General features: G+C 38.7%; 1 protein-coding gene across 2 annotated transcripts; it reads right to left on the bottom strand.

The window, feature by feature from the left end:
• Positions 1-20,036: 20,036 nt before the first annotated feature.
• LOC145991494 (phenylalanine--tRNA ligase alpha subunit-like) lies at positions 20,037-57,681 on the bottom strand. 2 transcript variants are annotated; one of them, XM_083127511.1, is made up of 9 exons: positions 57,524-57,681; positions 53,794-53,931; positions 51,551-51,768; positions 48,962-49,183; positions 47,430-47,545; positions 45,919-46,103; positions 38,566-38,701; positions 28,352-28,574; positions 20,037-20,480 (listed from the first exon to the last, which is right to left on the bottom strand). In XM_083127511.1, exons 1-9 carry the CDS (start codon positions 57,677-57,679, stop codon positions 20,375-20,377), a joined length of 1,500 nt encoding a protein of 499 aa, XP_082983637.1. In that variant the 5' UTR covers positions 57,680-57,681; the 3' UTR covers positions 20,037-20,374. The 2 variants fall into 2 exon arrangements, with proteins under 2 accessions (XP_082983637.1, XP_082983638.1); XM_083127512.1 differs by having other exon boundaries at positions 57,529-57,615.
• Between the last annotated feature and the right edge of the window lie 14,408 nt (positions 57,682-72,089).

Below are 72,089 nucleotides of genomic sequence, written 5' to 3'. Positions count from 1 at the left end.
ATAACCTCTACGGACACTCCATGATGCAGCCACTCCCCTTTAGAGGCTTCGAGTGGGCTGACCCTTCCAACTTCGACATCGAAAGCTTCGACGATTCGGAACATGGGTTCTTCGCCGAGGTGGACCTTGAGTTCTCCCAGAAGCTGCAGGATTTGTTCAGCGATCTTCCCCCTGCACCCGAGTTGAAGTGTCCACGCCATTCCAACCAGAAGAAGCTCGTCATGGATTTCGAGCCCAAGAAGAATTACGTCCTACACTACCAGAATCTTCGGTGGTTGATGCAGCGAGGGGTCGCGGTCCACGCAGTTCACCGCATCCTCAAGTTCGGGCATTCTCCGTGGTTGCGTTCATATATTGAAGTCAACACGAAACATCGCACCGCAGCCACGTCCGAGCTCGATAAGGATTTCTTCAAGCTTATGAACAATGCGGTGTTCGGGAAAACCATGGAGAATGTACGGAATCGTGTAGATGTGAGGCTAATATCAAACAAAGCGCAATGTCGCAGGCTCGTAGCAAACCCGTTATTCAAATCGAGGACCATTTATAACGAACAGCTTGCTCTGGTGCATATGAGGAAGAGCGAGGTGAAGCTCAACAAGCCAATTTATGTTGGCGCCTCAGTATTAGACCTGAGCAAGCTGCACATGTTTCAAATATATTATGGGAAACTACGCCAGCACTATAACGACAATATTAGCCTACTCTACACGGACACGGACAGCTTGGTGTACCACGTTCGCACGGACGACGCATACGGGGATATAGGCACAGTTCCATTTTTGGTTAACCTTTTCGACACCTCGGGCTATGCCCAGCAAAACAAGTATGGTATCCTGCCCCGCAACAAGAAGGTGCCTGGCAAACTCAAAGACGAGAAGGACGGTGATGTAATTCTCGAGTTTGCAGGTCTTCGCGCCAAGGCCTATGCCATCAAAGCCGAGGGCAGCGTTACCAAGAAGGCCAAGGGTGTCGGCAGACAGGTGGTTCGGGAGCATCTCACATTCGAGGACTTCGTCGATTGCCTCAAGACCAGGTCGTCGGTTCTAAAAGAAGAACAGCGCATCCAGAGCGTCGACCATGTGTTGACCACAAACAAAGTTAGAAAAATTGCACTGGATCCCAACGACGATAAGAGGCGCGTCCTCGAGTGTGGTATTCACACATTGCCGTGGGGGCACTATCGCTTAGCAGAAAGCAAAACCTGCAACATATGTCCATCTTCAACAGAAGATTCATAAAAAACAAAACAAAAAAAAAAAAAAACACTTTGACTGTCATTACAAAAAAAAAAAACTTTGACCGTATTCTTAAATAACCAGCATGCCTATGAATTTGTTCGGTTTCAAAAAACAGATCATTATGGAAACCATACCAGATCATGAAGTCTTACCTTCCGTGTTACCTAAACTCAACGGTCTGTTGATCATTCACCTCAACAGCATTTGGACGAAACTGAATGACGATGTGGGCAAGATGTTTTATGTTTTTAATAACAATTTACATTTCTACGAAATTCCGATCGACAGGAAACTTCAAATCACCGTGAATCCGGAAAACGCTGGCGAAATCAAAATTTCTACCGGCAAGAACATTTTTCGAATCAAGCACGACAAGATGCTTTCTAACATTACGTACGATGTGTCTGCAGGAGATTATCTTTACATGGAACTTCTCGGAGATTACGACAAACTCATTCCTCTCTTCGTAGAATTACGAATCGTCTATCCTATTATAAATAACCGTTAACCAAAAATGCCTAACGACATTTTCGGCAACACCAAGCGTGTAGACCACGCAGAAGAGATTCTCATGTTGGACATTCGAGTTAAGAAGTTGAGGACCGATTTGATCGCTTTGCAGGAGACCTTAAACAAAAGTTTAGAGTCGGAAATCGCTACGCTCCAAACGCAATGTCTCGACCCCATTCTGAAAATCGATTCCGAACTGAAGACGCTGATAAAAAATTATGTCGACGTACCTTCTTACGACAACGTTCAAAATATACAGTTGAGCGTGGATTCGCTTCAAAATGATTTGGCCAAATTACAGCAATTTCAATCGAAAAATGAAGATTTGGAAAAATTGAAACTCGAAATCGAAGAACGAACTTCCGTAATAGAAAAGAATTTCTCCGAACTTCAAACCGTGGTGAACGATATAGACGCAGAACTTTTGCATGTCGTTGTTTCCAAATTACAAGAAGAATTCACCGGCACGTTGGAAGAAATTAAATCCAAGTTGCAGACTTTGGAAGATACCATGACGAACCTACCATCGTCGGACGAACTGCAGGTCATCGGTAAAAGCGTCGCGAACATAAAAATTCAATTGGAGGCCTATCAAGATTTCGAACACATTCAAACCACCATCGCTACGCTTCAGGCGTCCTTGGAATTGATCAACGAAGAAATTAAAAATATTCACGCCGAAGCGAGAGCGTTGACGAGCATACAAGACACGTTGAGCACGGTTCAGCATAAGATCGAATATTTAGAAAATTTGAACGTCGAAACGAATCTCGCTCATTTTCATCACGTACTGGACAACATACAGGGTGACTTGGAATCGTTACGGACGAGCGTGCCTTCGAGCGAAGATTTGGAAAAATTGAAAACGGCGGTGACGGCACTATCCGATTCGAGCGACATCAAAAGCTCATTGAGCGATCTCGAGAGTAGGGTGGCCAATCTCCCCACCTCCAAAGAATTGCACACTTTGAAAAGAAACATATCTCGAATGCTGAAACGACTGGAAACGGAAACGGCGAACGTGGAACAGATTCGAGACGAAATCAGTTCGCTGGTGTCGACGCTGCCCACTTCGCAGAGCGTAGCCGACCTTCACACGCAGTTTACAGAGATGCGAAGCATCGTGAACGATCTTACCGAGAAGAGCTCGAAATTGAATCAAGTCGAGAACCTTCAGAACATCGTCGTCAACATCAGAGATCAAGTTGGAGTGCTGGAATCCACGCAGGAATCGACGCTGACCTCTTTCGGTGCCAAGTTGCAAGAACTCAACGAAAACTACAAGCAGTTGAACGTGGAAGTGAAAATCAAACCGTCGTTTTCTGCCGTAACGGATACCATAGTCGAGCATTTGCTGCCCATCGAAAATAAACTCGGACAAGTTCACAGTAATCTGCTCGGCGTCGACACTAAATTCGCTAAACTGCATTCTCTGCAAGCCATCGAAATCAACAGCATACCCAATCAACAGAGAATCTCCACGTTCGTCGAAGGTAACAAACTGTACATGTTACATCCTTATCATCCGTACTACAAGTTTCTCCTCGATGGCACGATTCAGATAAACGAATTTTCGTACTGGTCTCACGGTAGAAAAGCTAGCGTTCCCACCATGACCTTGATATCGAATCGTGGTGTCCAGAAAGCAGGAAACATTCCTCTTGCGCGTTTCGTTCCAACGTGCAACATATATGAAATACACGAAGACGAAGATCTCACCGTTTTCGACGTGAGTGCCGGCGATAAGCTGATCATTCAAAACACGAGCGAAGTGCCACCCTCTTTGAATCCCATCACGCTTGTGCTTCTCTTGAAACGTAATCTCTAAACAAAAAATGTCTAGGCAAGCCATCGTCGAAGAATTGCATAAACCTGCACGCCGCAACTACGAACGTTTGGCCGTGGTAACCAAGGGCATCGACGACCTCTGGCAAAGTGACCTCGTAGAGATGAGTAGCGGCAATTTGAAAAACGTACATAAATTGAACAAGGGCAACAAGTATCTTCTCACCGTTATAGACACGTTTTCGAAATTCGCATGGGCTCTACCTTTGAAGGCGAAAACGGGAACATGCGTCACGGAAGCATTCAAGACAATTTTTCGCGAAAGCGGTGGCAGACGACCACGGTTTCTGCAAACAGACAAGGGGAAGGAATTTTACAACGCCGTATTCCAAAAGTTTATTCAAAAACACAAGATTCGACATTATTCGACCTTCAGTCACATCAAAGCCAGCATCGTGGAAAGATTCAATCGAACCTTGAAAACACACATGTGGAAACGATTCACGCTTCGGGGAAATTACAAATGGGTCGACATCCTGCCGGAACTCGTCGACACCTATAATGATACGGTACACAGAACGATAGGCATGAAGCCAGCTGACGTTACGAAATCTGACGAGCAGCGTTTAATTTCTACCGTTTACTGTCCAAAGTACACACCCACGACAAAAAAAGCTAAATACAAAATTGCAGACCAGGTGAGGATCAGCAAATTCAAACGCACCTTCGAGAAGGGATTCACAAAAAATTGGAGTACGGAACTCTTTACGGTGGTTCGAGTTCTACCCGGAAACCGACACACGTATATAATAAAAGATAGTAGCGGCGAGATTTTGAAAGGAAGATTTTACGAAGAGGAACTCTCTAAAACGAAACACCCCGACACGTACCTCATCGAGAAAGTATTGCGTAGGAAAGGTGACAAACTGTTTGTCAAATGGCTGGGACTTCCGGAAAAGAGTTGGATCGACGCGAACGAAGTAATCTTGTGAGTACGTGGAACGTGGTGAAGCGTCTACCGGATCCGGAAAGTCAAACGAGAAAAAAAAAGAACGGCAAGTTGCTTCCCGACAGCATCCGCTGTCTGATCGTAGGTCCTTCGGGGTGTGGGAAAACGACACTGCTCGTGGACAATTTTCTCCTCGCACCGAATTGGTTAGATTGGAAGAACAGGCACCTGTACGTGTTCTCGAAAAGTTTGGAGCAATCCAAATACCAGCAACTGATGAAACTCTACGATGGTCTGGACATTGCAACGTTTGCCTCGGAAATAAAACCACTCGACGATTGTCGTGAAAATTCAGTCGTTGTGTTCGACGACGCCATCCTGGAGAATCAAAATGAAATTCGCAACTTTTTCACGCAAGGTCGTCACAAAGGAATGGATTGTTTTTACCTAGCTCAAACGTTTTCCAAAATTCCAAAACAGTTAGTGCGCGACAACGCTAATTTCATATGTTTGTTTCGCCAAGATCACACCAACCTCAAGCATGCGTACGATGACTACGTAGGCGGAGACATGAACTACAATCAATTTTCGGAAGGCTGCTGTTCTACTTGCTGGAACGGTGACGATTTCGGATTCGCGACGATCGACATGACGAGGAAACCCAACGATGGAAAATACAGAAACAAAATCAACGACTTTCTAAACGTTGCAACGTTGTGAGAAACGACGTGTATAAATAACGTCATGGCGAAACGAAAAATCGAAGACGAAAATCTCAAGCTTCGCGATTACCTCGCGAAACGCTTCAAAGGTTGGAAATCCGAGAATCGCGGATTCTACGAAGAGAAGAAACGTCAGGATCAACCCGTGATCGATGCCATCAGCGGTCTAGGTAAAGAAATTAAAAGTGTCACGGAACAAAATAAAAATTTGATCAACGAACTCGTACCGCTCGCAGCTAAAAGTTACGCCGTACCCACGCCTATTTCGAGCATTCCTTCGACGCCGTTCGAACTGAAGGATGCACCGGCACGACGTCGAGCCATAGGCAGCACGTCTTCGGATAAAATCGAGTTGGGACCTTTGGCACGAGACTACCTGAGCACGGGGAAATTCGACAAGGATGAAGTGTTCGGATTGTATCCCAGCATGGAAACCAGCGAAGGCGGCGGTGTGGTGTGGAAGATTGGGAAATCGAAGGTGACCTTCGAAGGCAACGACATTAAAGTCAATTTAGGCGACAAGGATAGTTGGAACAGGTATCCGGGTACGGTGGGACTGTGGGAACTCGTTGCCAAAAAGCAGCCGAAAGATTACACCGACGAAGATTACCAGAGTTACAAGGAAATTCTGATCATGACGGATGCCTTGTACCAGAACAACGACGCCTCGCAGAATAGGGTGAAATCGAGCAGCGGCGAGAAGTACAGGAATCTCATCAAACCGATTTGGAACCAGGTCAAAACAGGCAGCGGCGTCAAACGCTACAACACGTTACCCAAAGAATTCGTTTGGGTGGACGACGTTAGGAAACTCGTGGACCGATTGTTGGTGATAGCCGGCGAAGAGAATGCAGGCAACCGTAATTTCTACAACGAGAAGGTTGGCATCGTGGACATGATCAGCACGAAACTTTCCAACTTCATCGTGAACGACGACAAGGGCATAGGTTACCTGATCAAAATCATCAACACGCTGCCTCCGAAATTCTGGAACGTGGCCGAAGGAAAGGGGCTCGTGAACGACATCATCAACAAGTTACCTTTCGAGATGCATCTACCTGGCTACCAGTACTGCGGACCGGGTACCAAACTCGAGAAAAGATTGGAGAGAGGAGACAAGGGTGTGAATCCGTTGGATGTGGCATGCAAAGATCACGACATCGCCTACAACACCACGCAGACGGATCTGGACGCACGTCACGAAGCAGACAGAAAATTAGAGCACGCAGCTTTCGAAAGGTTCGTGAGCAGAGACGCATCGCTGGGTGAACGGGTCGCCGCACTAGGTACCACCATCGCCATGAACACGAAACAAAAATTGGGGTGGGGTATATAAATAACATACCGTAAAAAAAAACTTGATATATAAATAACACACATCGTAAAAAAAAATAATCTTCGGTATATATAAATAACACACATTGTGAAAAAAAAAGCAATTAAATTTCTCTCTAACACTCTGACAACTGAAAAAATGAGCGATCTACAAGCATTAAAACAAATGCTAAATTTGTCAGTCGAGTATGTAAAAATTCAGGAATTGGAAGTCGACAAACCTTACACGATAACTTCCGGTTCAATTGTTTCTACCCAGTATGGTCCCAAGGTACGCCTGTTGCTCAACGCACAATACAGTCTATTTTTACCAGATCGATACGCTAACATGTTATCCGACGAGAAGCTATCTATTTTAATCGAGAACAAAACTCGAATCGTGTACAAGGGGACAAAGGAACTTCTTGGCAAGAAAACGAAGCACGTAATAGAATTTGTGTAACGACTGCGAGGCCGTGAAAAAAAATCTCAGAACATTTATATATAAATAACATACCGTAAAAAACTACACAAGAAAAAATCTCAGAATATATATATAAATAACATACCGTGAAAATAACACATAGAGCATCAACATGAAGCCCAAGGGTGTCGTGTACCAGATACCATATTCGAATCTAAAAAATCTAGGTACCCTCGATGGGTTACTCACCAAGAAACAACGCGAGAAGAAACGTTCTTGCTTGTCGAAAGGACACGGAATGAAATTGCTGCTCAGCACACCTCAATTGAAAAGATTGCAGCGTTCGCGGAAACAGCAAAAGATCGGAGGTTTCATATTCAGCATCCCGGCCATCCTAGCAGCATTGGGGGCCGTTGGAAGTTTGGCCGGTGGAAGTGCCGCCATCGCGAAAACCGTCATCGACTCGAAGAAGAACAAGGCGGAATTGGAAGAACAGAAACGTCACAACCTGGCCATGGAGAAGAAAGGGGGGAAGGGCGTGATGAAGAAGTTTAAAAAAAAGAAACAGAAGCACTCACCAACCGAGACATTGAATCTCTGATCGAACCGTTACAAATCAAACACTTCAGAGGAGTTTTCATGTCCGACTCGTTACCTTCAAGCGTCAAAAGAAAAGAATGCGGAGTAGTCAACTTGGACGGTCAAGAAAATCCAGGCACGCATTGGATATGTTACCACAAAATCGATGATAAAGCATTCGTTTTCGATTCTTTCGGAGGTGTTCCACCTACAAATTTAATTCATTATCTGAAAACGAACAAAACCTCTATATACTACAACGACGAACGCATTCAAAATTTCGGAGACGTGAACTGCGGTCATCTCTGCCTCTCCGTGCTCGCGTTTCTCTCTAAAATAAATAACCCTACGATCGAGGATTTCCAGAAAGCATTGTGGAACCTTAAACAGCATCACTAGGATGGGCGTGTTCCATCTCACGAGCGAATCTTCAATCTTGAAACTCACGCTGCACGACGACATCGTCTATCCTAAATCCGTGGCTCTGCGTGCATTCTACAGCATGTACCTCATACCCAATGTTACGCATCACAACAACAAAATTAGCGTCGGAAGCGAACACATCGTCGTCACGCCAGGACAATACAATCTTTCCACTTTGCAAGCTCAATTACCCAAAGGTACATACCTTTCTCAAAATTCGGTCACGCACAGAGTGGAAATCCTATCCGCGACGGAGACCGTGGACCTGGGCACCATGGGAGAACTTTTAGGTTTCGAGAACAACCACCCAAAACTCGAAGCTGGCATCAAGCACGTGGCAACCAACATTCCTAAATTCTTGGCCATAGAGACTCTGAACGTACACTGCAACGTGGCCGAAGGCATGATCACGAAATCTTCGGACGGATTGTTAGGAAGTCACAAGCAGACGGGAATCATAGCCACTTTCAAACCAAGTTCCGAGTTCATGGAACCGATCATCTACACGCCCTCTTCGCCGATCTATTTTCCAGTATGTCGCAACCGCATAGACGACATAGAGTTGGTGGTGACGAACGAGAAAGGAGACGTGGTGGATTTCGCAGGTGCCACTACGACGGCCATCGTGGAGATCAACGTATAATAAATAACCATACATAGTGAGAATGGAGCAAATCGAAAGTTACGAATTGCAATCTTTCCCTCCCAACCGTCGCACGTTCGCCAATCTCAACGAAGCGAACAGGGAGATCGAATACGACGTGGACGTAGGCGACGGGTTTATTCATCCTCACAGAGCGGACCTCTACCTTCAATTCGACGTGGTGAAGAAGGAAAGCGGAGACGCGTTTCCCGCAGCAGCAAACTTGATACTCGTGGACAACTTCGTGCCTCACCTGTTCTCGCAGGTGGAGGTGAGGAAACACAACACCGTCATCGACAGAATAGATTATCCAGGCATCACGTCGACGGCAGTGGGAACGTTGAAATTATCCAAAACGGACGCAGCGTACTACCAGGCCGGGGGATTCGAAGCCGGGACCAAAATATCGACGAGAAGTCACACGGTGCTCTTTCCCATGCGTCTGCTGCCTGGTTTCTTCTCGGACTACAAGGAGATCATGTGGAAGGGAGGACTGAGGATCACATTTCGAAGAGCGGCCAACGACAACGACGTACTGATGCGATATGCTACTTTGGGTCCGGACGGCACCACGCCGATAGCCAACACTTTACCCGAAGCAGCCAAGTGCGTCATCCGGAGCATGGAATTGAGAATGCCGGTGGTTGAATACGAAACGAACTACGCCCTCAAGTACAAAGCGGAGATCTTGAAAAATCCGCAGGTGCCGATTCACTTTCACGGTTACCAGTGCGTGCAGAAGATGGCGTCGGGAAGTCACATGGAATTCGACGTGACAACGCAGTTCAACAACATACAGTTCGACATGCCAGATTTCGTCGTAGTGCTTTTTCAGACCGGACGCGACAAGAATCAGGAAAAAGATTCCAGCAAGTTCGACGACTGCAAGATCAAGAACGTTTATCTGAAGAACGGTAGGAACGAAGTGTTCCCGCGCGAGAATTACAACCTCGACGTGACCAAAAACGATTACCTCAAACTTTACGAAGCGTTCTCAGCTTACAAACGCGTGACCGAGGGAAGCGTGGACATGTACTACACGCCCAGCGAGTTCAAAGCACGGAGACCCATGACCGTCATCAACACATCTAAGAGAAAGAAGGTTGTGGTCAACGATCGAACCAACATCAAGGTCGTCTGCGAGTTCCACGATGCCTTGCCCGAGGATACCCTATGCAGTGTCATCCTGATTGCAGAGAAGTCCTTCGCCTACGACGTGAAGAACGAGAGGGTCACAGAGCAGTTTTAACAAGTTTTTTAACATCTTTTCTTGCACAAATAAGAAATTTTTTGTACTAGCACAATCAGTTACAATAGCACAATACGAATTTCACTAGTTCAGATCAGTTACAAATATCAATTTCATTAGTTATCAGTTACAATATCTTTTTTGCACTATAGCACGAGACAATCAGAAAATTTGCACAAAAAAATTTGTTGTTGTTTTTTACACGTGAAAATTAACAATAAAATTTCTTTTTTTATCGTTTCATATGCTGTCGAAACATCAAAAACACATACACACACACTAGAAAAAAAAAGCATGCAACTTTATTTGTAACACACACATATTCTCCATCTTCATCAAGAAAATATTATAATAAACATAATTATTTTTATCTATATCTCACAATAAAACTCTATATCCAAAAATATTACAACATCAAAATAACACTAGAGTCGTTAGTACACGTTGCATGCATTACGGAGGTCCTCTGTAGGGTTTCATGGAAGTTTGGGGGAAAAAAAAAAACACGTGAAACCCTACAGAGGTGCGGTTATCTAGAGCCGTAGCCGTTAGAACCTTTTTGGGTTGGGCACCACGCACCCTGGCGGGGTTAGGGGCCAGGTATTCTAAAAACAACAATTATTATTTTGTTTGTTTGTTTGTGTTACAATACATAAGCGTGCACGCGTGTATGGCACATCGTTTCCCCGGGAGTTGGAAAATTGCGATATGGCGCATTCGCTCATTACCGTTGCCAGCCATAAATCTCTTTTTCTCTTTTCATCTTACAGCAACGTTGGCATCTCTATTTTTTTTTAGTTGCAAGTAAATTGCCAACACACTCTAGTTAATAATGCAACATATTATACGCACACACGCACGCACATACTATATTGCCATCCACACATCTTTCTCTCTTTTACGGCAGTGCCGGCTCTCCCTGTTTAGTATATGTAGGTTGGTAAAAATTGCTTTATGCGCTGTAAGGCAAGCCTAAAGCAAGATTGCCAGCTCCTTGCTTTAGGCTAGGTTAGACCCAAAAAAAACCTTGGTGATTTTTTCGAGTAAGCAGCTGGCAACACTGCGAGAAAATGAGGCTCATGCCTTACGAGACAAATCCATTAAGGCGAGCCTCACCGAGCCTCACTTTCGGGCTTAGAACCCGGGCACTACCTCTACTTACTTTCTATTGGTTTTAGGTTTGAACTAGGAATCAAAATATACGGCTTTAACAACTTATAATTGTTTCTCAGTTTGCATGTTACTTTGTTTAACGTGTAGCACGAATTGTGTAAAAGAGTGGCACAAAACATTCATTCTGCAGATCTGAAATATTGAAGGGATATCCAATTGTTACACGTTGGGTCTTAAATCGACACGTGTATTCTGGTGGGGGATTGAGGATTAAACGTTGGGGGAGGGGTGCAATATCCGACTATTGAATATCAGTGTTAAATCTTAGATTTTCCTGGGAATTTTAGTTAGGGGGGCTGAGCATTAAATTTGGGGGAGGGGATATCCAACTCTGTGTATTAATATTACGTCTGATATTGTAGCGGAAAATGTGGTTTGTGGACGGAGATTTTTCTTTTGGAGGGGGTAATATCTAGGTATTCTTCAACATAAACAGTAAGTCCAAAATTTTAGTTGGAGGATTGAATATTAAATTTGAGACTAGGAGATATGTAGATATGAACATTATATTTGGGAACTACATTTAGCGATATGGTATGCGCACGTTTCAGCGCCGAACATGGGAAGAGAGTAGATGGAAAAGAGTAATATCGAGGGATTCTATGAAAGTATTGACGTCCCATTAAATTAATATTCTTGCAAGCCTACAAAGAAATTGATATAAAAATTTTCTTGCTCGCTTCGGTCGCAAAATTGCGTTACAAAAATGCGTGTCTTGCATTTTGATGAGACGATTGTGAAGAATTATACTGTACCTGCATTACAAGACAAACAATATTCTCGATATTTATTAATAATATAATTTCTTAAAATATAATGTTTAGTGTCGGTATACTGCTTAATCTAGAGCAGGCGAGTCATTTTGATGATATGGTTCTATTAGCAATATTATCATGGACGTCCGCAGGATTTTTTTCAGGGAGGGGCAAGGAAGGTATTTTTTTCCAGGGGGGGGGGCACATTTTCCCCCAAAATAGTGTTTTTCCCTAAAAACAACATTGTTTAAATTTGAATTTATGGTGTTCATGCAATAATTAACACATATTATTGTGGCTAAAATGAAATTATATGTGTGAAATACATAATTTTTGGTTGACTTTCATTTTCCAGGGGATGGCAAGGCCCCCCCTTGCCCCCTTCCGGACGCCCATGAATATTATTGATTCCCTGTAGGCTATGCTGCAATAGTTGTACTAATTGTGTACTTCATAGTACAAATAGCCTTGCATATTACTCGATAAAACAGGAATATAAGTAGTATCAAATTCGCATTTCTAACTTATTGTTGCAGGGTAATTTTGCTTTAGTAAGTGAAATTTGCACTGAAGATGAAATGCATGTAATTATTGCTATGGATTACTAAAAAAATTGTAGTTACCCCAAGAACAGGGGGGTGAGTTCTTTGAAGGAGGCACCTAATTATATTCTCGTCCCGGTCTCAGGAATCTCTAGCAATGGTTCTGTAATTCTCGACCTTAAGTTGTGTAAGACTTTGTGTTAAATACCCAAATTGTGGGTTATTAAAAATCTTGTTCTCCAACCACAAACACTGTTTAAATACATATTTATGTAATTATGATATTTGAGATTGCTAGCTTTCCGTTATTTCGAATCATTAAAAATATGGACAGTTTAACAGGCTATTGTATTCAAATAAAAAAAATATTACGTATTCACACAAAATATTTTCAGGGGTAATGCATCCACAGTCTAGCTGGAGGGTGGAAACCTCTGTATAAGGAGAACGGGGAGATCAAGTATGGTATTCAATGAAGCTTTTAAAAACGTTACTTTCAGTAGACACGTTATCGTAATTAAATACTTCATGTGGATTACCACATGATTTGGGGGGATTGCACCATTGGCCTTGGGGGAGATGGGCACTCCTGGTCAAAAGCCCCTTAACACCCCCTATAAAAAGCAAAGGAGTTAGGCTGGGCCATAGAAACAGGTTAGGCTTAGGGGGAACAATATTGGTGTGTTCCAAGCGGACGTCCGCCATATTGGTGGCCACCACAATGAATTCAACCCAATTTTTTTAAATGGAAAGGGGGTGATATGATATATATGACACTGTTTTCTCAGACATGGAAAATGATACATTTGTTGCAATCATGCAGTCGTAACATTTTCCTTAATAAAGATAGGTTGAAGAAACCTTCACCACTGCATTTCCCGTGAAATTCTAGCCTGATTTGATTCTAGTCTGACTGCCACGCTGGAAACCCGGGGTTTCCGACCTTTGTCCCCGCATAAAGCGGCTGTAGGGCCCACCCAGCCTCAAATGAAATTGTACCCGGGATTGGGGGGGGGTGGCGGCCGCAGCGTGGTACTGATCACATCACCTCCAAGATGGCCAGAATCGAAAACATGTGGGGCCCTACCCCACATACCCTAAATGTGCCTTCATGGCACGGTGCTATATGCACATGGAACTTTAACTTTTCCTTTACCTACATATATTGTATTTGCTTCTGTACCCCTGAGTAACTACTCACTGCGGGGTTTTGCGGCTTGTAGACCCGGCACTAAGTATAGCCAACGTTCTTTAATGTTATATTTTATTCCCACCCTCCAATTGCCAGCAACAGGACTTATTGCAAAGCTCTCTGTTCACTGGTTGAATTACTTGTCTTTCTTTCGTTATTTTTCTTTTGGTAAATGAGACGAATGTATCTGCAAGAAGTTGTTCTAAAACTAATTGCATAATATACTCGTTTGCATACTAGTAACTTGTATTGCTGCCTTTTCCTCAAGAAAGAAAAAAAAACGGAATTCTATAAATGAATCGGGAGAGTGATGCACTGACAGAATGTTCGAAAGACTTGCATCTCAATGACGTAATCATCGCTCTGCCCAAGCAACGAGCTCTTCCACTTTAGTGATGCAGGTGCTGATTTTCAGCAATGTTGGGGATTTATCAGGAATGTCGCAAATATATTTGGCACATCGCATTTTTGCAATACGCAAGGCGAATGTGATAAAACATATTTATCATCATGTCCATTTCACAAGATAAATACAGTGTGTCCAAAAAAAATATAACCAATTTTAAATTGCTTTGAGATGCAGTGCGTCATACGTACGAGGGACGTTCATTAAAGATTTCCCCTGACCCAGTTCCTATGGACGGAGATAAATGAAAATTGGTACAGACATTAGTCCTTCTCTACATAGGAACCACCAATGGCCACACACTTTTCCCATCGCTTTATGCACCCGTGGAGACCTTGTTTGTAGAAGTCTGTAGGCTGCTCCAGAAGCCATGACTTGACCTCAGAAATCAATGTTTCATCGTCATGGAAGTGCGTTCTCTTCAGAAATGACTTCATGGTTGGGAAGAGGTAGAAGTCTGATGGTGCAAGGTCAGGAGAGTACAGGGGATGAGTAAGGATTTCATACCCGCAGGACCGTGCTTCTGTCTGGGCAACATGAGAGTTGTGAACTGGAGCATTGTCTTTCAGGGTGCGGACGTCTTTGGTCAGCATGCCACGCCTCTTGGTTTTGATGGCCTTCCGCCATTTCTGCAGCAGTGAAGCGTAGTACGCCCCGGTAATTGTGGTACCCTTCGCCAAGAAATCCATCATAACTACTCCATGCTGGTCCCAAAAAAACGTGAGCATCACTTTGCCCTCTGAGGATTCGACACGGGCCTTCTTTGGTGCTGGTGAGTTAGGATGCTTCCATTGCTTTGACTGGGCCTTGGTCTCTGGGTCATGGTGATGAACCCACGTTTCATCCTGGATGATTAGTCTGTCAAAAAATTCCTCCTGGTTTTCCTGGCACATGGTCAAATTAGCCTGGGAGCACGTGACTCGTTCCTGCATTTGGAAAGGTGTGAGTAGCCGAGGAACCCATTGGGCAGACACCTTCCGCATTTGCAAATGGTCATGAATTTTTTTTCCACAGACTCCACACTGATCTTGGCATCTTCAGCTAGTTGGCGAACGGTTATGCGGCGATCCTCCAAGATGGCGGTTTTCACTTGCCCAATGGTGTCTTCGTCAATGGCTGACTGGGGTCGCCCGGGAATGGGGGCTGTTTCTACTGAACTTGACCACACTTGAACTAATGATGCCAGTGCTTCACTACGTCATACGATGGGGCATCTCTTTCATCTCATCAAAAGTTTTCTTTGGTGTGCGGCCTCTCAAGTAAAGAAACTTTATGACTGCTCGGTATACCACTGGATCCATCATTACACCTTGCCTAAATTTAGTACCTGTAAGACAAAAACTAAGAGGATATCAGAATTGCAAATTACCTCATGACCTATGCACATGTGTATCATTACACATATACAATTTCAGCATTCTACATTAACTAGAACTGACTCAGGGGAAATCTTTAATGAACGTCCCTTGTATATTAAATTGACTTCATTGCATAAAAGAGCTTTGTCTTTATTTGTAATTAAAAACCACCAGGTTTAGTTGCCGTACCCTGTAATATCGCTCCACCCTGATAAGAGAAAATACTGGAAGGAAAACCAGTGAAACTTACCTTTGGCCAGGCAAACCTTCAGATATATTGTTATGAACGCACCAGCCCATAGTTTGCAAGACAGAAAGGCTAGTGAAGTTTTCCGAAGCAATCATTTCCAGTCCACAGATCTGTCTCTGCTTCTTCTTCCTTATGATGTCAAATAGTTCTGGGTCGGCTTTTCAGAGATTTCTTTTTCAGACATATTTCTCAGTTGTTTCTTCGCAGATGAAAAGAGTAACCATTCATCAACATTAAAATACTGAACTATGGGTAATAGATGTATAAAGATTCACCTTTCTTCACATCCGCTATGAATACCACTCTGGGTCATTATTTAGTCTATATTCAGTTATGATTTATTTTTAACTGTGGGTATCTCTCTGAACATCAAACTGCGACAAATTACCATTATTATTGTGCTATGTGCTGTTTTATTGTCTGTTTTAGACATCTTGAGGGAAGGGTAATGATTTACTTTTAAATGTTAAGGAGTTATTGTGTTTTTAAATGGTTCAGGGGAGCAGTTACCCCTCAACCTGCCCAGCTCAATCCACCCATGGCACTCGGTAGCACTTCTACTTCACACTCACACTCATGGCCATACGAGGGGAGAGTGAAAAGTTTTGACCCTCACATGGAAGGAGTGATGCTGAGTAGTTAAAATTTTGGAGGATGTAAGGTTTGAGTTTTGGACATTCTGTGCGAACTTTTATGAAATTTACATGTTTTCTTCTATTTTTTTTGTCAGGTTGAGAATGAATGAAATGTCAGAGAAGATAGTGGCCGACAGGGCAGTGATTCGGTACCTCTATCGGCAAGGCCTCACTGCACAGACTGCTTTGGTCGATTGTTGCTTCACCCCACTTCCCCACCCACCTTAATTCCCCGACCTGTCCCGTCAGATTTTCATCTTTTACTTGCTATGAAGAATTCACTTCGAGAACGTCACTTCAACATGGACGAAGGCGGTCATTCAGTGGTGCGAGACTCAGGACAAATCATTCTACCAGATGACTGTAAACAAATTGCAGCACAGAATGCGTAAGTGCATTGACCTGGGGGTGATTATAGAGATTATGTAGAGCAATCATAATGTGAAACTGTAGCTCAAACACCCCTTCCCTGTGAGGCTCAAAACTGTTCACTCTCCCCTCGTATTTATAGGGAAATAATGAGGACTGTTCAACTTTTAGTTGACCGAGAATTGTTAAATTTAAATACATGTAATAATAATAACTATTGATTGGGGATGTTAATCACTTGTGGTAAACTGGTTGATAATTATATTATTATTGTCCATAAACCAGTGCTCGAAGATGGTACATCAAATTTTCACAAAGCATCAAAGTCATGACTGTCAGCATGTTAACCATAGGAGCATCTCCCCTGGTAAACAAGGCTAGACCAAACATTTCCCCCAGCTAGCATTTTCCACTTCAGACACTGCTTTAAATAGTCCCGAATTAATTAAATGGCATTTTCTAAATATCTCAATGTACATATTGATGTGTGTTAATTATATTAATATGTACAAGATTTTTTTCATTATGTATATTCAGATTTTTTATTTCAAAGTATATATCAAAATATATTTGTGCATTTTTATCATTTTTAAAAATGATTTCAAATATTAAAGTGATATGATCAAATGTTGATGCGATCATTTAATTAATGCAAAATGTGTATTAAACTGATGGGAAGCATTTGAACCAATTAAAAATAACCCATGGCGCAACAGTCCATGCAGGGCAAGACCTATCTACCGACTGCCGGCCTCACTCTCACATGCTTCAGCAGGTGATGAGTTACTGTTTTTGGCTTGCATCTTATAAAACAACCACATTCCTTACAGATAGTTTATATATTTCAAGTTAGTGCCAATAAGTACATCTATTTTTTATCTTTCTGACTACCATGCTTCCTGATAAGCAACTAGATGCAGTGAGCTAGATATAACACTAAAGGAGAATTCACACCGAAGTGACAGGTAACAGGTGTTGCTTGAGAATTTCACCAATTGGATGCATTCTTGTGTGGCCTGTCATGCTGCTGTGAAGTGAAGCATTGCTGTTGATTGGCTTGTTCCCAGTTCTGATTAGCCTTTCTGTGCATAAAGCAGATTTAACAAACAAACAACTCAAAACGTAAGGAAACAATTGTTAAAATTCAATACTCACTTCTATTTCTGTACAGTAATATCACTTTTAAATGCACTGAATCAAAATTTGTTACAAATGATTTGCTCCGTTTGCTGAATGGCACCTTATGACATGCAAAATAACATCAATTTTGCAATAAAATTTTATCAGGAAATTTAAGCTAAGTGCAAATGGCTAAAAGAAAAGGATAACCTTTCTGTAATTATTAACAGATTTGCATGAAATAGTAATAAAAAGATAAACTGAGCATTAAGAAATATGATGTCCTGTTAAAGTGAATGACTCACCATCTCAGTGCAATAAAAGTATTTTAATAAGTGTAGAAGTGGAGACTTTTTACAATATGATGTAATGTGACAAGAACCAGATAATTCTGGTTTTCTTACAATAAATAAAAATAAATAGTCTGGACCATATATTTAAAAACTTTTATGAGTTCTTGCACAACTTAATGTTCATACCATAAATACTCTTCCAAATAACCTTAAATGCACAGATGAATTCAAAAATCGATACTTGAAAAGTGGTAACCAAAACAATGCTTCAGTTTGATGTTATGAAGTTCCAACAATCTATACCAACCTCACACTTATACCTATCAGTCGAGTCCTCTCAGTCGAGTCCTCTATAATAATTAATGCAAATTACTGTCACTGAAACAAAATAAAATGTGTGAAATGTGCAATTTTAGGCTGGTCAGCATCAACATCTATTTTCCAAGATGACAATATCAGGAATTTTCAGCATGGTAAAGCAACAATCAGATCAATGTTTATGTGTACATAAGTGTGTGCATTTTATATACAGGGTATCCAGGATAGAGGTATACAAAAATATATGTTTATAAAGAAAGAACTATACATTTTATGTTCTTGGTAAATGCTCAATCGATAGAAAATCTCCCCGAGATTTGATCGTCACCATTTCAAAGTTAGCATCGAGTCGTATAGATCACCCATATGCACAAATATTCAATGTGATGTGCTCTGGCAAGTCTAGCAGCGTACACCTGACAGTCAACATGTGGACTGGATCTGGAACTTTCGTCCTGTACACAACGTCCTTGATAAACCCCCATGCAAAGAAGTCCAGCAGCCTCCCTGATGGCACAGTGATAGCGTCATCGCCTGGTAAACAAGGGGTCCTGGGTTTGATACCCGGTGGAGGCACATAGTGCCTTTCTGTGCACAAAGTGGACTTAAAACACCAACTCAATCAATCAAAATAAGTCCAGCGGCGTCAGATCTGGAGATCGAGGGGGCAGGCAGTGGGACCTCCTCTTTCGATCCAACGTCCAGGAAAAGTGGGAGGATCCACGTTCCATTCTCTTCTTGCACGCCGCTGAATAAGTGTTATTGATTTGAACTCTGCTAACCATAGCACACACTGCACCTTTCATTGTGGCATCAACATGTTGACTGACAGGCATACGTTGCTAGCCTTGCCAGAGCTCGTCACATTGAACATTTGTGTGCATGCGCAATCTATACGACTCGGTGCTGACCTTGAAATGGTAACGATCAAATCTCGGGGAGATTTTCTATCGAATGAGCATTTACCCAACAACGTAAAATGTATAGTTCTTTCTTTATAAGCATATATATTTTTGTATACCTCTAGCCTGGACACCCTGTATAAAGATGTGATTTTATAATTGGTGAATAGTGATTATCTGCACCTGCCACTAATGATAGATTGATTGTTAAATTTCACAATAATTTTAACATTTCATAATTCAAATCATTGTTTGTGATGGAAAGACTTGACTGACACCCACTATTTTTTTTAAGACAAAATAGAAAGACAATAACAGTGTTGCACAACAAGCGATCAAAGTTCACAAAGAGGGAAATTGATTGATTTGGTTTGTTTTACTTAACTTGTCTGCCACTTTTGGCTAATTGCAAAGATAAGGATGAGAAACTGATGAAGGGACACTCACAAAGAACACCCATGTCCAGTACGGGATTTGAACCAGCGGCCTCGGGCATCATAGCATGCTGTGCTAACCACACTGCCATGTAGGTCAGCAAAAAGAGGGAAACAATACATGGAGAAATTATGGATGGATATATGAGGTAATTATAAAATGAGAAAAGGAAAATTATAAAGAAGACGTGCAGGGAAGAGTACTGATAGGGATAGATTATAGAAAAATAGAAAAGAAAATCATAGTTGAGTTGCACATGTGCCTACATAAAAGCACTTGATGAAATATTTGGGTTACCGATTCAAATATGTGAAGGTGGTAGCTTTATTAAGTATTTCTGAAATCTTGCCATAAAATAAAGCACAAATGTTACTATTATTATAATTAGATATTAAATCTAACATAAAAGGATTATAACTGAAAGAAATAAGACAAACTAAATTAGAACAATTGAATATATTTATTAAATAAACTTTCTTGGTACAAAAATAGAACAGTTTTCAAACACACATGTACTCTTTCAGTATAAAGTTTCACGTGACTGTGAAAAACATTAAATATTATAATTGCAATGTAACACAAAAGGCAATAATAATAAATAAATATCTTAAGAGCTCCATTGCAAAATCAAGTACTCTTCCTGAACTAATGAATACTGGTAAGGGAAGGCATATTAAAACTTTGCAAACTTTTTAACATTATAATGTTTATATCACCAACTTTCCTCACATTACTAGAAAATGAAATACCCCCCCATCTTTAATACCTGAGAAATACAAAAACAATAATTATTTGTCTAAGCGGCAGATAGGGTTGTCTTGCACCATCTGCAAATCCACTTTTGGTCCAACAAGATCACGGATGTTATCCAATCCATATTTGATCATGGTAGGCCTAAAAACAAAAGAACGCCTCAAAATAAAATTAAAGTATAGCTTGTACCAACATTGTTCAGAATAAATAATATAAATAATTAGTTTTCACTTCCTTTTATCACATACTTGTTTCTAAAAATAAAGTTTCCACTGTTTTAACAGTCTTCTTCAGGTGAAGTTGAGGAAAATGGATGTGATCCACAATTACAATCCATTTACAACAACAAAATTTGTGCGTAGAAATTTAAGCATAAAATGCAGGCTAAAGAAGGACTAACACGTACCAAGCTACAGAGCCAGCCCTGTCTTTGCCTGATTTTACGGTTCCATTATTTTATCTGTGTGGAATTGTCTGTCAGTGATATCATATCTGGATCTGTTGCTGTTGAAATGCTGATGATGGGAGTCACGTCAACAGATCCTAGTATCTCCCAGTGTGCTGTGTATTTATTACCTTATGACCTAGCACACAGAGGGAATGTACTTGGTAGAAAATTAAGTGAAAAATGCAGGCTCGACTAGGAGTGAAACCTGAGCCTCGTACCATTGCTCTACCAACTGAGTTTGCGAGACTCAGAGGTTTGTCCTTGTCGAACCTCCATTTTTTCACTTAAAATTCCACGAAGGGCATCTGCATGTGCCAATCATATGACAAAGTTTGTTGTTTTACATTGAAACACTTCAGGATAATATTAATATATATAAAGTTATCCAATTTTGATTTAAAGTGTTGCTAACAATTTTTGAAGAATCTTATTTGTGTGTATGTGTGTACTTGTGTGTGTGATACTGTGAAGCTATAATTCTATACTTACAAGAACTATATTTTATTTTCATAAAATAATAATAGTTCAGTCACGGCAGATAATTTTCCAGTGTCGCACATAGTAATTTTTGCAGTTTGAATATCTTTATAGAATAGGTATATTTCTTTGACAATGAACATTAAAGCTACATTAAAACTACACACAGATAACCCTAGAACTATCACAGAAAAATAAAAAATGAAAAAATAATAATTCAAGAAAGCAGAGTTAAATTGGTTTGTTATAGTTTCAATTGAATTAAAATCATGATATTTTTAATAACTAAATTTATTTTTTTCGTTCATGAATGTCTACAGATTTTTATATTTTAAAACTTCATTATACAGAGTCCAGCAGGGAAACATGGTGGTTTTTAAATGGTTGTAGTTTGGGCAACAGAGGTAGGAGGATCACGTTCTTGGTGGCATTAGACAGTATGTAATGACCATGTCATTTCAGCAGCTACAGAGTAGTGGAATGTACAGCATTGTAGTTTTGTAATAGAGACATTTTTTAAGAGTGGTGATTGTTACTCGAACTTGGTGACAGCTTCTTTTGCATTTTAATGTTATCATTGTGCTTATGATTGACGAAGTGTATTTCCATGTATCTGGTCAGATGGAAATGCACAACTTTACTACTATCCTCTTCATTCTGAATACATTACAGCATGGTGTGGTGTGGCAAAACAGATAATTCTGATTGTTATTTTTCTTAATTCTGATCATCTTTTTTTTTGTTTTTTTGCGCCACAACTGGAAAGATGGAATTAATACACAAAATGTATGATTTGCTGCTCATACAGCAACAACTTCCATGAAGGATATCAAAGAAATGTTTCCTGGCCATGTAATTTCGCTGCACAGTGACTTGACATGACCTGCTTGTGCACCAAACCTATCTGTTTGTGATTATTTCCTTTGGTGAAAGGTGTTACTCTTAAGCAGTGGTCTGCAGTGCTAGATCAGGCAGGTCACCTCACTTGCACCCTCACCCTCCCATATATGTATAGATATGTGTATCCGTTAATATAAAGCCACATAACCCGTAAAATTCGACAATTATTGCAAATAAATCAAGTAACGAATAATATATGATGCATATATTATATACAGTATTGTCAGACGTGATACACATTACACACATTTATTTTACATATGGCCATAATAAAAATAAGTAAATATGAGAATGTAAAGAAAACATTCAAAACAAAATACTTTGTGGATGAACAACAAGCAAAAAAATAATGTAAAATTTATTGATCAGAGACATTAATGTTTTGTCGACCATACCTGTGTCATTTTTTTATTTGTAGATCAAGTCCATTCTTCTTTCTTTTGTTAAGAACTTGTCGATAACTGCATCATAGAAGCCATGTGAATTCTTGAGATCATTCATTATGTCTTTCTCTATCGAAATTTGATAGTCAATCTTCTATTTGGGTATTCCTAGCGTAGGTTTTCACTCTTTTTAAAGTGGAATAGGACCGTTCAACACAAGCACTACATGCGGGAATAGTCAAAATGAGGCAAACACAATTTGAAAAGTTCTGGAAAACCATCTTCACTCAGCTCAGTTTTTTTCAAGAAAGTAGTTGCTTCCGACACACTTTTCCCACTGAAGTCTTCTATATTGTAGGATGCAATAAGATCACTATGCAAGCGGGAAAAATCAAAATGCTGGCCATATGTCTCCTTTCAAGAATGGAATGCACTTTCAGAAAAACATTTTTTATGTTCGCTCCATTTGCTTTGGTCAACAAGTTCTAGAAACTGAAGTTTTCCCAGCTCTCAAAATCTTTCAGAGATTTTATGTGCAATGTTATCTACTATTTCGTTATAAAGCCTTACATAACTTGTTTTCACATCAAGATCGCTTGTTCTCCTTCTTTTTGGTTATGAAAAATTAATATGCTGACCAAGGCAGTAATTTATTTTATTAAAAACGTAACGTTTCAATTTTCTAGCAAGGTCTTCTTCAGACTCTGTATCAAGTACAAAAGTAACAAGATACAAAAACAGGGCATTATATATAGGTGAAAGTACAGTTGACAAGGGAAAGCTACCTGCTAGAAAGTTCCAGAACAACTTTCTAATAGTCTGGAGGGAGTAATATTTGTGTATATAAACACAGTCAAAAAAGTTTTGCATCAGGATGCAAAATGACAAAAGATATATGAAGCACAAGGTTTATTGACAGTGATAGTGGGAATACAAAAGAAAATATGAAGAACAAGACATGTTGAATGAAAAGGGAACAAAAAACATACAATTTTCTCAGAAATGTGTTTAAAAAGAAAATGGCAGAATTCATGATGGAGGCGATGAAACAAGGAACTGTCACAAGAAGGCTGTTCGTCATAGCGGATCCACCAGAAACATTTTCTACCACCAGGCGTGTTCTCCTCTGGTTGCAGGAAGGTCTTAAACACGCTGTGGCATACTGAGGATGCGACGATCAAGGTGATCTTGCGGTAAGAGATCCCATTCGTCCTGTGCTGCAAGATGAACTTCACAAAGATTGGTGGGAGCCACAGGACGGTTTGCAATGGCATTTTTTAGCAATGCCCATGCATGTTCGATGCAATTCATGTCGGGACTTTGCGCTGGCCAGAGCATGCGACGGATATTCGCCGCCTGCAGATAATCATGCACCATCTGTGCACGGTGTGGACGGGCATTTTCATCCACCAAGTCAAGTTCGTCACCGATTTCCTGATGAAATTGTTCTATAGTCGTCTGGAGAATGTTCTGACATAACGAACAACTGTTTGTGTCCCTTTAATTGAAATTAGGGGCATTCTACATCCGAGCATGATCCCTCCTCCTTGGTATGGATGGACCCCTGGACACCACAAAGGTGCTCCAGCAGTCCAGGGCCTCGCCACACCAGTCCTCTTCGTGAATCTGGCCTTAGACAGAGCCTACATTCATCGGCGAAGAGCACATGAGCCCAATTACCGGGTCCTCAATTTTGATGTGCACAGGCCCAATGCACACGGTCACGCCGATGTCGTGGCAATAGGTACTGGCACCGGAGAGGTCTTCTGGAACGTAAACCACATTCTCGGGGTTTGTTACGGACCGTTTGGTTTGACACATCACACCAGATGCTGCCTGGAGGGCATGAGTGATGATCCTTGCCGTCATGGTATTCTGTCGCCGAGCTGAGAGTCGTACATAGCAGTCTTGTGCTGGTGTTGTGACCCGTGGACGACCTGTCCGTTGACGATCTGCTACTTTTCCTGTGTATGTATACCGCCTCCAGGTCCTACAGACAACGCTTTGCGCCACTCCAACAGCCCTAGCTACAGCCCGTTGTGACATGCCAGTCTGCAGTGGCGTGATGATCCTGGCTGATCAAACTGCACTATCGTACACCTAGGCATGCCTTGCACACAACTGCACTTGCTTGCCTTCGCTAACTGGACATAAGGACCACCTAACTAACCACTGCCGACTACCGTGGTGCTACGCTCGAACACACACATACGCTTGCCGACTCTGGTAGTCGTCTGTGGTAATAGGTATTGCACGTCGATCGCGTTACTTTGCACAATGAGCTCTGCTTCATCGTTTCTTGTCGGCTTCGGCATGTTGTGGATGCTATTTTCATCACTTCTCGGGTGATGCAAAACTTTTTTGACTGTGTTTATAATGCCCTGTTTTTGTATCTTGTTACTTTTGTACTTGATACAGAGTCTGAAGAAGACCTTGCTAGAAGGTTGAAACATTATGTTTAGTTTATGTTTTTAATAAAATAAATTACTGCCTTGGTCAGCATATTAATTTTTCATAATCATGGAAACAAGGCTTAATGGTGTTATTCTTTTTGGTGGTAGTTCATGACTATCTTGTATCTTCTCCCAAAATGTGTCGAAATCTACCCTCTTTCCATTAATAATAACTTTAAATTCAGATATTTTGTGCAAGCAGTAATTGATATTTATAGCTTTCTTTTGCAGAATCTCAAAGGGAGTGTCAATGATAGAGAAGAGTTCATTGAAAATTTCTACGAGAAAAGAAATCGAAATTGATTGATTGATTTGTTGTTTCAAGTCCACTTTATGCACAGAAAGGCTAATCGGGACTGGACCTACAGTTTAAAGTGGGATCCAAACCACTATGTGCCTCCACCGGGTATTGAACATAAGAAGTGAAGTGAAGCCAGAAACCCCCGAGAAGTAAGATATGTTTCAGTGTCCTCATCAGGATTGTCAATAATGTTTTGAAAGAAATTTTCCAATGATAATTGATGCTTGAAAACTGTTTGAACGATTCTAGAATTGAAATTCCATCTTGTGGGTGCAACTTTGGGAAGTCGGTTTTTTTTACCTCTCTATCTAAAGCATGCAATCTTTTCGAAGATTTTGAAAAAAATGCTGAGAACCCAGTTATTGTTTTGAAAACTATCTTACAGTCCTTGGAATTGTTTATGGCTTGTGAAATAACCAGATTGTCTGTGCGCAAAACAATGTATAAAGAGAACATATGGATAATTTGGTCTCACACGCGATAGCAAGCCACTTAATTCTCAAGACATTACTGCAGCTCCGTTGTAAGTCTGGGCTACCAGTTTGTTTGGACCGATGGTGTATTAGAGCAGACATTCAAAGACATGTTCAGCTAAAGCCGCTGCAGACCTCTCTCCACTCACATCGTAAAGACCAAGAAACGTTCTTCAACCTTGCCATTGTTCTGTCACATAGCGCATCATCGTTGAAAGTTGAGACTTGCTTGCAATGTCCGTAGTTTAATCAATTAATATCGCAACAAATAGAGTTTGGGTAATTTCCCTTTTTATTTCATCAAACATAACTTCCGCTACAGAATTAATCATATCGTTTTGAATTCTGTTGGACATTCCTGTGAATATCTTTGCAGTAGACAAGTGGTTTGAAAGCATTTCATCATATTCCACAACCAAACTTATTATTTTGATGTAATTCCCTTTATTAAGTGAAGTATTCATCGTCACCTCTAAATGCCAATTCCTGTTTTGATAAGAAAAACAAGTGACATTTATCAAACGTTAGAACACCTGCCTATTCTTATATACATTTTCATTATGGATGGCTACATCATGACGATGTTGCTCATTGAGTTGCGTATCAATTCTTGTGAATCCAAATGTTTTTAATGCAGTAATGGCATGCAGATGGCGGAGTTGACGGAACAGGTGGATGTGAGCTGTTCCATGGCCAGCTTATTTCGAAGGATTTAACAGGTACTTACATGGTAGACGATTTTTCTAGTTATGAATGTTAGTTTATGAATGTTAAGACACAAGTTTGCAATGAGATTAGGATGTTATTGACTTACCACAATCAAACCTATCACTAGGAAGCGGTTACATTCCACAACACAGGAAAAATATGAAGAAGAGCGAATTCACTATATCTATCGAGAAAACAGCTTGGAGGTTCAGCTTCCGTGATGGGGCATTTACCTTCATGCGTGTTCGGAAATACTAGTTAGGCAGCAGACTAGCGGGTGAAACGAGGTGGGTGGACGAGGGTACATGTGAACAAAGGTAAAGCCAGGGTGAAAACTTCTCCTCAAATGTTACTTTTGGAAGCATTGATTTCGCGAGAAAGAAGCGTTCTCATTATGTTAATATATAGCTAACTGTAAATGGTTGAAAAGGGCGATAAATAGGAGGGAACAGCCTGTTCCCTCTGTTCCATTGAGGGACAGCCACTGCTCTTAAGGAAAATACAACAATACCTCAAGACATGGTGGGATATGCAATGCATGAGAGCTTCAAAGCTAGGTTATAAAAATGTGTATGAAAAATGGACAGCATTTTGGATGAAGTTATTTTCAAGACAGTTACTTAAATGTTATCAAATGGCATACAGTTTTCTGTAGATCTATTGAAAATGTGGATAGCTTTACTTACCTGGGTAGTGTGGTGGCAAAAGACGGAGGGCTGCACAGGATGTTTCTCAACGAATCCAAAAAGCAAATGGTACCTTTGTGAGGCTCTATGATATCTATGAAGACCAAACTTCGTATTTTTGGAAGTAATGTTAAGTCTGTACTGTTATATGGGTCTGAGACGTGGAAAGTAACCAAAACGATTACCTCTAAATTACAGACCTTCATCAATCGCTGCCTGAGAAAAATTTTGAATATCTTTTGGCCAGAAGTGATTCAAAACCAAGAACTTTGGAGAAAATCTGGAGAAACTGAGGTGTCCATACAAATAAAGCGGCGAAAATGGAATTGGATAGGGCATACGTTGAGGAAGGAAAATGAGGCTGTCGAGAGAGAGGCACTAGACTGGAACCCGCAGGGAAGAAGGAAAAGAGGGAGGCCTAGACAGACGTGGCAAAGATCTGTTCACGCTGAGGCCTTGGAGGAAGGAAAGAGCTGGAATGCAGTGAAGAGAATTGCCGTGAGTAGGACCAGGTGCAGATGCTTTGTTGATGCCCTATGTTCCACAGGGAACAACAGGAATTAAGTCAAGTCAAGTCAAGTCAAATGGTTGAAAAGGGCGACAAATAGGAGGGAACAGCCTGTTTCCTCTGTTCCATGGAGGGACAGCCACTGCTCTTAAGGAAAATACAATACCTCAAGACATGGCGGGATATGCAATGCATGAGAGCTTCAAAGCTAGGTTATAAAAATGTGTATGAAAAATGGACAGCATTTTGGATGAAGTTATTTTCAAGACAGTTACTTAAATGTTATCAAATGGCATACGGTTTTCTGTAGATCTATGAAACAAAATATATTAATGTGCAACAATCATCTTCACGGAAGTCATTTACAACTGCCAGGTTTTCTTGCCAGTCCAAGTACCAACCGAAGCATTTGACTTGAAACACTGGGTTCAGCTCCATGAACTTTTTCATTGATGTCGTTGCAAAAACAGCTCACAGACTCTTTCATCAATGGGCATCAGGATGTGACAACACAGAGGGTGGGTGAAAGCTGATTGCTCCACTTCCACTGTGGTTTGGGATCGAGAATTTGTAGAATCCTACCTCTGAATTGATGGCCCTTCCTGACATGGAAAGTGCAACTTTAATGTTTCTTCTGAGAGTGAAATAAATACATAAATCAAATTGCAAACTTACCTCTCAAGAGAAAGGCCCCATGCTATAACATTTACATTTTCTGGAAGACCCATGGGGAGAAGCATCTCTGGTCGAAATATGCCCGAGTTTCCAACCTCAACCCATTTCTTCAATCCAACGTGGTAACTGAAGATTTCCATGCTTGGTTCTGTATATGGGTTGTATGCTGGCTTGAAATGCAACTCCGCAATACCTAACTTCCTGAAGAACTCATACAGAATACCTGAAAGAAGAAAAAGAAGAATCAACTTTTGCACTGAACGTGAACTTTGATTTTCAATAGTAATGCAGGATTTCTGTTTTTTGTCAAAGCCGATGAATTAATCTTTGTGATGATATTTTATCACAACTGCTCTGAAAAATGGACATGCCGTGAACAGACACAGATGTCTCAAGGTCTTAAGAATTATCCAACTAATTTGTAGTGTTAAATCAAACCATGTAAGTGGGGGTTAAACACAGGTCACCTCATCACTGCTTATCTCTCTCTTTCCTCTTTCTTCCTTTGAAGTTACTGAACCTTCCCAGGGTGATAGAAATATGGCACATGGGAGAGAGAGAGAGGGGGGGGGGGTAGGTAGGTGTAGGTGTCCAGGAGCAGAGGGCATCACAGGAGGCCCTCCCTGATGGTTGAGATACCCAGTGGAGGCACTTTTCTTTATCTCCCCCTCTATCCACTCCCTCCCATCTTCTTTAGTTTTCTCTGTGTCCTCCCTCCTGACTATAAATTTCCCTCTCACTCACGTAGTGAAATGCAGGACGATTGGACCAGGCACTATGAACAGGGTGGTAGGAGGAAGAAAAAAGTGTTTCCTCTCTGTGGAAAATAATTCTGGAAATGATGTTTGTATAGATCGACCACAAGGAAAAAAACCTTGGGATGAAAAGTCCCCGCGCAGCTTTCCCTTCTTCCTTTCAGCTCGGGCCATAAGGAAGTATGGTCGACTCTCCCCCTCCCCTCCTTGCGGGAGTACGGTCCACAGGAGTCCTGGGCTTGCGCAGGTTGTTTTGCTTGTGGTTCCACTATAGCAACTTCCATGTGACTTTGTATGGTTATATTTTTTGTGTTAGTTGATTTCGAATGCATACTATTTCAACTGTTCCTTTACTGAACAGCACTGTCGATTTTGGCATTTCCAGTTCGAGACTGGCATGCAAGATAGATTTTGTGGAAATCCGGAAACATGACTCCTTAATAGCTTCCACTGTTGTGCACTTGCTCCTTTTCGGTGTAACACATTGCCAGCTTCCTGAAATGTTTTAACCAACACTTCAGTTATTGTTGTGCAAGCAGATCCTGTTTGTATTCTCTCCCATAATGATGCTGAACAGTTACAGGACAATTTTTTTCCATAACCCAAACATGCGCATAGCTTTTTCTGGCACCATAGCTAGTATTACTATTTTGCACCAATGCATGAGTGTTGCGAACTACATGAAGGCATTTTTTGAGATGTTGATGATGTTATTTAGTATCAAACTCCACTGTATTTGCATGGAAATCTTCTTATGGATGGCATATATACAATGAATAATCTATGGGCACTTTGTAGTCTATAAATGGGCTTGCTGATAACAGATGTAACATGCAGTTAATATACCATACATTTGTAAAGTATATTCTGAATACACAGTTTCTTTTTCAAAGCAAAAACCCATTTCACGTGCTGTAAAGGTAAGAAGATAAAGTTATCCCCCCTCACTGCACATTGCAACATGCTGTGCAGACATATAGGGGGGATGTGGAGTCAGAGCCCTAAACATTTACAATCTGTCATTTTTGAAGGTCATGTGACCAGGTACCTAAATGTTAGTGTCTCAATTCCTAATAAATATGTAAAATAAATTGAAACATTTGAATTTGCAACAATGTCAGTGTAATATAAAATTTGAATCACTTGCAGGGGAATGTATATTCTGAACAATTTGACCTAAGTTACACTGTATGATCCAAAACCATATTTTATTTCTACCAAATTGTTACATCAGATACTACTACAGTATGGTTGTTGGAAAAAAAGCATGAATACTATCCGTGACAAAAATATTGAGCCCCCGCTTTGCGTGCTTGTAAAATTGTACTCCGTGGGAGGGAAAAAGTCAAATATACCTGATTGGAAAACTACAAGTGTCTGCTTTTAGACAAAAGCAAGACAAAGTGAATTTAACTCTGTCTGTTTTCTATTCAGGCAAAAATGTTCTTAAGTGTAGTTTTTTCGGGTGTTTTTTACATAAATTGAATTCAATTGTGTGTAGCTTCGTGTAAAATCGTCATAAAAATATGACTTTTTTTTGTGATTGAACCTTGTTTATGTGGAAATATCTCAGCCAAATATAATGGTACTATCATCTGTGGAACAGTCACAATTAGTGATTAATTATGATGTTACAATCTCTGTAATTGTCAGCCCAATGGTCATGAAATGCATATCAAAATGATGGCCGTGGAATAAAAATGAAACTTTCATATCTCATTCTTGCACACTGTGCGAATTGACAACAACAGAGAGAATTGTTTTTCTTGGCAACCGGTTCCCATGCTATTCACATCTTTGCTAAGAACACATGTAGAGCATTGCCAAGCGTCGCCGCTTGCCCTTTAAACTCCGCGTCCAAGCAGCTTTGACATGGGAAATGAGCCGAAACAATTTATTGCGCAAAGGAAAGTATTGTAGAAATGCCGATATTTTCTTTTGTTACTTCTGTGTTTACATTCCTGCCATGAATTATTGCCTGAACTCCCACCCCATACAGCACACCAAGTTTCAGACATATTTCAGAAATATTACAATCTTTCATTTATGTTTCTAACATTCTGGTTTCGCGTTGACGTTACAGAAAGCATCACATGAAGTCCCTGTTTCTGAAACATTGCCATGTTATAGTTTCATTGTCTAGTTTCTGCAACGTCTCATTTTTCTTACATCTCTGAGAAATGTTTCAGAGACATTTCCGCAACTTTGGATTCAGTCATGCGTGGCGGCTATCCGGGACATTTTTTGCGGCGGCCATGTTGTTACCTTCAACGCTGACCGGGAGACGTGCACATCTTATGAAGAATAATGTTGTTTATTGAGCGGTAAGTTGAATATTATTAATGCAAAAGTGTGTTTAATTGTGTTATACTTATGCACGCTATATATTTAAGCTGTATTGTGTAACGTGTGTGAAAAAGTGAGTGGAAACAAGGCAGTTCAAGCCAGTGTTTAAAGAAGTATTTTGTTTTGTTTGCTTAATTAAAATATGCGGACGTAAAGAAGCACTGATCTTCTCCACCTCATGAAATGATAATCGTGAGAAATAAGTTGCCTGCGTTGTGTGTAGTGAAAAAGTGAATGGTCGAGACGCAAAGTATTTCCCTGCATGTTTTTACTGTTAAAAATAGCTATATAGTAAAAGCTAGCTTTTCCAATATTTCCAGCCATCAATCACCACATGGGTAATTTTTTGTGTTACAAAACTTAATTCCTAATTATATTTCTCTCTTAATCACTTGTTAGGTTACTCACTTATGTTAATCATCTCCCTCTTTCTCTCTCATGTAGTCTTGTATAGATTTGTTTCTCATGAGGCTTGTGATGCCCTCCATATACTATATTCATATTTTTTTCGTAATTAGGTAGGTAGAATTATAGATTATTGACAAAAATAAAATAAAAGGTTAAAATGTAATTATTATGCTGCACAATTGCACAAGTTGCAGATGTTGTATTTAACGTGACATGCTAAAAGAAAGATGAAACATGATTTTTTTTCTGCGGAATGCCGAGGAATTTTCTAAAAAAAAGGAGAGAAACACTGATTTTTACTAATATTAACGATTTGGATGTTACATGACATATTGAGCATTCAATAAAAATCTTTATGCTAGTTCTGAGCTACTAATATGAAGTAAAAGCAATGTTTCTTGCCAAAATTGCATCTGTTTTACGGAATTCTCTGAGCTTACATTTATAAAAAAACTGGATGGTGCTGACATGAAGAATGTAAATTCTTGATGTTGCTTTGCAATTCTCTTCAAGGCTAAGATGTTTATGACTCCAACAGTTAGTTTTTATGCAGATTTAGCAGTAATTAAGTATTTTATGGCTGATTTAAGATTAGTTTCTTACGCAAGATTGATCATTTTTGGACAAAATTTGGATTTCAAGTTACAATAATTCAAAACTATGAAACAATACAAGTTTAATATAGTAGATTTAGGTCATTTGTGATTCAATTGTTATTATTAAGTTTCAAGAGGTAAAAAATTTGTAATATTTAGTTGTTTTTATGCTAAAAATCCATACTATCATCATTTCTTCGTAATTAGGTAGATAGTATTATGGATTATTGACAAAAATTAAATAAAAGGTTAAAATCTAATTATGATACTGCACGATTGCACAAGTTGCAGATGTTATATCTAACTTGGCATGTTAAAAGAAAGATGAAACATGTAATTTTTTCTGCGGAATACCGAGGAATTTTCTAAAAAAGTAGATGGAAACACTGATTTTCACTAATATTAACGACTTAGATGTGACATAACATATTGAGCATTCAATAAAAATCTTTATGCTAGTTCTGAGCAAATAATATGAAGTAAAAGCAATTTTTCTTGCCAAAATTGCATCTGTTTTACGGAATTCTCTGAGCTTACATTTATAAAAAAACTGGATGGTGCTGACATGAAGAATGTAAATTCTTGATGTTGCTTTGCAATTCTCTTCAAGGCTAAGATGTTTATGACTCCAACAGTTAGTTTTTATGCAGATTTAGCAGTAATTAAGTATTTTATGGCTGATATAAGGTTAGTTTCTTTCGCAAGATTGATCATTTTTGAAGAAAAATTGGATTTCAAGTTACAATAATTCAAAACTATGAAACAATACAAGTTTAATATAGTAGATTTAGGTCATTTGTGATTCAATTGTTATTATTAAGTTTCAAGAGGTAAAAAATTTGTAATATTTAGTTGTTTTTATGCTAAAAATCCATACAATCATCATTTCTTCGTAATTAGGTAGATAGTATTATGGATTATTGACAAAAATTAAATAAAAGGTTAAAATCTAATTATGATACTGCACGATTGCACAAGTTGCAGATGTTATATCTAACTTGGCATGTTAAAAGAAAGATGAAACATATAATTTTTTCTGCGGAATACCAAGGAATTTTTTAAGAAAGTAGATGGAAACACTGATTTTCACTAATATTAACGACTTAGATGTTACATAACATATTGAGCATTCACAAAAATCTTTATGCTAGTTCTGAGCAAATAATATGAAGTAAAAGCAATTTTTCTTGCCAAAATGGCATCTGTTTTTACGGAATTCTCCAAGCTTACATTTATAAAAAAACTGAATGGTGCTTACATGAAGAATGTAAATTCTTGATGTTGCTTTGCAATTCTCTTCAAGGCTAAGATGTTTATGACTCCAACAGTTAGTTTTTATGCAGATTTAGCAGTAATTAAGTATTTTATGGCTGATTTAAGATTAGTTTCTTTCGCAAGACTGATCATTTTTGGACAAAATTTGGATTTCAAGTTACAATAATTCAAAACTATGATACAATACAAGTTTAATATAGTAGATTTAGGTCATTTGTGGTTCAATTGTTATTATTAAGTTTCAAGAGGTAAAAAAAATGGTAATATTTAGTTGTTTTCATGCTAAAAATCCATACAATCATCATTTCTTTGTAATTAGGTAGGTAGAATTACGGATTATTGACAAAAATAAAATAAAAGGTTAAAATCTAATTATGATACTGCAGATTTTATATTTAATTTGGCATGTTAAAAGAAAGATGAAATATGACATTTTTTCTGCGGAATGCTGAGGAATTTTGTAAGAAAGTAGATGGAAACACTGATTTTCACTAATATTAAAGATTTGGATGTTACATAACATATTGAGCATTCACTAAAAATATTTTTGCTAGTTCTGAGCAAATAATATGAAGTAAAAGCAATTTTTTTTGCCAAAATTGCATCTGTTTTACGGCATTCTCCAAGGTTACTTTTATAAAAAAAACTGAATGATCCTGACATGAAGAATGTAAATTCTTCATGTTGCTTTGCAATTTTCTTCAAGGCTAAGATGTTTATTTTACTTGTGCAAGATATTGTTTTTTTAAATGAAAACTCTGACCAGAATTTATATTATGACATTATTTCCTTTCAGGAAAAGATGAATGTTACTGCACTCCAACAAGAGGTTATAGCGGAGAACCTGCAATGAAATACTTCTTCACAGAACAGAAGCAATTGTATTTTGACAAATTTAGACAAATAAAGAATATATTTTATGAAAAAATATTATTTTTATATTAATTTTTCTTTGAAGTGATGCATGTCCAATTTTTAGAGTTCAATGGTGACATGGATAGTGTCTGATCACTCGCTGGTGTAAAAAAAGAATTATCAAAGTATGCTTATTTATATTTATTTGGTTCGTTGAATTGATGATGTAAGTCCACTTAATGCACAAATAGGCTAATCGGGACTGGACCTACAATTCAAAATGGGACCCGTATCACTGCAATGTCCCTCTACCAGAGTTTCGAACCAGAAATCCCTTCATTACAAGGAGCTTAATTCAATTTCTCAGTGTATTTTGAAACTGACCGACCCATCCTAATCACCATAACGTTGAAAGTCAAACATGGGTGAAATATAAATGATTAAAAAATTATAGAAATGAGAATATAGAATTATAATATATCTTTGAAGTAATAATTCAATGTAAATTGGTCACAAGTAACATTAAGAGAATTAATTTTTCTAACTAGTAACCACAACCTCTGATACATTGATTGATTGATTTGTTGTTTTAAGTCCACTTTATGCACAGTAAGGCTAATCGGGGCTGAACCTACAGTTTAAAGTGGGATCCGAACCACTTGTGCCACCACCGGGTATCGAACCCGGGACCCCTTGATTGCAAGGCAACAACGCTACCACTGCGCCATCGGGGAGGCCCACAACCTCTGATACACACTGCACATTTAATATTATAGAGAATGTCAAAACTTTTCATTGATTTATAAATTTTTAGTTATTATTCAATTATATTATTCGTATTGTTACTGCCTAAAAATTGCTAAAGTTTAGCTTGTCTCCACTTTGCACTTGTGACTTGATATTTATTACCCAGTTATGGTTACTGGTTCATTTACTGAATTTATTTTGTGGTCAAAGTGTATCTACCGTAACGCAACTCCCGTACGATACGCTACATTTCTCCAATTATGTAAGTATATAGGATATTATTACATTCATTTTGAATTTTTATTTGAGATACGTAAAAGGTGAGAATGTCACATAGTAGATTTTTAGTATCCGAAAGTTATATTGAAGACATGTGCTCAATTTGTGATGTTTGAAATTAATTTGGAATATTACTGTGTAATTCTGAAAGTTCGAACACTATATAGGTTGAAAACCATACATGTGGAACATGTATTCTGTCCAGGAAAAATGTTTTCATTCATATAGAGACATTAGAGTAGAATTTTCAGATGACCGTGACTCATAGAATCATGAATGAATTTCATACAACACTAAAATGCTTCCAGCCTCTCATCTATTAGTAGAGGGGACGGGAGCATCACTCAAATCCCACCTTCTTTGTGACAGGGTGCAAAAAACCACGGAGAGCTTATTATTGCATGTAAAACTTTACACAGATTTGAAGGTAGTTTAGGATTTGGTGGCGAATACGAGTATTTTTGTTTTTTTAGTTGTAACTGTTGTATGGTGTGAATGAATGTGTATGTCGTAGTTTTAAGCACTTTTTCCTCCCTCGAGAATAATTGTAGCAATTGAGATACGTGGTCATTTGAGGAGAGGTAAAATAAATATAATTAAATATCATTCCTAATTATGTATCAAACATTGCAAATTTTATTTTCAGGAAATGATTTACAAATAAATATTGAAATAAAGGGGCTTAACCCCAATGGGCCCCCTTAAATATTTCATTCGTGAACACAGTACTGATTCCTTTCAATATAACCGTAATGTAAAATTATATCACTGCAATGTAACTGAAATATCACAAAACCTTACGGAAATGTATCTGTAATGTTACACTGACATGTTTCTGCAATGTTGCATTGACACGTTTCTGTAATGTTGCACTGACATGTTTCTGTAACATTACGAATGTTATGTTAGATTCGCGGACATTTTTACATTGCTGAAACATACCTGAAACATCACAGTAATGTTTCGCAATGTTGCTGCAATGTTACAATGTTTCACGAGTTACGTATCCGTAACATATCTGAAACCATGTTGTGCTGTATGGGACATAGCCATGATAATTCTTACGTGCATTCTATCCAGGCAGTCGATCTCTCACAAGTTCGCATGTTTGTTCGTACGCACTGTATTGAGTGATGGCTGTTCTGTGAAGTGATTTTTTTGTTGCATGAAAATGGCAAGACTGTAATATAGTGGTTCAAAAGAAATTATAGTCAGCGCCAAGAAGTATCTCGACCAGTGGAAACTAATAGGCGCATCTCACGATATAAACCAAGGTGTCAAGTGCACGGCGGAGTGTTTGGGGGTTACCTCAGCACAGTGAAAAAGGTATGTAAAAAAAAAGGGAACAACAAAAATTTGCATCGACCCAATATTTTATTGGGTGAGATTTTCCAAGGTGTGGTGAGAAGAATTTTAATTATCCAGTTCAACAGAATCTATTATGAACAGCATTTTATACTTTTACCTTTCACTCATATTTATTGAAAATTTATTAATGTTTTTAGTCTTTTTGTCTCTCTTAATGAACCCACAACTCCTTGGTTATTACAAGAGTTGCAGCTTTGAAACAGACCAAAATATAAAAGCAATATTTCAGGTGCGTTAAATGCTGAAACCACCACCACTACTCAACACGATGATTAAGTGAATTTTGTGAGATAAATACAATTTACATGCGTTTTTGCTCGAAATATATTTTATTAAAATGTTAGTTGGTATGCTATCGCTAGTATGCACCTCCCTCAGTTTCCCTTTCTTATGAAATCAGCGTACACAGCAGGTGCGTTATTATTGTATGCAGAGAAGATGATTGATCTCTCATCGACTTCATTCAAATCGTCCTCATCGAACATAGTTTTACTCAATATATCTGTGTAAATGAGCGACATAAAATAATACTGGGAAAATGATGTTCTCTTTAAGTCCACTTTATGCACAGGTAGGCTAATCAGGACTGGACTTACAGTTTAAAGTGGAATCCGAACCACTATGTACCTTTGCCGGGTACCGAAGGAGACAATGTTCATATGAAGATAAAAGCTAGGAAAAAAAAACCCTGCAGTCCAGCAGTACTCCATTTGCAATATGAGAAATATTTCATTCATTATTTTATGCTGCGACAATACTTTGGATCGGATCGACGGAACGCACTTACGCGATTCTCGCAGCGAAGTGGCAACGCTGTGGAAGTTGCCTGCTGCCCGCAGAGTCTGAAATTGGCCGCACTTCGCCATACGTCATGCACCCGTTTGCCATATTACGAGTGCGAAAGAATAATTAATATCTGGAATCATATTTGATGATGTACACACGCCAAACTTCTGGAATTTGATCAAATGCGTTATATCAACAGTTTTTTGCAATTTCATTGAATTTTTTAGTTATGCATTTCAAGTTTGCACATTTCCCTAAAATGCCAAATTTTTAAGAATTTAGTAAAAATATTCATTTCATTTCTTCTACGGAGGTGCAAACATAATCAAGCTTCAAGTACACAAAATCTCAAGATTATATGTACAGTCGATTTTGAACTGTAGGGTGTTAAGTTCCCCGTTCGTGAAAATTGGAAGGAAAAACTACACTTTTATGTGAATTTTTCATTATATAGACTATATTGCAAGAAAACAAAGGTAAGAAAAATTTTCAGATAACGCTTATTAGAAAGTAGATACTTGAAGCTTTCCAATGAGGTATATTTGACTTTTTTTCCTCCCACGGAGTACAATTTTACAAGCACGTAAACCGGGGGCTCAATATTTTTGTCACGGATAGTAGTGATAAATATTCTCCATTGTTAAGCTAAATTTTTCTGACGGGAACGTTCGTAATTCCGATATATTTTTTACAGAATATTGCCCACATATCTATGTTGAAATGCCATGTAATTTTGGTTACAATCGTTGCTGATCAGATATATTTTTCTTAATAAATTTACCCTTTCTGTACAAATTACCTATAAGATCTCCAAGCGTTAGTCCATAATCAGCAACAACGCCTTCAATCTGATGAAATTCAGCAAGGTGAGTAGCATCTAATGTTTCATTCCTGAATACTCTGTCTATGCTGAAATACTTGGCAGGATGGAATTCCTACAGCAAAAGAAAAGGAAACTCCACAGAATTATAAAGTATTTTAAAATAGAGTTCATTTTTAAAAAGTCTAAACATTTACTAAACATTACCACATGATTCATTATCATCTATGGAATAAAACTATCCATGCATTTCATTAAGATAAAATTAGTAGCTGAAGGAGGATAATTGTATTACTTTCCAGTAACACTTAAATCTTTGTAAATTGTGGCAACTGTCTTATCAGTTAGATTGTTGATAATAATAACCTGTGGTGAAACAGCCCGTGAGGGCCAGGGCCTACCTACAAACTGCCAGCCCACCTGCCGAGGTGGGAGATCATGCAACCAGTTACGGGGTGATGTGTGGTCAGCACGACAAACTCCCAGTCGTTGTTGTAGGTTTCCATGAGCAGGTTACACTACTCATTCATAGTTCCCCAATTTCCTCACGATGGTGGATGGCCACCGGTACCATTGTTCCGTACCTTGTGCTTTTGGAGCCAAGATGGCCGCCATATTATTCTCTGGACACTAGTGCCTACTGAAAGTGAGAGAGTGAAGAGTCTGTGAGGAGAGAAGCGATGCTGTACCAGAGATGTATTGCAGGTTGGCTGCAAATAATGTAGATTTGCAACGAATACATCAGTTCGATATAATGGAGTGTTTCATTTATGTGTATTAGTCTACCTACAGCACCATTACCTTCCTGGAAATGCTACAAACAGCGGCCGAAACAAGAAAAGAGTGTTTCTTGTTGGATGACGGGCGCGAACATGGTCCTCCTTGTGCCGGATGTTGCCTGCGATCAGCATTCGTTGTGTTGTGTTGAACTTTTGTGCTAGCGTGCATTCGTGAACTGTGAATAAATACATTGACATACTGTTTGCTATGTGTAACCAATTTCAGTGCACCTTTTGTAGTGCCAGGAAGTGTTTCGTGCGTGCATTGTAATTTGATCAACAACAATCCGTGCACGACTCAATAAACATGGAAGCCATATCGGCAGCAAAGACTGTGCTCAAGCGAGAAGTTACTCGCCTTGAGAATAAAGTGAACGCGGGTTTATTGGACAATGTGACAATCGCGTTATCGGTAAACAAAGCCAAACAACTAACGGACGATTGTAAACAGTTATTATTAGACCTGGCTAGTGCGTGTGATGATGCAACTTTTGAGAGTTATGACTGTGAAATCGGTTGTATTCAAGACCGTTTGGATGCAACCATGTGCAGGCTTTGTTCGTTGCAGCAGCAACAGACTCAAGCTACGGTGACGTCATTGACAGAAGCACGAACAAGTGAAGTGCGTCTCCCGAAGCTCACGCTGCCTGTGTTCACGGGACAATTACAAGAGTGGCTTTCTTTCCGTGATTTGTTTATCGCGTTGGTGGACAAAAACAAACAGTTATCCAGTGCGCAAAAGCTACAGTATTTGAAAGCTTCGTTAAAGGGGCAACCTGCATTGCTTATCCAGTCCATGTCGGTGACTGATGATAACTATGCAGAGGCGTGGAACATTCTAAATTCTCGTTATCAAAACAAACGGGAAATTGTTATGGACACAATCAAGCGTTTAGTTGCGCAACCCAAAGTGCAACGTGAATCCGCAGCAGCCTTACGTAGCCTGCTAGACACAACTACCGAGTGTGTTCGCGTGTTGAAAGTGCTGGACATTCCCATAGAACATTGGGATCCTATCCTAGTATTTCATGTGACAGAAAAAATGGACAGTGATTCTAGACAACAATGGGAACTTTCATTAAAGACAACCGAGTTGCCTACATTTCAGGAGTTGAGTGACTTTCTTGATCAGCGTTCTCGTGCATTATCAGCTTCAAATCTCAGTGCTCAGAGATTGAAGCAGTCGACTCACAATAGCTCCCAGTTCAAGGGTGTGTATTATGCAGTGTCAGATGATACCTGTGAAAAATGTAAACTGCATCATGCGCTATACAAGTGCAAAGACTTCAAAAGCCTTTCGGTAATGGACAGAATGAGATTTGTTAGAGAAAAGGGTTTGTGTTATAATTGCATTCAAAGTCATCATAGGGCATCGGTATGTGACTCAGGGGCATGCCGCGTTTGCAATAAAAAGCATCATACGTTGTTACACTATTATAAGCAGAGTGACTCTAGTGAAACAACAACTTCCCCCCAAGAAGTTTCTTCTCATGTGGCAGGAGAAGGAGACAAGGGACTAAAGCCAGTGTTGCTATCCACTGCAGTTGTGTATGTGCAGGGAAGAGGTGGTGTTTATCAACCAGTTCGTGCGCTCCTGGACTGTGCCTCAGAGACTTCCTTTGTGACCTCACGATGTGTGCAAAGGTTAGGCTTACATCAGCATAAGGCAGACATCACTGTGAATGGGATTACAGCAACGGGTGTAGGTGTAGGCAGTGCAGTAGTGGATCTACAATTCCAACCCAGTAGCAGAAGGAAAACATTCACCTCAAGGGCAATCGTACTTCCTAAAATAACAGGAAACATTCCGAGGGAACCGTTACCAGACTTCAGGAAGTGGACACATATTCAAGGACTGAAGTTGGCAGATCCAAGGTTTTATGTGATGGAACCGGTGGACATTTTACTTGGAGCAGATTTGTTTCCATTTCTTATGCAAAGTGGCAAACGTGTTGGGCCAAAGGGAACACCTATTGCACTACATACTGTTCTTGGTTGGATTCTGTGTGGCAGTGTGGACTTTCCCAAGGTAAGGACAGTAGCATCATTTCATGTATCTTGTAGTCTTGATAGTGCACTTCGCCAGTTCTGGGAGGTAGAGGAGGTCCCAAGGCAAATGCATCTGACATTAGAGGAGATACAATGTGAAGAGCACTTTTCGGTGACTCATGTTCGAGAAAACAATAAGTTCAGTGTGAGCCTTCCATTCAAGGAAGACAGTCCTCCCTTAGGATACTCTCGTGAAACAGCTGTGGCGAGATTACAGCAAATGGAACGGAAGTTTGCAAGGTCTGTTTTTCATCAGAAGTACTCAGAATTCATGCATGAATATTTAGACTTGGGACATATGGAGCCTGTTCCTGCAAGTGAAGTGAAAAAGAAGCCATGTGATAGTTTCTATTTACTGCATCATGCTGTAATCAATCCAGATTCCACCAGTAAACCTCTTCGTGTAGTTTTTGATGCCAGTTCAGTGACTTCAACAGGGATTAGTCTCAACGATAAGCTTCAAGTTGGGCCAAAATTGCAAGGTGATATCTTTCCATTGTTACTCAGGTTCAGGAAGCATCAAATTCCTTTGTGTGCAGACATTTCCAAAATGTATAGACAAATATTGATTCATCCATCAGATACAGACTTTCAGCGAATAGTGTGGCGCGACAATCCTAAAGAATTGATAAGGGACTATAGGCTACTCACGGTGACGTATGGGACTTCCAATGCACCTTATCTTGCAACAAAGTGTCTTCAGCAGTTAGCTATTGATGAAATGAATGCATTTCCATTAGCAGCCCCAGTGTTATTAAATGATTTTTATGTTGACGATTTGGTATCTGGTGCCAGCAATGTGGAAGAAACTATCGAATTGCAGTCACAATTGATACAGTTACTAGCAAAGGGTGGTTTTGAGTTACGTAAATGGTCCTCTAGTGAACCACAAGTGTTGACAGCAGTACCTGTAGAGTTGAGAGAAACTAATGTGCCTTTAGATATCCATTGCAGTGAACTTGTGAAAACATTAGGTCTAAGGTGGCATCCTGGTGCTGACCACTTCACTTTTCTTGTGACTTTACCACCAAAACGTCACACATTGACGAAAAGACTATTGTTATCTGACATTGCAAAATTGTTTGACCCTCTTGGTTTCTTATCCCCAACAGTCATACAAGCAAAAATACTCATTCAAGAATTGTGGAAAGAAAAGTTGGGCTGGGATGAGGCATTATCCGTGGAAACATGCGAACTGTGGCTACATTTTTGTAGTGAACTTCCTGTACTGCAACAATTACAAATCAAACGTGCTATTGCATCTGCAAATGCTATAGCTTGTCAATTAGTGGGTTTCTGTGATGCATCACAACAAGCATACTGTGCGGTAGTGTACCTTCGCTCAGTTTATGTCGATGGTCATGTTGAAGTGAGGTTGGTAGGAGCAAAGACTAAGGTGGCTCCAATCACGCAAATGTCTCTACCAAGGCTAGAACTATCAGCGGCAGTTTTATTGACACGATTGCTCGTAGTACTACCATTGTGCTTGCTTGGTTATCCTCAACACCAAACAGGTGGAAAACATTTGTAGCAAATCGAGTGGCAGCAGTGCAGGAGAGTCTTCGTCGTGAACAATGGTCACACATCATGGGAAAATCAAATCCTGCAGATCTTGCTACAAGAGGTATCAGTGCTTCAGCCTTAGCTCAGTGTGAGTTATGGTGGGCGGGACCAGAGTTCTTACAAGCAACTTCATTGGCAACGTTTGATCATCATGAGACAAGCAACGAAATTTTGGAAGAAGTTACAAAAGAAGAGAAGAAGATTGCCATTACAGTTGTGTACATTACAGTAGAAGAGGATCTGATCAGTAGATATTCAAGCTTTTCTAAAATGCAGAGAATAATGGCATGGATCCAACGATTTGTATTCAATACTCGTCAGTCAGTGAATCAGAGAAGGCAAGGAGCATTGACAACTAAAGAGCTTGTGACAGCAACGACCTCTCTTGTAAAACAAGCTCAGAAAAGTGAATTCTCAGCAGAATTACATTGTTTACAAGCTAAAATTCCTCTGCCAACGAAAAGCAGGTTATTGTGTTTGGCTCCCTTTGTTGATGAGGCAGGTGTCATTCGTGTTGGAGGGAGGCTACACAAAGCAAGAATAACAGTGGACCATAAACATCCAATGTTGCTACCTTCAAAGCACAAATTGACTCACTTATTAATTAAAAATGAACATTTACTTAATCTTCATGCTGGTCCTCAGTTAGTTTTGTCCTCATTGCAACGAACATTCTGGATACTGAGAGGGCGAGATACAGTGCGTAACATAGTGAAGAAATGTGTAACTTGTCATCGCTTTTGTACACAAGCTGGGGAACAATTAATGGGTAGCTTACCGGAATCTAGGATCAATCCATCTCGTCCATTTATAAACTGTGGTGTGGATTATGCAGGGCCCATACTGTTGAAGGAAATGGTTGGACGCTCTCGTAAGCAGTATAAGGGTTATATTGCCTTATTTGTTTGTTTCGCAACGAAAGCAGTTCATTTAGAAATAGTGAGCAGTGGTACTACAGAGACGTTTTTGGCTGCACTTCGGAGATTTGTATCTCGTCGTGGAAAACCCAGTAATATTTACAGTGATTGTGGAACAACGTTTGTTGGCGCAAATAGAGAGTTAAAGGAATTCATGAGATTGGCAAAACAACCAAAGCACAATGAAACTATTTCAAGTGCTCTAAGCAGCTTAGGCATCCAGTGGCACTTTAATGTTCCTCGTAATCCTCATGCAGGAGGTTTGTGGGAGAGTGGTGTCAAGTCAGTTAAATACCACCTCAAAAGAGTTGTGGGGAATGCCATACTTACGTTTGAGGAATTGTATACAGTATTAACACAAATAGAAGCATGTTTGAATTCCAGACCGTTAACTGCTCTGTCCTGTGATCCCAACGACATGCAGGCACTTATTCCAGGCCATTTCTTAATAGGAGATGCATTGATAGCTACTCCAGATAGGGACTTTGCTACAATAAAAGTGAACAGACTGTCGAAGTGGCAGCTCGTGCAAAGGCTGACACAGCATTTCTGGCGCAGATGGTGTAGGGACTACCTTTCTCAGTTACAACAACGTCCTAAGTGGAGAAGGGAGCAACAGAATCTACAGGTCGATGACTTGGTTGTGGTCAGAGATGATCAACTTGCACCTCAACAGTGGAAACTTGGCAGAGTAATCAACGTTCATCCAGGTGAAGATGGATTAGTTACAGCAGCAACAGTGAGAACCAGTGAAGGAACCTACAAGAGGCCAGCAGTGAAGCTGTCCCTTTTACCAGTGCGTGAAGTTGAACACCAATGAGAAAGAACTTAAACTTTCAAATTTATGCATAAAAGGCAATCATTAGTTTGTTCAATTTCTTTTTAAATTTGTGTTGTCATTTTCAGTAGGAAATTTTGGGAAAATTGTATTCAATTTACATTTGTTCATCAAAACTGTGTTCTATGTATGTACTTTGTAAAGTGTTGAAATTAATCATTTCAAGGTGGGCGGTATGTTCCGTACCTTGTGCTTTTGGAGCCAAGATGGCCGCCATATTATTCTCTGGACACTAGTGCCTACTGAAAGTGAGAGAGTGAAGAGTCTGTGAGGAGAGAAGCGACGCTGGACCAGAGATGTATTGCAGGTTGGCTGCAAATAATGTAGATTTGCAACGAATACATCAGTACGATATAATGGAGTGTTTCATTTATGTGTATTAGTCTACCTACAGCACCATTACCTTCCTGGAAATGCTACAAACAGCGGCCGAAACAAGAAAAGTGTGTTTCTTGTTGGATGACGGGCGCGAACAACCATTCACAGACCGAAATCTCAGGAGAAAAGTTATTACGCTTCGCCAAGAGACTCGAACCTGCATGCATCCCGTAGCGAGAGCCCAAAGCATGACGTCTTAAACCTCTTGGTCATGGTGCGGGACATAAGGTCTACATAACCACAAATAATTTCACTTATTAAAAATGGGAACACTTAATTACAAAAAAATACAGTAAATGCTGTTATTAAATTTGCTGAAAGACAGTAAAGTTTAAAAGTTGAAAGTTACGGGGTACAACCTTTGCATCAAGTTTTTATTTCCTGCCATCCTTTCCAAATGACATCAGTCTGGTCAGTCTGATTCTGACATGCCTACGTTGCTTTCCCATCACTTCTAGTTTCCCTTTTGAAGCTCTTGGATAAACAAACTTCCTGCAATGCATCAAAAAATGCCATAAACTTAAAGTGATGGATAAATAATGATTTAAAAAATAAAAAATACCATCCATCTACTACATCTTCATTCACAATCACTGTATTACAGTGGCAGCAGAAAGTATACAGCTTTACCTGGCCTGCATTTTATCTTCCCAATAAAAAAACAACTGAAATTCCTTACAAGAATCTGAACCCAGGACTCCCAGCATCGTAGCATGCTCTGTTAACAGCTCAGGCTGCAGTTGTGTAATTTATTACTCACTCTACCAATGAGAGTTATGACATTTTGTGCATGAAACTTTAAATTTACCTTTTGAGCCAAACTGTACACTACTCTGGCACTGACTGCTGTTGTGTGAGTTCTTAGCAAATTCCTCCTTGCTTCTTCAATCTTCCAGTGATAGCCATACCCCTGAGATCCATGTCCACCTTCACTGTGTACTTTTTTAACTTTTTGAACATAACTGGGGGGAAAACCATGAGCAAGTTGAGGTTCTGTGGGGAAACAAATCAGAATGATTCAGTCATTTACGCAGGCACTTCAAGTTAATAAAACATGGTAAATTGTAAATATTTTGTGGAAAAATGAAGACTCAACCATGACTCAAACCATAGTCTCGGGCAAGCTGCGCAAGCCGACTTACCAAGCCCACTCTGGTTTCAGCTCATTTTCAACTTAGACTATTTTGTTCCAACGAGTGTTGCTTTTGATTTACATTGACTCTCTGGTATACATTATATACTATTTCCACACAAGTAAAATGGTGTAAGCATAAAATTAGATGAAACTTGAGCTTGAGCTCGATTTGCAGAAAATGGTACATTGTCTCAGAGAACCAGAATGGCATCCTGATTGAGCAAGGCTTTTATTTGTAAGTTTCTACAATAGTGCATTTCCTGTGTGTCACTAAACATATTTACATGTAATACACAAACATGATAAGAAAAACATTACAAATGTATTATTTTTCTTAAAGGTGGTGTTGGAAGCATTAAGTGGGAGAATCGGCAAGTTTTATTATTTCATACAAAATTATAATAAAGAAAATAAACTAGAAATTGCAAAAAGCATAATTAACAAATAATTGGAAATCTTAATATTTATTGAATCCATTGACACTGAATTTTGAATTGCAAAGTTACAATATCTGAACAGTGAATTCACAATGAACTTTTTTTTTAAAGCAACAGACTTGGGGGCCACACAGATTATAGCAAATTTTTGAGTATTTAGGCTAGATCTGACATTATAGGTCTTTCACCTACTTGTCATTACTGGCCTCAGTGATTGAAATGGAAATTCCTAGATTGCTGTTCCACTTTGGGGATAGGTTGGGAGGGGGTAGTAGTGCATGTATGGTTCAACATAGAGGCAATGAAGAAGGTGGGGGGGAATGTTTTACACAAATGTTCTTAAATGGAGGGAGTAGCATCCCCTGCATTCCCCCCTTAAACCCTACTGGCCCTAATATGTGATGGTGGTATTTTGAATGTTAACACATTGGGTGATACAAATACATACCTGGTTAGCAATATTTCCTCTTTGAGAATGAAATGGGACGAGAATAGCTTCAAGTGAAGCAAGGGCACCATATTACATTTTTAGTAGTTTTGTGCCATTTCATTAACTGTGACCATAAAAGGTGAATGATAAAGTAGAAGTGGGCAAGCACGAAAAATATCCATTAGCTACCCATCGCAGCGATGCACGCTTACTCATTTACCAAAATGTAACCAGAAATAGACTGTACATAATCACTCGGTTAATATCGTCATGGAACTGCATCAAGTCAATGTTATGTTCCATACGTTCGCACTTACCTGCTACAAAAAAAGTGTCATGGGCATCACGTGCTGGATGCTGCTGAGGCTGGAAAAGGGCATCGAAGTTCCAGAAGGAGCTCTCGACAAAGTTATTTGTGTGCATTTCAGTAAAGCTGGAATGAAAATTTGTGCCATGTATCAACTTGCATTAGTTGATCTATGCAAAAAATGAACAAACAATCATTTATTAAAATGATAAGGACATATATCCACTACATGTGTGAGAGGCAGCAAAGGAAAAATTGGAAAGTTCGTCATGAACACTGAATGAATTTCAAAGGTCTGGTTCATCCGTGTAATTGCTGTTCTACATATAAATGTGGTTGCAAGAAAATATTCGAAATTAACTGTACCAAATTTGACTAAAAACTCACAATTCTACCAGGTCTGCTCAAAGTAATACCAAATTTCTAGTTCATTCTTAAAGCTGTTACACACACACACACTAATCTCTAAAGTTGTTATGAAGATATGAGAATTTAACATTACCTTGGTGGTCAATTACATTGAGTGAATAACTCATAATTAGAGGCACATATTTTTGGTAAATAAAAAAAGCAAAATTTCGGTACAAAAACAGAGTGAATTCCGGGTTCAAAAGCGGTAAATAAAATAAAATTTTGCCGTTATAGCGGTGAAAAAGTGGTATATACAATGACATTTTGGTTTTAAAAATGCGAATATAATCCTAAATTTGATTTAAAAACTGCACTTATTCCACAAAATAAACATATCCGTTCTAATAGCACATTTATGTCGTTACCAGAATATTAAGTTTATTCCTGTATAAAGGGGTCAATTTTTGCTTCTCAAATATTTACAGCAAAATTAATCAATTTTTCCGTGAATTGCATAACTCGCAGGATAATTCTGACTTCAGAAAGTGTTGTGGTGGTAAATAAACTTTAAATTTCATGTTTAAGAGTCTATTTCGCATTTTTCAGTTCATTTCGCATCATTTCGTGACAGAACAGGGTAGGAAAATGCACCTCACACCTTTCAGAAACATGAAAAATTAACAATACAGTGTGTTATTTCACATTTCGTGTTTTCGTCAAATACTAAATATGCATGCCTCTACTCACAATCTTGTCATCAAAAGTTATGCATACAAGTCCTGGCTAAGAAGCAAAAAAAAAAGCAATTTAAGAAAAAATACAAATCAGCATTTAATGTTAGAAAAGGAGAATGTTAGTAAAAAAAAAAGAGTAAAGAATGAACCAACTACCATGTAAAAAATAGAGAACAGAATATTCACTCAATACAAATAATTGCAAATATTATATTCATGTACTTCTCAGTATTCGTATTTTTTGTTATTTTGTATCACTTTTCTGTTACTTTTGGCTAATTTGCAACAATGACGATGAGCGATGATATGATGAAATGACACTCGCAAAGAACACCCATGCTCACTCTTGGATGCAGCCGGCAACTTCAGTGGCAAGATCAGAAGTCAACCACTAAATGAGCTTGTTTAATGAACTGGCATGTAATGCTCAGGATAATCCATATAAACTATTAATCACCCCATTTCCAGGAAGATTTGTCGAAATTCTTGACGAACTTTCAATAATGGATGTAAGTGACCTCCACAAGGAGAAATTCCCAATGCATCAAAATTGTATTTTTTGAAATTCCTTTTGGTCCATGATCCATCCGCTATCATTTCTGGAGTCAGATCAGAATCCAGCTTCGTTATTACTGTGGTGAAATCATTCCCCTTTGACAAGTAATAACTTTTAACTACCCTGGAAAAGAAGAAAGATGATTATTGAGTTATGGTCTAGTACATCCTACAAATCGATATTCCTATTGGGGCATTCCACGTGAAAGTGCCCTTGAACCTCAATTTTTAAAATGAAATGCAATGCTGGAACTTCAACCTATCTTGTAAGTGGACAATATAAAATTGTCATTTGCTTGCATTAAAATTCAAGTACTATACATAACTAAGTTATAAGGTATTAAATATTTTATACATTGTTCGTGTATTTTAAATTTTTGATTTACTTGTGTTTTGTAATGTGTCCCAACCGTAACACCAAAAAACAATTAATTTCTCCTTAACTGTTACATTTTCCCCTCAACTCTACTGGAATATTAAAAGGATAATTACATTCTCTCATTGTCTTAAGTAATTTATTTTTCATCATTTGACAATTCACAGAAATTAAAAAAAAATTGTTATTAAGTGAAGAGGCAGTGTTTTGCCTGTCCCACCTGTCACAAAATTGTTCACTTGTAGCTACAAATCTGGGAAAGTATTTTAAGGGTAATTATGTTTAATCAACAGTGATAGGTTTCCTAGTTTATTGCACAGAAACTGTAAGAAAAATGTTACTTACCTATTAGTAGAATAGTTACTTTAATATAAAAAATGTAGTCCATGTGTTTCACCAATGACAATGAAATGTCCCTATAGCATTCACTAGACAATGACTATTATTATCTTCATAATGATGAGTAAGAGGAAAACATGTTACAAAGTCCCAGATGGGCATATGTAAGCTGCAGCTTTTTTTTTTCTAATTAGAAGATGGATTAACTGGAATATTTTATGCAAATATATGTGATGTGGTGTAAGTGGGCTACCTCCCTAACTAACTAACTCTCTAGCCTTCTTAAACCCGAAGGTTTATGGCTGTTGCAACACAAGCCTTTCTATGTGCCCCTATCCTGGGCAAGATCAATCCAATCTTTTCCATCCTTACCGATTTCGTTTAGGTCCATCTCAACATTATCCCTCCATCTTCGTCTTGGCCTTCCTACCATCAGGTTTCCAAACAAGAATCCTGTAAACTCCTCTTTCCTTTCCCATTCGTGCCACATGGCTCGCCCGCCTAAGTCTTCTTGATTTAATTATTCTAATGATGTCTGGACAGCAATACAAATCGTGAAGTTCTAAATTATGTAACTTTCTCCACTCACCTGTATCCTCATCACTTTTAGGTCCTAATATTTTCCTAAGAATTTTATTTTCACTAGATTTTCAACATGCCAGCTCTAGTACTTTATTTATAATGATGCTACATATGCGGTGTCAGTGGGCACACTCTGATAAATCACTTGAAATAAACAGCACAGAATTTCATAGCAAATTTTTATAGATGCAAATCGGTGAAAAAAAATTGCATCATTCCCAAAATGTTATTATCTTTAATGCAAATTTCTAGTGGGAAAATGGTTGTTCCAGTTTGTGGGGGAGATGCTTATGCAAATTGTCCTAGCTGGTGCATGCTTTACAGAATTATTAAATTTTATATAGGGAAAACAGCATTCCCGCCCCCCCCCCCCTTCCCACACTCTGTAATGTACCTTTAATTTGATAGTTTCAAATGATTCAAATATTAAGCACATATCATCCGACATGATGCCATCCAAATGAGCTTATGAATGCAAAAAATACAATTTTAATAACAGCTATCTTTACAGAACTCAAATGAAAAGTTGCTGTATGATTAAATGCCTTGTATACCAAAAGGGGGAAAAAATGTTAAATCAACTCACTTTTATGTAAACAAATGGACTAGAAACATAACATTGTACAACTAGACGAAAGAAACCAAAATTAATTCATGCTACGTGTATATGTGTAAAAAGAAAATATATTGTTAGCTTGCAGTTAGGCAGAGTAAACCAAAAATGTTTACAATATCTACACCACTACTGACTCTGATCAAATGAAACATTTTATACTTTTGTATTCACCTGGGCCACTGCAGTGATGTGCCCTCAAAAGGGTGACATCACATATTTCATGACCATCTTATTACATGCTCTATGGTATACAGTTTAAGAATATGCAAACCATTTTCTTGGTGCCACACAATTGCTTCCATAAAATAAATTAAACAATGTCAAAAAAAAAAAAAAATTACAATGTTGCTGTTTTTTCACTTTAAAAAAAATGCCTTTTAACTTCTGAAAAACATGCATTGAAACAGTACCATAACGTTTTCCAGATCTAGTGTGACAAATACATAAAAATATGTTACCAGATATTCCATAATACAGCACTTGAAGAAAATTTTGGGGACTTGTCCCACCTCACACCATAAGTGCACCCTTAAGTGCAAAATTATTTTTGTTATTTAGAAACTTAAGAAGTCACTTACTGTTCACGGAGCAACTTCCGCTTCTTGTAATCTTGCCTCATTTTGTCTTGGACTTTATCAACATTATTGTTTAATATATGCTGTAGATCGATCTGCACACAATCTACAATGGCATCTGTCTTTTTAAAAACCAGATGCTTTTCAGAACTTTTATTTACATGCACCCAATGGCAAGCCATTGCCTTCTGGAATCCAACTTTGGCATTAGGTACTTTCTTCTGCAAATACACAAAGGAAAAATTGCAGGTAATATAGAAGCAAGGAAAATGAAAACTTAGCATATCTTTTTTTGGTATAGGTGATGCGTTCCATAAATGTATAGAAATTCATATTATGAAGAAACTAATTAAATTAAGGTGCTTATAAGGGCATATTTGGCCATTTCTATGTGATAGATCATATTTTGATAGATTTTTGGTCATATTCAGCATATTTTCGCTTTTTCAAGGAATATACAACCATTTTCGAAGTGGATCCGTTCTTACTTATTCATTCAATATGCTCTTCTTGTATCAGCCAAAGCAGAAAGAATCTTTTGATGGCTGACAATCAGTGCCGTATACTGAGTCTAATGTTTGGGCTATCTTACTATGTCACGTGGTCCTAGGCTATGAATAGAAACAAATTTACCAACTCATAAGAAATCATGTTGCCAACTCGTAAGAAATCATGTTGCCAACTCGTAAGAAATCATGTTGCCAACTCGTAAGAAATCAGGTTGCCAACTCGTAAGAAATCAGGTTGCCAACTCATAACAAATCAGGTTGCCAACTCATAACAAATCAGGTTGCCAACTCATAGGAAATCAGGTTGCCAACTCATAAGAAATCAGGTTGCCAACTCCAGAATCAGCATCATCATCTCACTGATATGAATAATAATATTTACAATTTCTGATCGATTTTTCTCCTGAATTTTATTCTCTAGACTTCAGGCTTCGCAGATAGCCTAGCTAGCCTACCATATATGCTCCTGCTGACAATAGGCAATCATTTTTATTTGAAAATTTACAGAAAGAACATTGCAACTGAGGGCTCATAAAGTGTACTAAAAATAGTATGTAACATTTTTTAGAATATGTTTTTGTTCATAAGAGCAATTTTTATTTTGCATATGTTTGTGATTTTTAGGTCATAAAATTCCTAGCCCTAAATATTACCATATATGTAGTAACAAGGAGGTGCATTTTCAGACCTTCCCTGATACACAAATCTAGTTCCATAGAGTTCATACTCAATTTACAGGTTCTGAAGTTTCTCATCGACATGAATGTAAATAATTTGTACTCAAGAAAATATTAATTTGGGCCTCTTCTCATGAAAATTAACTTCTAGTTAGTACTATGGTCATTGCTAAGACAAATAGCATATTACACACTGTGTGTAATATAATGCTAATTTAAAAATGCAAACAATCATACCTCATTACAATGCATCATTACTTGTATTTACATTAGGTATTTCACTTATTCCAGCAACAATCATACCTCATTCATTACAATGCATCATTACTTGTATTTACATTAGGTATTTCACTTATTCCAGCAACAATCATACCTCATTCATTACAATGCATCATTACTTGTATTTACATTAGGTATTTCACTTATTCCAGCAACAATCATACCTCATTCATTACAATGCATCATTACTTGTATTTACATTAGGTATTTCACTTATTCCAGCAACAATCGTACCTCATTCATTACAATGCATCATTACTTGTATTTACATTAGGTATTTCACTTATTCCAGCAACAATCGTACCTCATTCATTACAATGCATCATTACTTGTATTTACATTAGGTATTTCACTTATTCCAGCAACAATCGTACCTCATTCATTACAATGCATCATTACTTGTATTTACATTAGGTATTTCACTTATTCCAGCAACAATCGTACCTCATTGATTACAATGCATCATTACTTGTATTTACATTAGGTATTTCACTTATTTCAGCAGGCCCAGTTCCTGAGTGCTTTAAGTGGCAGACTTTCACTTTCACGACCAAAGTTCCTGAGTTCAAGTCCCAGACTGAGCCTGGGTGTTCTTTATGGTTGTCCCTTCATCACTTTAATCTAATCATCACTCATTCTCAATGCTGTGATTAGCCAAAAGTGGCAGGAAAGCGATGATAATAACAAAAATACATGCATACATTCCACCTACAACAAAATAATTATTCAATAATTTCATCAGTTATTTTTAAATCATTACAAAAATAAATAGCATAATTACCATAAGATCTTCAATAGAAATTCCTTCAGTAGGAACAGCATGATATACTAGTGCTTCATGACTCCCTTCCATTGCAACTTCTTTACCTTCATCTGTTAGTTCCCAGTGCTTTTTGCTCTGCGGATCAGCTTCAATAATCTACAGGAAAAATAATAATCATGTTACAGAATCGAGTTTGTATTTCAATCTTTAATACAGAAAGAGCAAATATTGATTTTCAAACTACTGTACTATAGTATCAACTAAATTCCAGCCTGAGAGAAATGTTAGCATACAGTTTCGTAAAAGAAGAACCTACGAGAACCCTCGTAACAAATGAAATTTGATATCAACAACCTTTTTGAATTATTAAAATTATTTTTTAAAAAAAGTCAATACATATGTTCTAGAAAAGAGTACTGTCGCTATATCATGAAATACAGTAGGTAACGGTTCCGAATTTTTAATGATATTTCGGAAGTTTTATATGAGTATTAAGAAATGAGCACCGGAAACAATTGTGGGAATAAGTTAGAAGCTTGGAGGAACAAATTAGCCTAGTTAAAAGCTTCACTAAGTATTAGTTACTGGAGAAATTATGGTTTGAAATGTAGCTTGCGAGAGCTGGCATTCTTGGACATGTGTTTCTGCAGATTTTCATGTGAGGCTCAAAGAGGGTTTTGTGCTCAACATAAGGTGTTTAAAGCATTTGGGGATGTTATTTTAGTGCTAAGAGCCTTAAACCTGCTGTGTGGTTTTTACGCACACAGCTGCAAAAAGGGAAATATGTATGCAAAAGTGTATTTCTGTGTACGTACTCTGGCTTAGGTTGCCTTTTGCTCGGTAGTCCGGGAAGCCAACGGTTGGGTTTTCTCAATGGCTTTCCCCTTTGAAAGGTAACAATAGGACCTTGCCTCGGTGGTTGGGGGGTGGGTCGTTTGTCGGAGGTATAAATACCGGTTCTGACTTGTTACGTTCTCTTATGCTCAGATTTTCAGGCTCTCAGATTGCAGAAAGTGGCCGTCCCTCAATAGATTAAGACAGTTTGTTGGATGCAACGATACACACAGAGTGTAAGCGTCGAATGCGTAGGGACACCTGCATGATAAACTGCGGGGGTGGGTTAGTGCTATGGTAAATAGTGCGCTCGTAGAGTCTTGATAAGTGCAATTCTCTGTTTTGGGGCAAAAGGCAACCGGGAACAGTTGATATTGGATATGCTATGGAAAGATGTATATACGGCGAAGAGTAAAAGTGCAAATAAAAGTTGTACATAAAGAGATAACTCTGAGAGACATTATTCTTGTCAACAAACCTGACCTGCCTAACCTAACAATAAAAGCATTTAGCAACAAAATACCTTGGTAAATATGCGATATCGCCTGGATGGATTTCTTCAAATTTACAGGAGAAAGTACTTACTGAAATGAGTTTCTTTAGCATTCTGGACGTTCTTGGAGGTATTTTCTTTCACGGAAAGTAAAAACTTCGTAGTTAAATGCTGCCGAACAAGAATTAATCACTTTTTACGTAAGAAATTGGCATTGCCTGCCACATTATGCCGTTGTTTCCATTGTGTGCGTGCAGATGGCGAGAGCATTGAAAGTCACGCGATCTCTGCAGTGTTTCCAAACATGCCTTCTTTTTACGAAAATTTCTATTTTTAACTAGTATGTTCGCCGTGCTTTCATTTTTCGATGAATTTAGGGGTGAAATGAGTGCTAATGGAACCTAACCTAACAGGCCTAACCTAACCTTGTGTGAATGGTTTGTGCGGCTATCCGTGGATGGTTTTTGGGGCTAACGTCAATGGTTTGTGGGGCTACCCATGGATGGATTTTGGGGCTAACGTCAATGGTTTGTGGGGCTATCCGTGGATGGTTTTTGGGGCTAACGTGCATAATTTGTGGAGGTAAACATGAAAAAAAAATCGAAATAGTATGTAATTTTCCGTCATGAAGGTTTGAAACACTGCTTGTGCACTGAAAATCGACAAAACACAAGCTGGTGCGTCATGACGCGCGATGATCCATTACGAGTGCACGCCAAAATGTCTATTACAGAAGCGGAACAAGTAAGACAAATAATCAATCGTAATATGAAAAGTTGACAGTATTTTATGGAAAAAGGCATAACTTCACCTTAAAGAATGTTCTGCAAGGCAAAATAAATAAGTAACAGTGGTAAAATTAAGGAAATAAATGAGTGAAAGGTGTCTGGGCGTTATCGCATATCTACCAATACCTCTTCACACCCCATGTACATAAAGTAGATGGTGGCAACAGCAGCCCATATCCAAGCCAACAGTAAACAAATGGCTGTCCACAAACAATCAATCATTGTGAATATATGAAGGGAAGAATCGTTCTCCAGAAAATTCTGTCAGTAATCACTAAGACACTGAAGTATGTGTCAACAGAGACAATTCGAAATCGAACCATGTCAAAAAAAAAAATGCTTGTGCACCATGATAAATTCAGAATTAAACAATCGGAACTTGGGCCTCGAAGTTTTTATTAATAGCATACAGACCAAGTACTGTTAATTTTTGGGCTTGCTAACCAGTGGCACCAACTTATATGGGCCTGTGGGGTCTGAGCCCAGCCCATAATGTGTCATTATTATTATTATTTTTATTGTATTTGTTAAAGCTGAAGTCTTCTAAGCATCAGCAGTTCTGCATCTTTGACACAACCCCAGAGGAAGCCGACGTGACCCGTATCTGGTTTCGAGCCACCACCTGTTTTTCGAAAAAGCACTGTTGTCACTTTTGCCTACAGTGTTTATACATCCATTCATTCAGAAAGGTTTCAGGGGAGGATTTACTGGACTCCACGTGGACTTGATATATGGTTGTAAGGGGGAAAACTGATCTTTCGGAACTTTATTTGAAGTAAAGTGAGAATGCTTTGGAGACGAGCACTATATCATTAGTGGTGGATTGTATTTTGAAATCAGTAAATAACAGCTTAAAAAAAGTAAAAATTAATGCATTGTTGATGTTGATTAATACATGGAAGGGAGGATTTATGAGAGTTTTTGTGAACTAAAGTGTTTGAGCGCACCCACTGTCTCTCAAAAGTTGGCGCCCTTGATGATAAGTAACATAGTTTGCTTAAGTCAAAATCAAAGTTTGAAATTAACAGTGTGTTTAATTTACAAAATAATAATTTTATTTATATAAGCAAATTTCCAGCACAGCAAAAGCCATTTCAAACTGGAAAGAAACAATGCTAAAACAGTAAAGTAAATAGGGTTAAACAAAAAACAAAACAACCGTTTCGGAGGGTTACATGGTCTATTTTCCATCTCGTCACCGAAGTTCTGGGCTGGAATCCTAGTCTGGGCTTGGGTTGCTCTTTTGGAATGTTAAATCATCAATTTCGTCTGATCATCACTCATCCTCATTGTCGCTATTTGCCAAAAGGGGCAGAAAAGCGACATAACATAAAGTTAAGGAAATATACAAATAGAATTGGTTTTATTATCGGATATTTTCCTTGATGGTGATTTGGTTATGTCTTTCCTACTGGATACTGGCTGATGCAATAGTTGCAGAAACTGACATGTTTGCACATCAATTAAAGTAAAATAGAGCTACAAAAGAAAATAAACTAAATACAGCTCTAAAATTAATTGTTAGGCTTCTATTTTTCTTGTAATATTGGGGAAAACAGGTTTTGCATTTACCGAAAATGAACTAATTCTGGTAGACAATAACTTAAGGTAGAATTTTCATGCGCATACTTACACTACCTAAAGCCTGGAGACTTTTAACTGCTCCCACCAGATTTTGGTGATCAACCTTCAGAGTTACTGCTAAATCAAGAGAATCAACAGAATCATGTTTTGACAAATAATGTACAATTTTTTCCTGCAAATTTCGTACGTGAGATAGCGTATCCATGTTGCCATGCCAACTGTCACTTGCACCAATACAGCAAATTATCCATGAACAAACTCTCGCACTGTCCAAAGACCTTGCAAAAATAACTAGACCTCGTGACCGCGCTGAGGAGTCAGATTCAACATAATTTTAATGTCTGACATTGTCATCGAATGTCATCACTGTGGAGGAGGCGTGCCCCACAGCAATTTTTAGGTAAGGACATGACATTTTTCTAAATCGTGACTTTCGGGACCACTGGTGTGGTGTACATAGGATTTTTTTTTTTTCGGGATGGGCTAGTTGTAAAGGTGGATACTCACCATCACTCTAGCACAGATAAGTAAATACTCTCTGATAGTACATAGCTGCTTTCTAGGGAGACGGCATACACAATAAGATATTTCGTATATTTTGAACTTTCTACTCCCAGAATTGACAATCGGGGGTTATTTTAGAGAGGTGCACTTACCACTTTTTTTGTTTTTCTAGAGTCCTTCACTGTTTTTTTTTATGTTGTTTTGCTTAAAATTTCGGAAGGGGCTGCAAACCCACAAGCCTCATCTGCGTACGTAAGTGTTCGGGACAGAAATTGTTGGAAATTTTCAGAGGTCGGTGACCCTCGCGCCAGGCATGAGAACGGTTTATTGCTATCCCAACCAGATGTGAAAGTGGATTGGGGGGGAGGGGGGTTGCGGGTTGGATCAAGTTCCAAGACCTCTTAAGTTTTCCACAATATTGAGGCATTGCAAACTTTTGGAAGTTTTGCACCAGTCTGGCCAATTCGCGCGTGCGCCGTTGTTCTGGTCAAAGAGAATTGAGTAATCCCATTCTCTTTGGTTCTGGTCGCCCTTCCCAAATCAAAAGCTTAAATTAGGTTTTTCCATACATTATATTTAATTTACATTTCATTTGCATGTCGGTATTATACAGTAAGCTCTCCTGTATTTAATTGGTGTAATCTTTATAGATGGTTATTATGAATATTTTATAAATATTGTAATACCGAATTTCAGTTGTTATTATTATTTGTTCCCAAGCTTGTATTGAGGATGTGTGCTAAGAATATACATTCTAAATCAAAATTATAAAAATAAGTAAATAACGACCCCAATGTTTTATGCATATTTTTACATTTTTACATCAACAGGGGCTACATGATTCTATAGGAGAGGTCCTTGTTTCTTCATTTTCCCATTTCTGATTAGGGTTATCACGGTAATGGAAATATATAATACTGATTGAGAAAATTAATAAGCATCCTTTACTTATCCCAGATTCGGAGTTCGGACCCAGTACCCTTGTTTTCAGTTGTGCGCGTTAATCCATGTAGACCACGGGGCTAAGCGCAAGGGAAGACACCCCCTCCCCACAACCTCTCAAAGTTAGGCCCAAGTTACACTGGTGACGGAAACTATAGGGGAAATTATGTTGATTTCATGAAATGGATGAAGGATAAATTAATCAGCATGCACTTCATTCGATATTTGAACCCAGAACTTCAGATTGCAAAAATTGATGTATGGTGTCATACAGCTCGTCATACTTTGCTACAGCATGAAAATCATCATACTTCACATGGGATTCGAACCCAGTACTAGTAATATCGCAAGATACTAGTTTGCTCGTGAAAAGTTCCTATTTGTGATATGACTATGACAGGTCTAGAAAAATAAGTGAGTGCGAAAGTAATGAACACAGAGAACAATAAATTGCATGGCATTTTCCCGAGATTGTTCTTCCAATTGTTTGTGGTGGTAATGGCGCACGATTAATTAAATTATTATTAATATATTATTATCATATTATATTACTATCATATTATTATATTATTACCATATATTATATTATTATTACTATTCTGAGACACTTGGTTTCGACCCCTCCTCTCGAAATCTATTTCTAGATACGTGATTGCAAGCTTCGTCGTTGTGTGAACAGTTTCTGTAATTTTCTCCAGACGCGTCGCCTGATAATGTTCGCATGAGCACGTGAACACTCATGTGTATGTTTTAAATTACGTACATATTAAATGCACACACACATATATTTCTTCGAAATAATACTTTTTTGATGTTCGAGTATACACACACAATTTACTCTGACACGACGTCTTTCAAGTCTGATAACTTTTTTAGATAGTTGGTAACACTGACTCCCACGGTTCCACGGATTGCGATGAACACAATTGCTGTGTTGTGTGTTGTGAACTGGCAGCTAAGGGGCTGTTGGCCACTATACCCCGAAAATGTTCACTGCGCTGTGCGAACATTGTGGTGCGAACCCTGATCCAAGAGGCAATAAATACTTCTTACATTCGGCACCAGGGCGCAGCATATACGTACAAGTCATGTCTAGGAGGACTGGAAATGATCGGCGCTACATAGTTGCAATCTTTAGTGAGAAGTCGCTAAACCTGGCGGATTTTAAATTCCAGTGGGCGCTAAAATTCACGGAATAGTGACGAGCGACTTTTCTTTAGAAACTAGTCTGCAGGAGTTACATAATATCTTTCAAAGTTTATATGATTTGCATTTGCGCAATTCAGACTGTGCAACTTTCTTTAGTAATCGACGTTTTTCATGCCAAGGAAATAACTCTCACCAACTTAAATTGCAAAGGAAAGTGCCGACTACATTTACATCAATTCAACGCGCATTTTTCTGGTAACTATACCCAGAATAGTATGGGGTCGTATGGCCTAAATAGTTGTTACCGAAAAAGTTATCAATTGATATTAGTAAATCATTTTTACTATTCTCTACGTTATTATAATATTGCTTATTGTAAAGAACAAAATATAACTTTCAGAAAACTAGAGCTGTATTTTTGCTACACATATATTTTCTTTTTTGAAGTTAGAAAGTTGAAATAATATATGCATTTAAATTATCACAATTGAAATTAAATGCATTTTTAATGTGCATATAAACGCACATACATTGAATAAACCTGGTTTAAGTTGTTCCGCACAGCATTTTTTAAAAATACATTTTGCATTTTTCACCAGCAAATTTGATTCAGCGATTTTTAGTTAGCTCATGTTGAAGATTTACCAACTTGTGCGTTTCAATTGTTGGCAACACTGCTGCTGTGGATGAACTGCAAGGGGAACGTTTGTTTTGGAAACCTCAAGTACCGTTAGTTTTTCGGGGCAACAAAAAAGCCTATGCTCTTTGGCGGCAACGGGTAATCGGCGGTTAGTGTCGATGTCGAGAGCAAGATATATATTGACAAGCGGTTGGGTGAATTTATGTGCACTGGCTTTCAGACGTGCGTGTGTGTTGTGCCGTGTGTGTGTGGTGTAGTGTTGTGTTGTCTTTTGTACACTATGAATACTGTTAGAAGTTTGAAAGAAAAGTCATTTTCGCGATTGAGCGAAGCAGAACGAACTCAAGTAAAATGGATGGGCCCTCACTAGCCGGACCTGTACATTGTACAAGAGGTAAGTACTCCCAAATGCGTTATTAAAAGAACATTCAAAAATTACTGCTACACGAAGTACAATTGGTTATGTGGGTGCAACGTTGTGAACGCGCAATTTTGTTTTCCTTGTTTATTGTTTGGAGGCGGCAATTCATGGACAAACACAGGACACATCCTGGGCGTTTGTTATCATTTGCACATGCGACTCGCGTAAAAAGAGACTGCGTCTGGATTAGAACGATTTGTTTCGTGCAATGTATAAGATCAAGGATGGTAAATATGTTTGATTGATTGATTTGGTGCTTTAAGTCCACTTTATGCACAGTAAGGCTAATCGGGACAGGACCTACAGTTTTAAGTGGGATCCGAACCACTGTGTGCCTCCACCGGGTTTCGAACACGGGACCCCTCAATTACAAGGGTAAATATGTTAATGACGACGACGAACAGATGTTACTGTACGCTTTAAATCGGTAGTTCCCAAAGTGTGTGTCGCGGCGCCCTGGGGCACCGTGATTAGCTTAAAGGGGCGCTACTAAATGTTCCAATATTTTCACTGAATCGTTAGTCAATGCTATGAATGTTTCAAATATCTGCTTATTTAGTACTTTTTTTTTACACATAACTAAATGTTTCTGAATTTGAAATACGTGTTTAATTTTTAACTTAAGGCAAGCAATCTTACAAGTAACTTGGCGTTGCAAGTGTTAGAGAGGGCTACATTCTGGGCGCCGCGGTAAAGTCTTGAAAAGACTAAGGGAGCCGTGAAGCAAACAAGTTTGGGAACCCTTGCTTTAAATGGTCGAAAATCAATCTCTCTGAACCATGGCTAGGAGGGAAAATATGAAACACTAGGAAAGAAGGAATACAAGCAATGTCACATTGACTGATACTTCAATCACAAGCATCACAACCTAGTTATTGTGGGCGGGACGAGGGGACATCCTGTACAATGCCCAAATATCTTATATATACAAAATATTTTTTTTCTGTACTGGACGCGTCCTCCTCTCTGTCCCGCTAACGATGCACGTGCTTTCAATGCTGTATGAATGTGGTTGTTTAACACATGGACCGTGTAATAAAAAGTATATTGCGAAGTATGACAATCTTGCGTTGTACATACCTGAGATTGCATGTTATACTAATTAGTTTGCACTAGCCATCACTAATTGTAAATAACTTAATTAAAAGGGTGTTAATTGAATAAAAAAGTATTGTATTACTTCAGATATAGCATGATTTTGGGGGGAATTTGTTGAAAATAAGTTGTACTGTTATTCTTACTTGTTCAATATTGAAGATGAAGTTACAAGGGAGAGTAGTAAATCTCCAATCAGTATAAAAATGATATTGTGAACACCCGTATGTGAACCGCACGCGACGCCACTGATTTCTCTGTTGTTCAGTTTTAAACTCATTCTGCAAATTCATATGGCTGTATGTACAATTCTTATTGCAAAAAACCAGAATCTACTTTAATTTCTTTTTTAAAAGGGCGCTATCTAAAATGAAATTGAAACAAGCGACTCTGTGTTTTGAAAGGATAGGAGCCAGGTCTTGCCGCGAGAAATTGACCGAATGCAATGGACGGGCGAAGCCAATAAAACGCAACGAGAAATGGGTGATCTTGATTTTCCAGCTGCAAGTGTGCAACTGTTTGAGACTCCAGCTTTTGGCCAGTCTCGCCAACGGCAAGGGAGCATTTCCCTCTCGTTTTCTTTGTAAATGGATGGCCTCGTTATACTATTTACTACCTCTGGAATTTCCAAGTTTCAGACGCTTATAATACAGAAATCACTTTAATATTTTTCCGTTATTATTATGATTATTATTTATTGTCATTCAAAATTTACAAAATATTTATAAAATCCGACTGATAGTGATATCTATTTCAGAAAAATAATTAGAATTTAACTTTTCTTTTTCGGCAATTTCCAATCAAAATTGGCCATTTTAGTAATTTATTTTCAATTGACAATATTGAGAGATTATTTAACCTCTACTGACCCATTGATGATAATTTTTGTTATTTTTAGCTTGAACAAGGAACATCCTTGAAAATCTTCAATGGAAACAAGAGTCGAGTAACAACTTGTATATTTTTCTATCACCTTACCTATGCCAAGTGTATATTTCTCCGTCGCATATTCTGACTTTTTGTATTTTTGTAAGGGGCCTTTGAATTGCGCCCTCTGTGCGTGGCGCCTTACACTACACTTCAGCCTTCCTTGCCTACCCCTCGCTATGGGAATGCAATGGTATCCCTTCTGGGATATGAAGATTGATCTCTATTCCTCCCAGGAATGAGTTCACATCTTTGGCCCAGCATCTTCTTTGTATTCTCCAAGGTTATACACATAGAACTGTTCGTGTTCATCGAGAAATCATTTTTTTCTATTTAAAATGGAATCAGCGCAAAACATTAATAAAATTAAGCATGGGAACAGGGATTAGCATTTCAGAGAAATTCACCTGAGAAATCTTCTCTACATTTCACAAGGGATTCAGGTGTTCTGATCCAACTATCAGCTCCTTCACTCTGTCTGCTAGGGTTACGAGATCACTAAAGGGAAAAATAGGGCATGATATCCCAAAATGTAGGACACAAAACATTCACAATAAATAATACATATTTCCAGAACACGTTAGAAAGTAATTTAAAATTTACAATTTTCAGCTTTTAAAATTATTTTTTTTCTTAATGAATTTTTAAATGCAAAATTCCCAAACTTGTAATAAGTACGAGTACTACAAATACACTTCTTAGTTCTTACTACTTGTTTTAAATCATTCTTCTCGGAAGAGCCATTTTCATTAAAAAAATCAGGTTTAATCAAAATATATTTATGAAAGACTAGACAAAACAGTCAAACTCTCTCAAATTATACTGAACCCCAGTAGCAAACTCTTTACAGACTTTTTTGAAAGAAAATATTTCTCTGACTCCGTTGTGCTGATTGTAATGAAAGTAATCTCTCATTTTGACCTGATATGGCAAACGAATATGCAGCAATTATTGAACTTGAAATGGTTCCAGAAGTTTCTCCTCGGATAGTTTATAGTTCAATATCTTTGTTCTCTATACTCCCTGCTTTACAATCAAAATATTCAATAAGTATGGGAAACACCTTGTTCCATCAGTATAAAGATAAACCCCAAGGCAAGAAATTCCAGCATGCACTGAACAGTGACATAATCAGAATGTGGCCCCAAAACTTTATTCATTAATTGCTTACGTTTTTGTTCTAGCAGAAATTTTTCTTTTCTTTTTGGGCAATGACTGAATCGAAATAAATTTTACTTTTGAGTTGGGAGCGCAGTCCATAGACTGGTAATTTGCAAGATTTCTCCTTATTTGACTGAAACACGCATTTTCCTAATTAATATTACGCGACGCTCAAAATGTAGGACATTTACGATAGTTTTCAAATTCTACATAAGGTTAAAATGTAGGACATGTCCGAGAAAAACCGGACATCTGGTAACCCTGTCTACACGACTTTTGTTGGCATCCAACATATGTGCGTTGCAGATCTCTATTTCTCCTGCATCTGCATAGGGTAGATTGGGGCGAATAGGGCCATGAGATGAATAGGGCTAGTCACAACATAAATCAATCTAACATTTTATAGAAGTGAGGAGGCGAAGCCGGCGGCACGCCGTGTGTCGACTGTGAGTTTGTACACAAGTTTATTGTGCAGTTGGATTCCGTTACAGCGCCTTGAATAACGTAGTGGGGAAAACGACCCAAGAAACTGGTTCCCCGAGACGATGACAGTAGATGGCAGTGCGATCGACCCAGGTGCTAATTTTGTTATGAAAGTAATGCGGCTTAGTTAGTTTTTGGAATATATTGTGTAGATTTGTTTGCCTTGAAAGGCGGTACGTGAATTGATGGAAACAGTTATATTTGTGGAGTGATTTGCAGTCACGAAAGGGCATTAATTTGGAAAGAAAAGTAAAATAAAATTAATAAATAAATAGCATGCGTAACACAAGAAGAAACATCGCAATGTGATTCCGGACGTCAGGTCTTGGACTGTGTATTAGAGTTTATTTTTCTATGTTATTAGAATATAAATAGTATCCTGAGAGATATTTCATACCGAGGCGACAAACCACAAATGTCGCTTGAAAGCGAGCAGTCGGAAATCAATGCAGCCTTTCGAACCGTAGGGACAAAAGCTCTGACTGCACTGTTTCCTCAAGGAGATTTTACACCAAAGCGACACGCGACAAACGATACGAGGATTTCACACCAAAGCAACACGGGTCATTCGGTCCAAGGCAACTTTCATACCGAAGTGACACATGTTGCTTGGAAAGGAGCCAATCAAGAGCAACATTTCACATCGTAGCGGCATGACGGGAAGCACAGGCCAGCGTTCGGTTGGTGAAATCCTCAAGCGATAAGTGTCGCGTGCCGCTTGTCGCTTTGGTGCGCAATCTCACTAAAGCAAGACACTCATTGCATCGCGTATGCGCGAACAACAAATCACGGCAACATGTTGCAAGCTATTGAGGGAATGGCCCAGTTTGAGCGACGCAGAAGCGACACGTGTGGCTTATCGTGTGCCTAGATCTGTAATTGTAATGTGCGGTTTATCGTATCGCCTATCTGTTGTTCGCAAGCAACGCTTGCTAATAGACTGAAGGCACCATGTCGCTTGTCACTTAGTTGGGAACTCCCCCTGTAGCGCGTCGCTTCGGTCTCAGCACCCTTCCTTTAAGGAGCTTTCCGACCGAAGTAACAAGTAGCACGCGAATACGCCATATGAACGTGACGTTTGCTGTTTGGACCCTCATGTGCAATGAATGCTATTTTACAGTCTGGAAGTGTGTGTCACTAGTGTGACAGTGTGAACATCCCATTGGTTTGAAAGTTGCCTTACACTCATGTCGATGGCACTAAGAAAGTTTTGTGAGGTTCCCCTTGTCGTTTCATGCAATCATCATTATCATCATCGCCGCGATTAGTTTAAAGCGGAAGAAAAGATACAGTAAATATCAAAAATACAAATGCTTCAGTGTGTATATCTTTAAAAGAAATGATGATGATGATAATAATAATGAACCTAATTCATACACAAAAATTTAGTTGCCAAGAACATTCCACGCGTATTTTTTCTCCCGTATTATTAACGAAAGTATGACGATAACATTACGTGGTCGACTGTCTAGAATGTTCGTTAATATCTTCGCGACCACTGTACCAAATATCATAGCAATTATCACATTCATAGAAATGCTTCATGTAAAAGAATCAGACGTTGCAGCGAAAATTCCATTTACTTCCATTATAAGCAGTCGAACACCAAGCACCGGGGTCAACACCAGCGCCTCTAGCGGATCATTTTCGAGTGGAACCAGCCAGTGAGCGCAGAAGCATGCCGTTTTCCACACTACGTTATTCTAGGCGCTGTAATTCCGTAAACGTTGGCTGCTGATTGCGTTGGGCAGCAGTTTTCAACAACAATAGAAGGTAAGTATTATGAAATATGGCCTATTGTTAATATTTGTCATGTTTTTATTCTTGTTAGGTGTTGTTGTTTTGTTGAAAGTTTAGAACTTTAATTTTCTTAGCTTCAGTGAAGACCGAGACAACTTGTCGTGAATTCCTTCTTTATCGGAAATGAACCAAAGCAGGGTTGCCAACTCATTTTTCTATATATTACCAATCAGGGTGAATAGGGTCACTTTTCTGATTAAAATGTGAAATGTATGTAATTGGCCTGACGTTGATAAATAAAAGTAACGTTCTTTTTTTATTTCAGATGAGGAAATATAATCGTAAAACACAGCAGTAATGGAGTGAAGATGACGTAAGGAAAGAAGAAAGATGTTTACTCGCAGACGTTGTCTCGACAATCCAGGAACATAAGAAAATAAATGTTCCAAAAATTAGCACTCATGAGCATGCAAATCTTGCCATTTTATAATTTTTTTCTGAAATATTGTACTTTTGTGTGATTTTCCAAATTATGTATGATTTTGCATGGTTGACGCAGTTTATATGCATAAAATGTATGTGGCCCTATTCATCTTACAAGTGGCCCTATTCAGCCGGACATGTTAGAGTGAATAGGGCCAATGCATGCATTTCTTTTTTTATATTATATAATTATATAACATTATAAAATTTTTTAAATGCAAAATTTGATGTGGACTCTGTAGTAGACATATGGTTAATTATATTTCTGTAAAAAAAATCCTACATTAAAACATTGAATACAGTAGTTCTAGGTGATTTTCTTGAAGATGGCCCTATTCGCGCCAATCAACCCTATGTGTTTCTTGTCGACCTCACATTCCCATTCTGTATTCCCTTAACTCGATCATGGGCGTCATACATATACCTGTAACTCCCTGTTACTGATCCATTTTCTTTCATAGAAAAGTAAAAAATAATAGTGGCGACTGGATGCTAAAACTGCGGGAAGGGGGGGGGGGCAAGACAGTTTACTTTCTCTTGGTAGACATAGTGCGGGGTAAAAAGTGGCAAATTGTGGAGGGGGCAATTGCCCTCACACGCCCCAACTGCTTCCAAAGAGTGAACAAATATTGCACAATGATTCAAACATTGCTAATCAGTAATGACATATATTGATTTTTATTATCTACTAATTCATGTTATCTGCATTTCACGATAAATGGATTATCATAAATTTGTAAACATTCTCGTTGAATCTAGCAACAGGTATGTTTTGCTGCCTTATCATTGTTTTTCTGATTCTTGTAAGATTACACCTTTTTTCATTGATAACATTAAAATTATGTAAAGTTTTCACTGATTTTAACCCCTTTAGTGATTGATGTATTTTTTATATACAGTATATATTATACTTTTTTCTCTCAAATATCAGCTGGAACTAATTTTATCTTCTCATTCTTGCATGCACGATTGTCCTTGTAAACACATGTGAAGTGTTTCTTATTCGGAAGCACATTTAAATATAAACACGAAATCCCATTAGCAGATGTCCATGAAGGAGTGGTTACAATAACGAGTTATGATTCTAGAGATCCAAGGTTTGAATCCTGGGTATGGCATAATTGTTTTATTTTTCTAATTTATTTCATCAGTTCTGATCATTATCATCTTCACAATATTCCAGAAAAGTATCAAAATAACTCTCTTAGAAATGTGCAAACACAGCGTAGATTGCTCACTTTCCTTAAATAATGGACTAAACAGTGCGATTGTTGACCTTGAATGAAAGGTACTAACGTGAAGCAAAAGTGTATGACTCGTAACATTAACGCATCATTAATTTATGCTCATCATCATTACCCACGTCAGCTTTCAATTTGATAGCTTATCTAAGTAGAGGGTACTCGGGATTTTTTTTTATCTTGGGATGGTCCTACTGTTTCTCTCTCTCAAAAACACACACACACACAAAACCTTACAATTTGAAGAAAATGTAGAGACGAAGGACTTCTACCCTACATAGTTTGTTATGTCCATTCAAATTGTACTATTATAATACTCTGCGCAGGGCCGCCGTTAGGGGCGTGCGACGCGCGCCACCGCACAGGGCCTCGCGCTTGTAAATCAGTAATTCATTAATTTCTTGTGCGTGCAAGCGAGATTTTATTCGAGTAGAGGGAAGAGAAGGAAGAAAAAAAAATTCTGTGAAACGAAAAATTTCACCATAAGAAAGTTTAATTTCTCGTAACGGACAACAGAGTCCATTCTTGTCAAGCCATCAGACAGAATTCGCCGACAAGGAACAGCAACGTATTTGTGAATCCAACTTTCCTGGATTTCCTGTCAGATATTATTGCTCGACAGAGGACAGACACCTTAAAATGGTTATTTGTCTACTCTTCAAGCAGAGGGACAACACATTTGACGGTGTGCCGCTCCGCGTTTGGAATTTATGATCTGGCCAATTTGAGAAAAGATGAAAAGAAGAGGCCGCATCAAAGTCCTGAATAGTGTTGCCCACGGGACGAGACGGGACAGACTTTTAAAAATTCGAGACGAGACGAGATTGACCATGTGTCATGAGACAAACGAATATTTTCGAGACGAGACAGCATTTCCACGAGACGAGACAGGCCAAAGTCTCGTCTCGTGGGCAACAGTAGTCCTGAAGGACCTTTTGAGCTCTTTTCAAGCCATCGTGTTTACAACCGCAGCAATGTTTCTCTGCCGGAAATATGAAACTGTCTTCGAGTGTTTGGTACTTCAAGTAGTGCAAAGCACGTAACGCTCATTTTTTTTAGAAAGTAATGAGTAGAACCTGGATTTATAAGCACAATCAAACAGTAAAATAATCAAGTTAATAAGCACAAAAAATGAAAAAAAAATAAGCACCAGAATAAGCATAAACAAATACAGGAAAATCTGAAAAAATATTTGTTTATTAGATCTCTTGCCTTGTTCAAAGCTATTACAGTATGTTTTCATGCTTCAGTTCATCACGAATATTACGAATTACATCATGAAAATACTGTGGTACATAGTTTTTGCGCAATGTGGATTCATCTTGCACCCCTTTGTTTGTGTATTTTTCTAAAACTTACGAAGCTGCGCATTATTCAAATTTTACAACGTAAAACTAATGCTAAACACAAGTTTTTGGAAAATGTATGACTTGAACTCGATTGTTCACCTACATTGCTTGTAATCCGTTGCTGATTTAACTTAGATTTCTTCTTAAGAATCTCCTTATGACGTGTTGTATTAATATGTTGCACAATGTCATATTTCTTCTTTACAGAAACACTCTTTTCACACGCCAACCAAACAAAATAACATATTGCCGTCCTCATTAAAAACATTGTTTTCAAACTCGTTTACATATTTGCGTAACAATGCTGTTTGAGAAATTTTTGTGGGTGGCATTACTTAAGTTAATTACAGTACCCAAAACAACGCGTGATCCTGAACTAACACAATACATTACGCAACTCTGCAACTGGGTGAGCTAACACCAAGCACCACATGGAATGGCATGACGTGGATCGCGTCTGCTGACGTGCGAGGAAAAAAGGCTGGGAAATTCCCGTGCGGCTATTTAGAAGCATTGATCTCGTCATTCTCATTCCGTCGTGTGACTGAAATAGGATTGAAATATGACAGATTTGGGTAAAATATGCTATTTTAAATCGAAATCATGAAATAAGGCTCCTGCAGAAATAAGCATTTATAAGCACTTTCAACCTTAGTTAAATAGCTCATCAAGGTATGTAATACGAAGTAAAACCCCTCTTTTTATCATTAGAAGTCTGGAAAAGAATATGCATTTCGCTTATAAATCCGGGCTCTAGTAATGAGTATGGGTGCGGATTTGTAGGCACTATAAACTCCATTGTGACGACGATGGTAAATGAAATTAGAAAAAAAGTTACTTTAGATAAAAAACCATAATAATTTAAGCATACCTATTACTGTAAAGATAGCTCCCGCGTAGCATAGTGGTTAGCGCTCTAGCTTTAGAGCGAGCGGTCCCGATCGGAACCCCCAAAATTTCGCGTTGACGCAGCATCGTGAGGACAATTGAGGAGATGCTTGAAAAGATGATGTGCAGGTCTCCGGTCTTCAAAGCCAGAAAACAGCGGCTATGGGATTTGATGCGCAGATCACGGGTCACTCAAAGAAAATTTGTTGGCACACCCTGGCCCTCGGAGGGCTGGAGTTGCTTGTAGCAGCATTAGTGTGAAGAACTTCTAAATTATGGATACGTTCAGTGCTTTTGCATCATTAATATCATACCAGTACGATTAAATATCGAGTTCTCAAAAAATGCTCTCGTTTATATATATATATATACAACAATCTGCCATCTTCATAATATTTATTCTTCAGAATCCAAGCAAACCGCAAATTAGGTTTGCTCTGTTAGTGTTTCCTCGAGAAACTTTGTGAATATAGTTTAACAACTTGTCCTAATTTGTAATAGTGGAGCAGAGGAAGAGATTGATTGATTTTGTGTTATTTAAGTCCACTTTATGCACAGTAAGGCTAATCGGGACTTGACCTACAGTTTAAAGTGGGATCCGAACCACTTGTACCTCCACCGGGTATCTAATAGAGGAAGAGACAAGGCCATCATGTACACGATAAATTGGTAAATACATTGGTTGTAAATCATACATGACTTAGTCTACCTGTTTACATTACTTGTGGCGCAAGTTTATTTGTGTGCTTAACATTCAGTTTCCTTTTTATTTTTTTAATGAAAATTCTCCATCCTACAAAGTTTGCCATTCTTATTGAGTTGTCTGCTAAGAAAGTCAGTGATTGTGATTTTAAGACCTGAACATATCTTAGTGGTCAAGGTGGTTGAGCGGTGAACCCCACCGAAAATTCCAGGTTCAAATCCTGGCATGGACTTCAGTGTTTAATTTCATTTCATTGTGAGTATCCATAAATTTCATATAGTGGTGGACATGGGTGTTTCTCTGTGAGTGTTCCTTCTTTAATTTCATCTAACCACCATTCGTGCTCATCGTTACAATGTTCCTAAAGAGGCAGAAAAGTGACGCAAAATAATAAAAGCTGCAGTAAACATACGTTTGAGAACTATCCTGTTGCTGGCACAATCATTTGCCTCTTACTTGTGACTGCACAGCACTCAGTTTGCAAGAATTTTTTTCATGGTGTTTTCATTTGGGCTTTTCGAGGTGAGCAATTCGCAACACAGGATTGGCGTTCATCTTTATTTAGTCCCTTATAGGGTGGTATTCAAAGCACTTCAGATTTTAAACAGCGCTCGTAGCACTCTCGTGAAAAAATAAAGGGCAAATTTACAATTTCCTACCTCAAATTTGTCTTTTCTGTAAGATTTCGATACTTCTTGTCGGAAGGAAACGTGGAAAATAAATATCAGGTTTTGTAAATTATATTTTATGGAGCGACCACAAACAAAAGGACCTTCGGCTAAAATCCTTCGCGCACCTTCCCCTCGATCCGTTCAGCTCGGGCCATATGAAAGCATGGTCCACCCGACCCCTCCCCTCCTCGCGGGAGTACGGTGCACAGGAGTCGCGG

Source organism: Lepisma saccharinum, chromosome 8, assembly GCF_977018435.1.
Source record: "Lepisma saccharinum chromosome 8, izLepSacc3.1, whole genome shotgun sequence".
NCBI classification, from domain to species: domain Eukaryota; kingdom Metazoa; phylum Arthropoda; class Insecta; order Zygentoma; family Lepismatidae; genus Lepisma; species Lepisma saccharinum.
This window is presented reverse-complemented; position numbering and strand designations above follow the sequence as displayed.

What these genes read in the sequence shown, in the direction of transcription:
- LOC145991494 (XM_083127511.1), bottom strand. Translation starts at nt 57,679, where the DNA reads ATGGATACGCTATCTCACGTACGAAATTTGCAGGAAAAAATTGTACAT. An exon ending in TGACACTTTTTTTGTAGCAG is followed by an intron (nt 46,104 to 47,429) that starts GTAAGTGCGAAC and finishes GTTTCCCCACAG; the next exon opens with AACCTCAACTTGCTCATGGT. An exon ending in TGTACAGTTTGGCTCAAAAG is followed by an intron (nt 38,702 to 45,918) that starts GTAAATTTAAAG and finishes CTTTTGCTGTAG; the next exon opens with GAATTCCATCCTGCCAAGTA.